At 35.2% G+C, this 72,089-nt stretch overlaps 1 pseudogene; it reads right to left on the reverse strand.

Annotated features, from left to right (window-relative positions):
• Positions 1-44,268: 44,268 nt before the first annotated feature.
• Positions 44,269-48,437, reverse strand: LOC148754867 (small ribosomal subunit protein eS26 pseudogene; annotated as a pseudogene).
• Between the last annotated feature and the right edge of the window lie 23,652 nt (positions 48,438-72,089).

Here is a 72,089-nt window from a genome sequence, read left to right on the forward strand (position 1 = left end):
TAGGAAGAGATAAATTAGCAGAGAACAGAGAATTTTTAGGACAGTTGAAATACTCTTTATGATACTGTAATGGTGGATATGTCATTATATATTTGTCCAAACCCATACAATGTACACCAAGAGTGAACACTAAGATAAACTATGGACTATGGGTGATTGTGTATCAATGTAGTTTCATCAGTTATAGCACTACTCTGGGGGGCATGTTCATAACAGGGGAGTCTATATAATTGTGGGGGAGGCAGTGTATGGAAAATTTCTGTACTTTCCTTTTAACTTTAAAGTGAACCTAAAACTGCTCCAAAACACAAAATTTTTCAAAAAAATAAACCAACAACAAAAAAACTTTCTAATAGATTGGATATAAAGAGTATAGGAAACAGGAGGTGTTAAGGGTGACTCCCAGATTTCTACCTTAAGCAACAGGATGAATTGTGATGGCATTCCCTGAAATAAAGACTATGAAGGGAGCATATATGGAGGTGTGTAATTGACCGGGATCAAGTGGTCACATTTACACATACAAGTTTTAAGTTATCAAAGAACAAGTAAAATGGAGTAGACAGTTGACATTTCTAACTCTTAAAACAATAGAGTCAACTAATTCCTCTGGCCAGAGAATGTGGAATGAGTAGAAAATCCAAAGTTAGTAGCCAACAAGGCCCAACCAATCAATTATAGGAGCCTCTTAGAAAGAAAGCTATTTTCTATTCCTGATCTATATGATTGCTAAGTTTCCATGGAGATCTAGAACTCTAGATAGCTGATGCCAAATTCCCATCATAGTTTAGGGGCCAGGTAAAATATTTTTATGTCATTTCATTTAGAGAAGCTAGTTAAGAAAAACCAAAATGACTGAAAATCTACTATATTCCAGGCCCTGAGCCCAAGTCTTGGAAATAGAGGAATGAGATGCATTTTGTTGTTTTTAAACCACAGAAGATTTTTAAAAAATAGGAAAGGATGGATGAAAGAGGTCACAAAAGAAAGAAAGAAAGAAAGAAAGAAAGAAAGAAAGGAAGGAAGGAAGGAAGGAAGGAAGGAAGGAAGGAAGGAAGGAAGGAAGGAAGGAAGGAAGAAAAGAACAAACGAACAAGGGTCAAGGTGACCAGAAATCCATAGATCTTATTAAGACCATTTTAGTCTTTGTTTAAATCAAACAATTCTATTTTTTCCCAGTGTAAAATAAAACATTCATGTCTGATTTCAATTATTGTCACTCCTAATTATCAACTGTGTAACAAGATGTACAAGACAAATTTCTGACATTTAACAGCTTATAATATATATGAAGTGACCTTTCCTTTTAAGTAATGCTCCCTGATGGAGGTGCTGAATTAGGTGCAAACTTGAGTTTACACATGCAAAAGTAAGTACACAACGAAGAAAATTTTGTAGCCAATTTGTAATTTAAAAAATGAGAAGTAAAGTAAAATAAGAAGGTATTAACAAATAGACACAAAAATTACAACTATGATCCTTCTCAATAGATGCTTTTTAAAAGCTGTCTGGGCCTTTTATACAAAACATGCATTTGTTGTATAATTTGAAAAAATATGGTGATCTTCATAATGTGAGGAGGAGGAAACATGAATTCCGTTGAAATTCTTTGGTCATTTCATGAGACAAGAGGTGTTGTTCCCCTGAATTATTTAGAAATGACTTCATTTTTTATTTTGTGAATATAATGGTCATAGAAGCATTTGACAGCCAAGCAGAGTACAGAAGCTTGACACAGAATCAGAGGAGATGCTCCAACAAATAGTATATTGATATATGAGTACATCTCATTGGTACCTATACACTTTTTGTGAACAAATTAGTTTCAATTGTGAACTTATGTATGTACTGGTTATTACAACATAAATCACAATTTACAGTGAACTATAATTTCATCTCTATCACTCTTTTGCATGACAAGAAATATTTGTCCTAAGAAGTCCTCATGCTACACATTTAAGAGTTTCCTTTAGTGTGTATATCTCAATCTGCCGGTCCCCTGCAGGTGATAGGATTCATTCTGGAGGGTTCTTCTAACAGGATATGGGAGGAACTTAATGTCACCCTGTGGTGACCACATATGGAAAAATCATTTTCTATGACACGGCTGCAAAGCCTACTCACATACACTATAATGACAGAATAGCCCATAGACAGATTATCAGGAGAAAGTGGTGGTCAAATCCATAAACATGGTTTCAAGGGTCCTAATAAACTATAACTGCAATAATGTCGGTGATATAAGTACTTTCCAAAGTTTCCTTTACGTGATCTCTAGAAATATAGTCTCACCTAAAGCATGTCAGGTCCCCTGCTTCCCATGGTATTTTGTGCAGGGATGAAAAGCTTTCCCTACCTATCAATAGCCTATGCCAGGCTCCTCTTTTCGGTGGGCATTCCACGGTTCCTAGGGGGATTTTTGTTTCTCTGACTTTGACATATCCAGGCTCTTCCATGGTAGCTTTTAAAGGAAGGCTTTTAGAGGAAGGCTGGAAAGTAGTACCATGCCTCAGAAGTGAGCCTAAAGTTTTACATTTTAAGCACTAGTGAGACAACCTTATTTATTTATTTATTTATTTATTTATTTATTTATTTAGCCTGTTTTCAAATTTAATTAATCAGTGGCCACCTACTTTTCAGAGAAAGATACAGGAGGAGATGAATTCTCAACATATTGCTTGGGTTGTCTCAGATGTCAAAGCAGAATATTAAGAAATAGATTCCTAGAGTACTTTTACATGCACCACCTGCTATGGACAGAATTGTGTTCCTAAATGTATATGTTGAAGCCGTAACCTCCAAGTACCTAAGAATGTGACTGTATTTGGAGATAGAACCTTTAAAGATGTGATTATGTTACAATGGGGCCTTAGGGTTATTAGCCTTATTCCGATGGGACTAGTGTCCTTATAAGAACAGGAAATCTGGACACACAAAAAGACACTAGGGATGCACTTGTACAGAGAAAAGACAATGTGAGGACACAGCAAGAAGGCTGCCATCTGCAAACCAGGGAGAGAGACCTCCAAAGAAACCAAACCTGCCAACACCTTGATCTCTGACTTCAAGCCTCCAGAACTGTGAGCAAATACATTTCTGTTCTTTAAGTCACCCAGACTGTGGGACTTTGTTATAACATCCGTGGCAAACTAATATACCACCTAAATTTTCTATAAAATACAGATTTCCAGACCTTATTCCAGTGCCTGAATCCTGGACCTAGTCTGTAAGAATCTGCATTTTAACAGTTATTCCAACAGTCTTCTGATGCCAATTAAAGTTTGAGAACCAAAGTTCATCTAATCATCTATATAGATCAAAATCGATAAACATTTAATTTCTCCATTTTAAAATAATGTTTTGAGAGTACATTGTAGTAGCAGCAAGGTTTGAAAATTGAGATCACAGAAAATTCATGTCTTTCTTCAGCTCTGTACTAGTTGACACTTCCTACAGAATCAGACTATTTCAAAATGGTTCCAAGTCCTGCCTCTTACTTTAGCCAGGGATTCCTGACAGGTGGTGGACAGGGAACTCTTCATTAACACAGATGGCTGATTTCGTGCCTAACACTTGCCAACACCTGCAGACTCATTCAACACTTGCTCGTTTGACAAATTTTACCTTTTTTCTTAAAATTTAAAAGACCATTAAGTTAAAACTCAGACACTATATGTAGAATGTGACATTTTAAAAATATAACAATACTTTTTTTAAAAAAATCTTGGGGACAAATCATGCCCTCGTACACATAGATACCTCCCACTAATGTCATATTAGGTCCCTCTCACTGTATTCAACAAATTAAAGACAATAAATCTTATAAAGGTTGAAATGAATGCTCTGATCAATTGTAGGGTAGGTTACTTCTCAACTCCTACAAAAAGAACCCTGTGTATATGCATATAACACAATGTGAAAAGAGGCAATGATAGGCGAAAACTTTTTGCAAAACATTTTAAATAGCTTTGCTCACTTTTTAAGTCACTGTCCTAAGAAGAAGAAATTACACCTAGCTGCTTGTTGTATAGTTCTGAGTTACTAGTTCCTGAAAATTATGTCAGTTTTGTTCATTTTTGTTTTTTGTCAGTTATTTCACCTCAACATTCCATCTTGATAGCAAAATTAACAACTTGAATATTCCTTATCAATTCAACTCAGCTCAGGAGACATTTATTTAATGTGTCCTATGTGTCAGGCATTGTGCCAAGTTCTGTGATTCTCACCTATCTGACTGTATAGATGTGACACATATCTTTAACTGAAAATACAGTATTCCTAAATAGTGTACAATACATGATATACACATGCACACAAATACACATTCATAATACATAGTCTCCCTTCCCTCCCCTCCTTTTCCTCATCCTCCTTCTTTCTCTCCTCTTCTCTTGTTTCTTTTCCTTTCTTCTCTCCTCTTTTCTCTTCACTTTCCTCTCTCTCTCTCTCTCTCTCTCTCTCTCTCTCTCTCTCTCTCTCTTTCTCTCTTTCTTGTATAAATTACAATCATCCTTCCTAGGACTGTCGGGTCAGTTTCTATCTGACCAATAAATATAAAGTTAGGGAAATATTTCTATGTTGTTGTGGAGGAAATAGATATGGTTTTTATTCCTGTAGCCCAACCATATATTTCTATTTTCTATTCTAATAACAATAACAATGATAAGAAGAAGAAATTATAATATTTACTGGATGCTTATTTCTGTACTAAAAACTACGTTATGTGGTTTACATGGATTATATGATATCAGTGTTATCTCCATTTTCTAAATGAGACTTAAAAAGGTTGCAGAGCTAGTACCTGGTGGATCAAGATATCTAGCCTGCTGTTTTATCTCTAGAACATATTTGTGTAAAGAAACATGCCACTTTTAGTTCTGCTGAAAAAAAAAAATCCCCAACGTAGAATTAAAATGCTCCTAGATTTCACTAGGGCAGTTACTGGAAACAGGCATTTGAAGGTGGATTTGCTATTGAGAATATTAGTCATTAAGGCAATATCTCTCTTTGGGCATTCAACATACAGGGGTAACAGTGTATTAGCAGCATATTATTTTCCATAATGTACAAGCAACCTTGATTCCATTTTATTATAAATTATCGAATTTAATCGTTAATATCTATAGTTCTTTGTACTGAAAATTTTCTTTTGTCTGTACTTTTATTTTTTGTCATATTAGGATAAATTATTCTCTCAACTTACATAGTCAATGATAATAACATTTTAGGAAATCAATACATATTGAGCTTCTTTTATTCTACTCACATTTAAATTCATTTCATAATGAAAAGATATATTTTCTTTTCATTTTTCCCTAGACTGGTAAATAATGATCATAACAACAATAATAGCAACGATACTTCCCATAGTTCTTAGTGGATTTCTCTGTCAATGGCCTTACAAACTACTACAAATGAAACTGGAATTATCAACAAGTTTTCTTTTTTCCAAATTAAATGATTACCAGTTTCTATCAATTTGACCACTTTATCCTCTCCTCACCTTCCAGGTAGTTACTACCTTAATCTGAGCCCTCATCATTTCCTTTACTAGACAATGTTGCCGCCCTAGCACTCTCTCTCCACAGGGCAGTTACATTTTCAAAATGCACATCTCATAATGTGACTATCTAGTTTTAAAATCTAATTTTAAGTTTGTGATTAGTATATATAGTTAGAATTTAGGCGGTTTTTTTGTTTGTTTGTTTACATACCAATAGACAACTTTAGAACCAGAAGTTTCAGCTTTGAATAATGTTATTTATCCCATATAAGTGTGAGGAATGTGGAGGAAAAAAGATGTTCCTGGTACTCTGAATGGAAATCATTTTTTTTTTTTTTTGTGGGAAGAGGAAATGAAAAAGCAATGATATACATTTTTAAAATTGAATTGCTGATTTAAGCTCCTTAATGGTCAGGATCATTACAATTGGGGTGAGGGGTATTATTTTAGGATACATGGTCACATAAATTTATTTTTATGAGAGTAAAATTTTTGGAAATTTACCATGTAATATTTGCAAGAGCATTTTTCTAAGCTGCAGGACAAATAAAATGGATCGAAGAAATCATAGAAATAGTTAGGTGGGCTTAAGTTACAACAACAAGCAAAATATAAAGTCCTTTTGCAAACAGAAGAGTCACATGTCTTTTTCATTGATTTTGTTATTTCATCATACACAACAAATCTATGTCAATACAAGTGACAAACCTCAGAGGGGAAAAAATGTATCAGGCTATGAAACCAGAAGATATACTTAGGAAATTGTTGTAGTCATAATAAGAGGGCTTATCTTTCAGGATTGGATTCACAGCACTGTATCCAGAGAGATGCTAAAGACTATTTTATTACTTTGTAGTCTCTTAGTCAATATGAATCATTTTTTAAAGAAAGAGATAATATATGACTATGTATGATGACCCTACTAATTGGACATGATTTCCATAAAGTATTATTAGTTTTTTATTGTATTAGTCTGCTAGGGCTGTTGTAATACAGTACCACAGACTGAGTAGCTTAAACACTGGAAGTTTATTATCTCACAGTTCTGGTGACTAGAGGTCCAAGGTATCACAGGACCATCCTGTTATTGGCCTCTCCCTTAGCATCTGTGTGTTTCTGTGTCCAAATTCCCCCCTTTCTATAAAACACCAGTCGTGTTGGTTGAGGAGGCCAAACTAGTACTCCAGTGCGAACTCAATTAATTACATTGGCAATGACTCTATTTCCAAATAAGGTCACATTGTGAGGTACATATGTTCAACATATGAATTTTGAGGGGATGCAATTGAACCCTTAACACATTACCCTTAAGCCTTATGGATAATGTGGGGAATCATTCTTCATCAGTTGTTTTTGAGAGATTTTACTCTGCACAAGACAACAAAGAAAATGAAAACACAGTTATTTTAGTCAAAGAGCTTACAGTTTCAGAAGTGAAATACACTGTAGCTATCTGAATAGATGTCTAATAATATAAGGCCGTGAAACTGTGGTCAAATGATTATTACTATGAACAAGAAGTAACAGATTTCTAGAAGGCTTTTACAAGGATGATAAAGCTGGGCAAAAAAGAAAGTGGTACAGTGAACAGAATTTTATGCACAAAAATGTGGAAGTGGTGAGTTGTACACACACAGAGACATGTACACTTAAACATATAAATCAGGATTCTTAAAAGGGGGAAAGTGGGCACAAGGCTGAAGTCTTTGGAGAGATGTTTAAATGCTACACTAAAGAGTTTGGATTTTGTTACATAAACAGTGAAAGATGTAGACACATTTAAGAGTGACATTCTAAAATGATATTTCAGGGAAACTAATTAAGGCAGCATTGCAAATGATTGAAGGAAGATCATGGAAGTAACATATTAAATCTCTTCAGAGGGTAAACCAAAGGATGGACACTTTTCCTTTCACACATGTGAAATCCCCATCCCTCTTCTGAAAGAATTCATTTCACCAGTCCCCTTCCTTTCCTGACACTCCATCAATTAGGAAGCAATGGAAGCCTGGAAAAGCTGCAGAAGGGGACTTCGTGCTGCCCCTGACTGTGGTGGGCTGGATCATTGTGAAACAGCATGACACGGGAATCTGAAAGCGCTGGCCTCAGACAACTGGATATTACAATTTTCCAAATCTACCAATCACCTGCAATCACAAGACAGGCAGCGAATTCATATTTTCAAAATATTTTAAATATTATCAAAAGGTAATTATGAGCAGGTTCATACTAAAACTCGTTAAGTGAAGAAGGTCATTGTTATTCTGGACTGCATATGCAAAAGAAAAAAGCTGTTAAGGAACACAGGGAGAGAGTCCCTCTTTGTGATTCAGGAGAGAGTGAAGCAGGACTATGCATTCAGTTTGGGGATCTCATTAGGAGAAAAAGAGAGACATACTGCAGGAAGTTCAGAAGAAATCAACAGGAATAATTAAGGAACCAGAGGTATTCACTCTAGAGAAAATATTAAAAGAATAAATAACATACATGCACTTGACTAACTAAGGGGAAAATGAGAGTTGTCTACAAATACCTAATGTGTGTAAACTTTGAAAACTGAAAGTCAATATATGGCCTAGAGCAAGAAGGTAAAATTAAAAATAAGGCAATTAAATAAAAAAAGAAAATTCCAGCAGAATAGAAGAGAAAGCAAGGCAGATTCTGTACAAATTGTTGGTCTAACTTTTCCCAGACTATTTAAAAACAAACTAGTCAAATAATAGTGTGTGTTCTGTGGAGTACAAGCACATGGGAAATAAGTTTTACTCAATAATATGTCACCTTCTTTCCTTTGTAAAAAAACTAATTTTAATACTTGTTCATGAATAGGATAAAGATATGGGAAAATGTGGGTTTTTTTTTACTTAATTAGAAAATAAAAGTGCAATTTAACCATCTTAAATGTCTGAAGACAGAATGTTGTTTCCAGAAGTTAGGAGATTCCAGTTGATGTCCTCTTACTCGAATCAACTCTACTTACCTACAAATGGGAGGAATGAGCTGAATATTTGTATTGTTTATCTTTTTTTCATTACCACTCTCCCATTGGAAGTAAGATGAGGGAAAAGAACATTTTTATAAGGGTATACAGCTGGCTCTGTTCCTCCCCCAGGCTTCTCTTCTCACCTGAGTTGGCTTTGATAATCCTAGCACCACCAAATTACACGTGTACACCTCTCTCTTTCATTTACTTTAGCCGGAGTCTCTTACTTTAATCTATTGATTTGAGGGTTATTAGTAGTACCTCTGGAGCATAAAGGAAGACCACCCAGAGAAAGTTGTCATCACCAGAAGCATGATACCTCTGCTCATTTTTCCCAGTGCCTAGTGCAGTACTGCTTCAAAACGCAGAAAACATATGCAAATTAAACGAGTGTTTTGTGATCACAGTCCTTTCTTCATAATGAGAAGAAAATCAGTCTTACCTCTTTAGTACTCTGCAAATGACAAAAGAGTTTCTAATTATTTCATGATCATTGTTATAGATTTGTCTTTTTGTTTCTTTTTTTTCTTTGTTTTTTTTTTTCTTTTTGTGGAGCATGATTACTATGTCCTCAATAATAGAGGCAGACTATTTCATTTAAAACAGTGCTCGTGAAAAAGAAGTAAAAACAAAGAAAATGAGAGACAAAAAAAGAAAAAGTTTTCATGAAAGTACTGTGCACGTTTCTGTTTTCAAGCAAATGTTCAGCAGATTTGAACATTTACCCCAAATCAGACCTCATTATGCACAAGGTGGGTTGAATGGAGTGTCCTGGCACTGGGAATGTACTTGGAAGTTTAATTTGCTGCTTTGTTACAAGTCAGTCTCAATTTTCATATGTGTAAATAGGAGACACTCCAGCTACACCTATGTCATTAGAGATGCTTCACTTTTCAGAAGGTAATTTGGTTCAGGAAGGCAAATAGAAATATCTTCAGAATGCCAATGTAAATTGAAGTAACCACAAGATTTACTGATCACTACTGTGAGGAAAGACAACCCATGGAAGGCTTGCTCCCAACCCATCCTAATTCAGAGAGGCTCGAAGCCACAGTCTCCTTTTAATTGTAATATAGTTCCCCCTGTTACCCCAGTGATCTGGCCAGTTATAATTTCAAAGTAAGACATTTATTTATAATCAAAAATATCTTTACGACCCTGTCTCAATTTTATAAACTTATAAATAAAAGACATCTTAAATTTCAACTCATTGTACAAAGCCAGCTAACAATTTTCTGCAGTTTTATACTTTAGCTGGTAAAAATTACTGCTTAGTCCCTGACCTACACTAACAAAAATAATAATTCCATTAAAAAGTTAAATATAAAAATACATATTCTCATACCTTAAACATGTATTGCTATGCATGTTACCTTCAATTTAAATTTTAAGAAAGCAACAGTAAGATCAGGTGGGTAGCAAACTGATCACAGCCTATATCCAATGAATATAAAGACATATGGCGTGACTTGGAGCTAGAGAGCGAATGTTCTCTTGGTCTAGCATAGTTCATGAAGTGAAGTGTAAAATAGGACACCAGTGACTTGGGTACAGTCATTTAGCATCTGTTCCAGTCATGTTAATTCAGGTTGGACATCATATGAAGGCAGAAACATAACATGATGCGGAAACACTTAAAAAAACATAATTGCCAGTTTAATAGCTTGGCAACAAATGAATGTTTAACCTTCGCAGGCAGGAAACTAGGTTTGTTTTAGCAGTTAAGAGTCTTGATTCCCCTGAAACCATGACAACATACCAAGAAATAAAAGTGCCCTTCAGTCTAATAAAGTCAATGGTGATCACTATTCAATCATTTATTCATTCACTCATTCTTTAAATCTCAACTCAAATATGACCTCCTCTACGAAGAGTGATTAATAGTTTCAAAGGATATAGAAGTATATATATTAGAAGTAGAGATAATAGTAAATGTGAATGAGTGTCCAGAATCAAAAGTAGGGGGGTTCAATAAATAGGGTATCAGTTTTATACTAGAAAAGTACATAAGACAGTAGATGGAATAAAAACACATCATGTAATATGAGGCATCTTGATTAAAGACTTGAAGAATATCATATATTTTAGCCAACACTTTATTTTCTGTAGTAGGATGAGATCATTTTCTTACCCATGTTTTAGCCTGGGAAGGGGGAAAATAGGCCACACTTCCTCAACTTTATGCTGTTCTGAGACTACACTCAAAATTTCAATTGACTTATTTTAAATCTAACGAAGTGTGACCAAAAGACTATCAGTCAACATGCTGTGTTCATTAGCAACAGAGTCCAACAATAATTCAATATTTTCATAGCACAGTTTTAGAGAACAGTTGCTAACTCTGTAGAATGGGGACTTCGCTTCATTCATATATAAAGCTTCGCAATACAAAGGAGGCATGATAAAAGGGGAAAGGGTACAGGCCTGGGAGTCAGGAACTGTGCCTTCTGCTCATGGACATTAATTAACTGCAAATGAGTCCATCACTATGAGCTTTGGTTTCTTCATCTGTAAAACTAGTGAGTTGGACCAGCTAGTCTCTAAGATCCCTACCATCTCTTCATTCTATTTTAAATTTCTGATCTACTATTGTTAACAAAGAAAAAAAATGAGCGGGCTTTGATTTGTAAATAAAGTTGATTTTACTTAATAAATTTTAGTTTGCCCTAAGCTATACATACTGTTAATAAATCTCCGTTAGCATTAATACCATCTATTTCCAAGATGCCTTATTGAGACGCAGCCTACAGTCAGAAAATGGAATGTCTTTTAATCATGCTTCTGAGTATTTTTGAAACTAAGACTCACAACTTTAGTCTCATTTACTTAGTCAAAAAAAAAAAAAAAAAGATTTTATTGAGTGCCTACCATGTGCTAGAAAATATGCTGGGTTTTGGAACATAAAGTTTTCAAAGTTTATTGGAAAAAAAAATGTTTTGCAATCATGTTTACTGTTACTAGTATTTTCATGTCTTCTAAAACTTTTCTGGATAGTTTGTCTCATAATGATATTTCCAAAGCTCATTTTTTTCCTGAGCTGAAAATGTAAGCCATAGAAAATTTTCAAATTGCAATATGGGGAGAAAAATTCAATAAATAAATAAATAAAAGGCTTCAATAAAGGAAAAATAAGAAAATGTAAAACAGAATATATGTACTCATTGTTCTGAAATCAAAAAATTTATTTCAAAGCTATTTTTATACAATGTCGGAATATCTTAAAGAAAAAAATTGGAATTATTTAGCTAAACATTGTTATATAGGCAACAGGTCATGTGTCAAATTTATCACTTAATTTATTTTCATTCTTATAGGTAACATATAAGCATAAACAAAATTAGCATAGTGGGTTTAAATAATGTCTGGTTGTGAAAAAATGAAAAAGGATAAAATAAAGGTATATTAAAATGAAGCAGCTTTATATAGTACATAATTTTGTTTTAATTCTTTATGTTTATAACACTGTAGAAAATGCTCCAAATAGATTTCCAATCTCATTATTTCCGTACCCATGCCTACAGCCCTCATTCTAGCTAAAAGTACACTAACAATGGGTATGTTTCCTCCACAACTTAGTTCAATAGCATCTCTCCTCCTCACCTGATTCCTCAAGCCATTCTCACCAGCAAAAAATACAATACTGTTCTGAGCACAATAAGACTGCGCATGACAAGAAGACAGTAAGCACTTTGGTAGACTGTATTACTGTTTCTAACTTTATTGTTCCCAATTTTTCAGGCCATCTCCCTGTAAGAAGATCATACATCCCTGCCCATTATCTTGTAGGGCTTTCTCGGGTGTGTGTGGGGGGGGGGGAATTATATCCTCAAAAATATCCCACACATTGCTTCACACATATTAAGTACCCAGTGATGGCTCTTCAAGTAACACATAAGTTATTTGAAAAACTGAGAAAGATGTTAGGCTATCAATACATGTAATGATCTTCCATAAAAAGAAATTAGAGGCTCACAGTTATTTAAAAGACCTCAATGTTTATGGAAAAAAATCAATTTTTTTCTTTTCTTGGAAATCAGTGATTCTTCTCAAAGATATCAACTAGATTGAAATATCCTTTGAGAACCAAACATTCCTCATCTAGCTTTGTGCTCTCTCCACAATGCACAAAATGAGTAGAATGAGTAAATATTTCCTGAATTGAAAGAATTAATTATTTTGTAATAAAATGTTGAGAATATATTAATCCAAGTTATAGAGCCTGGAATCAGTTCATGTTTGGAATTTTCATCATGAGTATAATAAAGAGACTGGGGGATTTTCTAGCAAAAAAAAAAGTAAGTAAATAGCATTCTTTAATACCTACTGTGAGTTAAGTAAGAATAACACTAATAATTATAAATAATAGCAAGCGGATAATAGCTAACCTATAGTAAGTCTGTATGCCAGACACTACTCTAACCCCTTATATATATTAACTAATTTAATTTCCCCTAACAACCCAGTGAGAAAAGTACTATTATCATCTCTATTTTACAAATCAGGAAATTAAGAATTAGTGAGCTTAAGAAACTAGCTCTCAATTGCTTACTACGTGCCAAGAACAATGCTAAGCACTCTATATTCATTACCATGTTCAAGTCTCATAACTACCCATTGAGGTGGAACCACTTGATGCAAATCAAAGTAGAGATTTTGTAAGGTTAAATCATTTGCCAAAGTCACAAGCTAGTGAGTGATAGAGCCAGAGTTTGAATCATATTCATTTGATTTTAGAGAATGATCTCTCAATCACTGCCCCATTCTGAATAACCACACACAATAACACACATATATGCACGTCCATACATATATACATGTATGCAAATAGCATGTTAATTTGTGGGTTACACAAAGCGTAGAGTGATATAAAATATGTTAAATGATAGAGCTTGAATCCAAACAGGTCTCCACAGACAGGAAAGGACACAGACTTTTCTAAGAAGAGGTTGAATAGGAATAAATGTCATGACCTATTCTTGAATCCAATGAACCATCAGCACAAATACAATATAAAAAGATGTAACCTCTTAAAATAACATCTACAAACATAAAAAGAATTTGGGAGATTTACTTATCATTTTAACAGGAGTCAATATCGTAGAGTGACCAGTAATGTCAAATTCATCTGAAATTGCTTACATATAAATTATGGACCTCTCCAGTCAGTACTGATCATACCACATAAAACACAATTAGTGTTAAAGGTCTTGAAAGTTTTTAACTGGTAGATTTGAAGATGTGATAGTTGTACATAAATATTAGTAGTACTGTATCAGGGGAAAAGATCATGATTGGCTTATTACGGATTTAAATGAAAGAACAAGGCATGGTAATTATAAGAAAACAGATTTCTGGTTCAATCTAACTGTCAAAAACATTCTAATACGAAACCAGCTGTCTTGATGAGGACACCATCATTCAAGAAATGGTTGGAGTACACTATGTTGTAGATACTGTCCAGAGGATTTAAGCATCTGTCGATGGGGTATATTTAATGACCCTTCCAAACCTCACTTTCTATGATTCCACGGAGTCTCATGTAAGTAGAATAAAAAAAATAAAAAATAAAAAAAAACCCTAAAAGTTTGAGTAAAGTTCAAGCTAACAATTCAAATAAGGTGGCAAGTTATCTAATGTAATCCCTCAATTTCTCCCACCAGTTCTGGACTAGTTTGACCTATATGTACATTTCAGAAAGTTAAAGGGCAAGGACTCTGGCTTATTATTTCATTTTCCAATAAACAACTCCCCTTTATTTTTCCTACTGTAAATATATTGGACACAAATTTTTCTAAATGATTCTTATTTCAACACACTCCAGCTGTGACTTTTCTCTTACATGCATAGATTTCTCCTGGCCCTAAACATGAAATATTACATTCTTTTATAAATAAAAATTAACATTTCTGTTAAATCACATTTCAAAACAACTTCAAGGGTTCAGCTTAGGAAGAAACTCACATTTTTTTTTTTTCTTATAAAGAGTATAGTGTGTGAAAAACACAAAGAAAATGTATATCGTTGCTTTAGTTACAGAATATTTCTTGTTTAAAGGTCTCTCTCCCTCTCCCCACCTGACTTTTGTTTCCAGCATTCTGTCACTCCATTCTCCTTTACTTGCTAAAGTAGCTTAGTCTATAATAAAGGCAACTGAGTGTCAGCTTGAAACGGCCATGAAAACTCACATCCATATAAAGCATTTTTCCACTTTTGTTAAGCTTCTTATCACACACACAAAAAAAATCTCTCTCCTTCTCTCTTTATGCCTCTCTCTTCCTCTGCCCTTTTAAAATGATTGTTCTAATTTTATTGAGACTCTTGCGAGGGTACCACACTACAGTTCACTCACTATAGGAAAGTGAACCCCAAAGAGCCAGCTTGCCATATGACAAACCATTTTCACTTCTTATGTTAACATTTCATCTCAGAGAACTCTTTTCTCTCTCTGGCAGTTGCAAGGCACCTTTTTGTCTCTATTGCATTTACTGTGTGAAGGTGCGTCATTGACTATACTGAAGTGAATTCGAAATTGCCAACTTGAAGCTGGCACACTTTTTTTTTTTTTAATTTTGTAGAAGTTGACGCCCCCATGGGACATGTGCTGCCCTAAGCAGCACTTAATACTTTCATATTTCTCTTCTGAGACGTTAGGTAACGCCAACATGCCAACTTCTATATGTGGGGTTGGGAGAGTTGGTGATTTGAGGCCACGCATTTGATCACACGCACCTGGCTCCCGCATCCATCACAGTTGTTCTTTCTCATTGTTCTCTCTTCTGAACTCACTTGGTTCTTTAAAGTAGAAAAAGTTCTAAAATGCTAACTGTGGTGGCCCTCTCAACAGGAGGATTTCCCAGCCCGAGAAAATGCAAGGCATCAAGGCAGTCCTCCTACCAAAGCTATAGGCAAAATTCTCTTCTCAAAGTCCATGTCTACGTCCCTTGCTAGGAAATACTTCATAAGGAAAATTATGCAAAGAAGCAGCTGCTGTTTCTTTCCAAGGGGACACTAAGCGTGCTGAATATCATTGAGACTAGTTGTTCTCAAAATGCAATCTGAAGACTAGCAGCATCAGCACCACCTGGGAATGTGTTAGAAATGCAAATTCGTGGACCCCACCTCAGGCCGACAGAATCAGAAACTCTGAGAGTAGAGCCCATTAATCTGTTTTAACAAGCCCTCCTGGTGATTCCGACACATAGTAAAGTTTGTACTGTCTAACGAAACTAAACTAACAGCTCATGTACTACTGCACTTGGTGAAAATCTGTAATTGGAGTAGAATCAAGTAAGTGCACAGTAATAACAAGAAATGAGGAAGAAATATGATAATGGAGCAATAACTCATGATGCAGTAAACTGGGTTTTAACAAATTAAACTCATCACAACAAGACCACTTCAAAAATTGATACTTTTTTTGAAAAATATTCTTAAGAACCTGAATAAAAATAACGCGCAAATCAAGATCAGTTGATCTACCCTAGTATATGCTACAATAAATGTGAGAATCGGTTATTGCGGCAACAAATACATCGAAGAACTTGCTTTATGTGTTACACTGTGCTAGGATTCAGGAAAAGAGACAAAGATCCCAACCTCACATACGAGAGAAGAACAAGGACATTTACATGCAATCTTACAATACAAAGGAGATAATAACTCCATTAACCAAAGATAAAGTACTCTGGAATTTCAGAAGAATATGAAAAACTCTTACCTACTGAATCAAGAAAAGCTTTCTGAAAAATATACCAATTCAATTTACACAAAAAAGAAATATAAAGGCCAATAAGTAAGTGAAAATTATACTCATCTCATTAAAGATAGTAAAGGAAAAGCTACAGGATATAATTTTTATCTATTAAAGTTGCATAGATAAAAATGAGAGTGCATTGAATCAGAAATTTTAACCACTGACTGAAAGGGCAGATTGGTGTATTTCTGGGGGGAAATTTATGCACCAAAAGCCATAAAAGTGTTTAGACTATTTGACCTATTAATTCCATTTTAATACTGTATTTTGCCATGTATAATGTGCTCACATGTATAATGTGCACCCATGTTTTTTGGCCCTAATTTTCAGGGAAAATAAATCTTTCATTTTAATTTTTTAACTCAAATTTTTATTTGTTTACATTTAGGTACTTGATTTTTGTATTATAAGGGACTTTTAGCATTTATTTTTAACATATTATAGTACAAGAAATTTTATGTAACAAGTAATTACAGAACACAGAATAGATACGAGGTATAAGAAATGTTATGTACCAGTAACACATTTATGATATTTACGCATCACAGAAGGCCAAGTACTCTTCATCATTGCAAGTTCATCGTAAGTTCTACAAAACCAATTATCATATTCCAGGGTATTGTTTTACATATGGATAGCATTACTGATTTCTAGAGTTACACTTTTAACTCATAGCATAAATAAAATAATTAAAAACATTTATATACATATGGAATTAGTACTACCCATGTATAATGCACATCCTTATTTTTCCCTACAAATTTGGGCAAAATGTGTGCATTATATGTAGCAAAATACAGTAATCTAACCAGAAGGAACCAAAAATGTGTACAATGTTTTAAATATAAGAAATGTCACTGAAGCAAAAAAGAAAAGATAAAATAAAATTTTAAAATAGTAGTTTGATAAATAAATTTGGCACATCCGTATAAAGGGGTATTTTGCTGCCATTAACATTCATTATAGAATATGTATTAACATGAAAAATGACTCTCCCAGATATTGTCCTATGAGTCTCTGTTTAACTGATATGCATCCTTTATAATAAAAATGTAATCATAAGTATAGCTCTTTCTGAATTTTATGAGTTATTCTAGTGAATTATTGAACCTGAGTGGTAATGGCAACACCTGAATTTGTGGCCAGTTGGTCAGCACAGTTAACCTGGGCAGTCCAGAGTTCGTGGCTCAAATGAGGTGAGTCTTGTAAAAAACAGAGCCTTCAACCTGTACAGTCTGTGCTAACCCCATGTAGTTAGTATGAGAACTGCATTGCATTCAATATAGAAAAACTTGAATCTCCATGAGCTTAAAATGATTTTTCTTACCAGATATGCTTATAAAAATTTTATTTGATAATACTCCCATTTCCCAGATGTTAATCGGGCAAAACTTACAGCATACATCCTTTTATTACTAACAGGATAATATTATATCCATAAACTGAAGTTTAATCACAAGCAGATTTAACTTAGTCTTTCATCATTCATATGTGGTTAAAAATAAGTACAACATACTCCTGGGATCTTCCAAATGAAATTCAGCAACAGAAGTTCGAACTCTACAGGGTCTCTACATGTCCTGGGGTCTTATTTTACAAAAGCAGAATTCTCCCTAAAAAAGTTTCTTCTCAGTAGATGTAGAAATTGAGGAATAATATCATCTACATGACTGCCATTTGTACTGAACTATAGAGAAGATTAGAGAAAATATGAATCTCTATGCAGTATACTATTGTTATGTTTATATTTTTAATGCAACAATTTCAGATTTATTTGTGTATCTTCGGTACTGCAAAAATAATTGTAAGATCAAATAATTTGGAGTAGAAAGAAGAGAAGAATAAAAGCTTTAAAAAGAAATCAGTTGACTGTGAAACTTTTTTATTCTTCATGTTGCTTATTTCAACAACTGCAAATATTTCTTTGTTATGGAAAAATTCAGGAATTGGCCTGAATTCTCTACAGAGAGAAAATTTCATGACCATATCAAAAAGTCCCTGCCTTTTTAGAAAATGTCACAATTGCACCTTTAAAAAAGAAATTTCCATTTATTTTTCCTTCTGCTTTGTACAATACCAAAGTTAAGGAATCTAGCTCAAAACATAATTGTGGAGTTAAACCATAACATGACAGAGGTGGTAGATATGCACACTAAGATCAAGGCTGAATTTTTTGATCCTTAGAACCCCTAAGGGAAATGGATCAATTAATATAATCACCATTTCCATATACTGATGTGGACTATTTATTTTGAATAGTATACATATAGGTGGGGAATGAACAGATCTTCAAAACATCCTAAATCTTCTATAAACTTTCCCAGCATTTAACTATGGGGATATAAAAGAAACCAAACAATTGCAATCGCCCTGGGGTCCTCTGAAATAGATAATGCCATTCTCATTAGGAGCCAAGACACAAGGCTGGCTCTGTATTACAAAAAGGGTAGGGAACCAGGCCTTCTCCTCTAGCAGTTTCAGTGGGCAGAGAAGAATTATTGCTTCTTTCACTTCACGACTTCTGAGTCATTAGAAGTGCAGACCATGCCCACTGACCCCATAATCTCAATTATTATGACAAAGACCTTGTCCTATCTCTATATTTTATAACAACGATGAAAACAATTGATGTTTATTAAGTGCCAAAAACTGTATGATAAGCATATTTATACCTTATTTCATTTCATCTTAGTAATAGCTCCGTTAGGCAAGTAGCATTAGTCCTATTTTATACCAAGGTAATTGAAGAAAGAGATTAGTTACTTGCTTATGATTACTTAGTGTTGATAGCTTAGCAGCTAATAAGTAAAGATTTGAACCTAGGTCTGTGTGTTCTAAAGACCAAAATTGAATCCACTAAAAGACACTGAAAAGAATGACCCTGTGAGGGAAGAACAGTGGAAAGCATTTCTTCAGCAATCTGTGTCTAGAAGGTGTTCTATTAATCTTTTAATTCATTGATTGTCTGATTAAACAATCAGGTGTTGTTTTGTAGTCTTTAATATTAATCCATTTGCTTTTTTAGTTTTTGTTTTTTTTTAATATAAGTTACTCTTGGATAGAATTCATTGAAACTATACCCAGCTTCTTTCTTGTATATAATGAGTACCTGAAAAAATGTGAAATATGCAGTATATAACATCAAATGACATATGCAATATAACAAAATTCAGAAATATATACAAACTATAAATACACACATTTTTAGAGGCAGTCTTTGGTGCTATGTTTCTAATATTTTATACATATGAGGTGTATTGTGATCAAACAATACAGTAAATGTTTAAATAAAAAACAATTCATTACAGCAAAGACACATTGATAATAATTGATTAACTAATTAATTAACCCCCCTCAAAATACTCCCCCTCACTTCAAACACACTTATCCCAACATTGTTGTCACTTTCTGAAGCAGTTCTGGAAGTCCTCTTTCCTAAGTGTCTTTAGTTGCACCGTCATGGCTGCCTCAATATCCTGAATCAATTTGAAACGTTTACCTTTCACAGTCATTTTAACTTTGGGGGGAAAGGCAGAAGTCACATGGTGCCAGATCTGGTGAATAAGGTAGATGAGGACACACCGTAATGTTTTTATTTGACAGAAATTGCCATAACCAGAGACGATGTGTGACACGGAGCCTTTCTGTTGTGATCACAAAATACAGTGAATGCTGCTACTGAGTGCCATCCAATGGAAAGGCAGGGATCTTCAATACAGGAAGCGGTGCATCAAACCTTAGTAACAGTGTGTGACAAGTTTCAGCTTGTTCAGTGCAGTTTATCAGGTGTGAGCTATGGTTCAGAGAAGGTGTGTTTTTAAGTGTGCCATAAATCATCCTCCATCATGGCAATGCTCTGTGTCACACATTGCCTCTGGTATGGCAATTTCTGTCAAATAAAAACATTATGGTGCGTCCTAATCCAACTTATTCACCAGATCTGGTACTGTGCGACTTTTGGCTCTTCCCCAAAGTCAAAATGATTCAGGATATCGAGGCAGCCATGACAGTGCAACTAAAGACACTTGTGAAAGAGGTCTTCCAGAACTGCTTCAGAAAGTGGCAAGAATGATGGGGTAAGTGTGTTCAAAGCAAGCGGGAGTATTTTGAGGGGGATTAATGGCAATGTGTCTTTTAGTGTAATAAATTTTTTGTATTTAAACATTCACCACACTGTTTAATCACACCTCGTATTCCATATTTATATATGTTTTCTTAACAGTTAAACTCATGGTCAACCAGCTTAAGTTCAATGAGTTTCCAAAGGAGACTTAAGATTCATTCTTCTCAGCACTGATTTTCATATTTTTCACAATTTGTTTTTTAAGTTTAATATTCTATACCTTATATATTTAGTACAAGCATATTCAGGTTCTATTTTGTACTCACTTTTATATATTAATGGCAAAATTCAATAAAATGATCATCAGGTATCCAACTTGCCCAAAGTGGCAAAGCTCCAAAAAAGAGTAATTGCCTGGCAAAGAACATCACCAAGAAATTTGTGGTTTTGAGTAGTCAATGTAGGTTATACACAATCATGGACTATGCAAATATACCAAAGTCAAAGGGAGAGATATGGCAGAATGGTTTTTAGAGAGGAATGTGGAGACAAAATACACTAGAATCTGAATCCTAATTCTAGGCATGCTTAGTATTTTGTGGTTTCCTCAACGATAAAATAAGGATGATGTTAATATCTGTGTTAATCAGTTTAGGCTACTATTGTACATTGTACAGAATTATGTTGGTGAACCATAGACTGGACTGGGTGGCTTAAACATTCATTTCTCACTGTTCTGGAGGCTGGAAATCCATGTTCAAGGTGCCAGCATGATCAGGTTCTGGAAAGGGTCTTCTTCCTGGTTACCGACTGCTGACTTTTCCTTGTATCCTCACATGGTGGTTAAAGGGTAAGCTAGTTTTTTGGCCTCTTCATATAATGGGACTAATAGCATTCATGAGAGCTCCACCCTCATGACCTAATTATCTCCCAAAAACCCCACCTCCAAATACCATCACACTGGGGATTTGACTTCAACATAGAAATTGGGGGAACACAAACATTCAGTCCATAACAACACCTACCTCATCTGTTTATCTTAAGAATCAAATGACATGGTGTAAGTAAATTATAATTTTTGACACACAGTAAGGATTCAATAAATATTAGCTATTATCATCGTTGTTATAATTCTGATTAGTGTAAGCACTGCACTTTACCATGCAGGAATTCAACAGGATTCATAGCACTAACATTAACTCCATACTACTCTTTGGCATTCAGATTAAGCATCCACCAATAATTTATTTGAGCCCAGATCACACAGCTAGCTAGAGGTACTAGATATTTTAGCCAGACAGAACCATTTTCCCACCCTAACTGTACAGAGTAATCAGAAGTTGCTCAGTTTAAGAATGAGAAATCTTTTGTGACTCAGTAAAATATTACTCAGGTCTCTCATCAAAACAAAAGGTTCATCCTAAATTACATATACATGGTTCAAATGGATTACCTTGCCTCAGGTCAAAGGCAAATCAATGTTTAGCTTAGAAAAAAGCTTCAATCTCCTAAATCACTTATTATTTTTTATTAATTTTAATTATGAGACATTGGTCAAAATTTAATACATTTATAACACGTAATGAAGCAGACTTTGTCATTGCACAGATTCCTACTAATAACCAAAATAAACATTTTGAAAAAAGTATGCACTATTTCTAGTTTCTAGTTATTTAGACATCATTTGATATGGCCAAGAGCAATTTACTGAGTGGTATCAGGAGAATCTACATAAATAAATGTAAAACTGTATGCTAGAAAAAGTGGGGTAAATCATATCCTGCCATGTAAACTTACATCAGTGATTATTATAATGTCCTGTGAATAATATGATATCCTGTGAATATTAACAAATGCGATTTTTCCCCAGGGAGAAAAGAATTATGTTCATTATTAATCACAACTTTAAATTGGAATGGAATAATTCAATAAGGGATAAGCACGACATGTAGAATGCTGTGTGTGTATTTATTACAGAAAGCAACATGGACAGTTGCCTTGAGATGAGAGGAAACACTATTTTGATTAAAACTTTAAAGTTTGTCAATGTAATCCCAATAATAAATAAGCTTTAAAAACCAATGAGACCAGAACAGGACAGCTCTAGGTGGTAAATTACTGAGAATCACAGTGAGAGACCTGTCTTATATCCAAAGACAGCGAAGAACAAGCATACTTTAAATTTGCATATAAGAACTCTGTTAAAAATAATCAGTCAAAAGTTTAAAATAAATTACCCTGAGCCTTAAATATGTCTTCAGCAAATTGGAAGAGAGATACAAATGGACAATTCAAAGATATTTCTTTGGCAATCTTTCAAAGAAATGAAGAAGCGTAATATGAACATTTTGTCAGGCCTCAGGAGTTCTGGTGAATATTCTATAAACAGTGGTGTTTTGGCATTACCCCTGATCACAATCATACCAGATGTTATAATTCCAACCCTTATTTCCTAACTCACAGTAAAAAGAAAGGGGAAAAAAATTTATCCTTCTATTTTGACAATAGGGAAAAAAAAGGTAACTATTTTATAAAGACTGTCATTTCAAAGATGGTAGGTTGGATAGTTTGATGTGAACAGAACCATATTATAATGGCAAATAATGGTATTGTGTATTTATGATATCCTATTTTCTCAAAATTCAGCTAAACTGGAATTTTGCTCCATTCACAGTATTTCAGAGGAAAACTGAAAGAGACATAACCTCTGCAATAGTTACTGGCAACTTTCTACGAGATTGGAAATGTATTCACTGTGAAAATATTGAGTCACTAAGCCTTCAGACTGCATTCCAAAAGTCTACTAGAGACATTTCAATCAAGGGTGTGCGAATGTGACAGCCAGGCCATTTGGGCTAAAAAGCATTGTACAGAATTATGTTGGTGAATTTAGTGCCCTCCAAATGACCTCATGTGTGGCCATGGTATTAAGTTATGGAGAAATCTACTCATAAGTTGAATTTTTTTTTCCAAAAAAGAAAAAAAAAAAAGAAAGAGAGAAAGAAAGAGTCTTGAGTTCCCAATAAGAATGCTAAATTACCCCATCTCCCAATGGAATGATTCACTTTCATTTCCAATAGCAGTAAAGCCTATTGACCCCCATGGTGTTATCCTTCTCACTGCTCATGCAGTACTTTCTTTAATCTCTCGGATCAAAGACTGGTCAATAAAAATCATCTTTGCTTTTGTGGGGAGCAAACAAACTGCACTCAGTCCTATGATAATTGTAAGTTTTCACAAAATCCTCGAAAAAGAAATTCCCATGTCTTGTTATTAAATTTGCAAAGGAAAAAACTGGTCTTCTATTTGGTAAGCCTATTTAAAATTCACTAGGTTTTTCAAGTAAGGTACAAATTACTTCTCTCGGGGAGTTTTTGTTCAGTTTTTTTCTTTTTTTCCCTTCTTCCTAAAAATTTTAAATGAATTTTGAATCAGTGAAAGATCTCTTACCAATGACCCTGAACATTGAAGTCCAATTTTTCTGCAGAAAAAAATTACATGGAGGTGTCATTTTGAAAAAAGAACATCAATATAAATGACAGCCTCAATATGAACTGCCCTTTGCAATAAAGGAAACATGCCTCAATCCCAAATGAAAAGGACAACTTTGGGGAAAGAGTAGACTGGTTGTTTTCTCCATTAAAGTTTGGTCCACTTTGCTAAGTAGTAGCAAGTTTCAGGAGAAGATGGGAATAAAACCTAGTTTTTGTTAGATCTGTGATTAGTCAGTTGAAAGTAGACTCAGTTCATTGACTTATTTCAAAATAGATCATCTAACAGTCACTCATGAGAGATTCATGATTCTACTGAATTATTTCGAATTTGACAAATTGCTAATTTAGTAGGGCACAGTTTGCCATGTCCAACTCCATTAAGCTTTTAAAATTTTATTTCAATTCCTAATCTCTGGTCATAAGAATACATACAACCTTCTGAACTATGTTTCTTCCATCCTTATTCAAATTTTTAAAAAGTGATGGGAAATTAACACTTTGTAGAAGTGAACTCTGTGGAGGATGTTCTGACACCTTTGACATCAAAAGGAAATAATGATCAATCTCAATGATATTGTGTAATACCAATTATGCAAGGTGGTTATTCTAAACACTACAAGGTATTTTATGTAATGTACCAGGAGAAAAAAGTAAGAGAAAACATGAAAATCTATAAGGACTATTAAATATGAATTAACAGGATTGATTGCCAGACAGAACACATTCTATATTGAAATTTATATCCTCACATATTTTGCTCTGCATGAATATGAATATTACCACTGTCATTTTCTAAAAAAACATGTTTTAATAACTTTTTGTGTTATGGGAAATCACAATATTTGTCTACTCTGTATCTTATGGGGCGATTATAAAAATAAATGAAAGCATGTACTTTCAAATCATCAGAAGACTAAGACTAGATATTCTCCAGACTATACTGTCACTCACTGCTATTTTGCGAAAATAATTAAGTGAAACTTTATGTTTAAAAATAAGTTATTGTGATTTCAAAAAATTAATAGGCAGATTAGTTTTGGAGTTAGAAAGACTTGGGCTAAAATTCCAGATTCGTGGTTTATGCTTACAGAGTTCTTATACAAACTGAGATTTGGTTTCTTCCACTATAAAACTGAGATTTTAAAAGATGCATCATTGCTTTGTGGTACGGATTAAATATAAATAGTACTTTTAAAATGTCTGTGCTGTTCTTGGCTTACCCTAAATACCCTAAAGAGCTTAGTTTTATTTAGCACTTACTATTGCCAGGCCTTGTTCTGAATGCTTTTCTTATATTAACTCATTTAAACTCCAAATTAACGTACAAGGTGTGATTAAAAGATATGGTGAATGTTTAAATAAGAAAAGATATTACAGTAAAAGACACTTTGTCATTAATCCCCCTCACTTTGAACACACTTATCCCATCATCCTTGCCAGTTTCTGAAGCAGTTCTGGAAGTCCTCTTTCATGAGTGTCTTTACTTCATCCTCCATCATGACAATGCTCCCTGTCACATATCACTTCTGGTATACGGCGATTTCTGTCAAATAAAAACACTACTTGTGTCCTCATCCACCTTATTCACCAGATCTGGTACTGTGCAACTTATGGTTCTTCCCCCAAGTCAAAATGATTCAGGATATTGAGGCAGCCAGGACAGCACAACTAAAGACACAAAAGAGGACTTCCAGAACTGCTTCAGAAAGTGACAAGAATGAGGAGGATAAGTGTATTCGAAGCAAGGGGGAGTATTTTGAGGGGGATTAATAGCAATGTGTCTTTTCCTGTAATAATTTTTTTTTATTTAAATTGTCACCGTGTTGCTTGATCACACCTCATATAAGATGGTCATTATAATGATCACACTTTACAGACCAAGGAAATAAGGGCACAAAGAAATTTGGTACTGTGCCTAAGGTCATAAGACTAGAGAGTGGCAGAGGCAGGATTTGAACCCAGGTAGTCTGACTCAAGAGCATGAGCTCTTGGACACCACACTATACCATCCCTCTAGTAAACAATAACTACTAACTTGTCAACTATTTATGTTAATATGGACAGCACTGTCATACATCAGAAGTACTTGAGGTTTGCATTCTTTTCCCTTGGGATCAAAGCCTGGCTTTGGCCCTCAATGATGCCCACATGTCATGATGTCAACATGAGCGGCCCATCTGATGTCTCTAACTTTTTTCTTCACTAGTAATATGAGTAACTGACCATCAGCGGTGCAGAGATCACAAAAGATGGTGAATATAAATATGCTAAATAGTCATGGTATTTCAGTGGGCCCTGTTGTACCCTGGGGGGAAAACCATTCTGCTGGAACCTGAACTTACTCCACCCCAACAACCAGAACTTCTTGTTTGTACTTAATTTTCATGCTCCCACTGAAAAAAGGATTCCAGAGCAAACAAATGTTTTAAAACTCTGAATTCAGCCGTGTACCTTCCAGCCAAAATTTAATTATTCTAATAACATTACCATTTACATCACATGCTAAAGAGATTTAGAAATACTAGTTAGTTTAAATGTAAATTGCTTTTTAAGGAACGATAGGAAAAACAGTATGTGTCTAAGTTTTGTGAAAGTTTAGTTAAACCATTCATTTACAAACTGCCATATTTGGGAGAAAAGATACAGTAAGGGGGCATTGAAGACTCTACTTTTCTATCGCTAATCTGACTTGACTGTGTGTATAGATGAGCCACTATAGTTCAATCCTTATAGATGATACCATGTCAGCATTTGTAATGCAAATACCTCACACTTAACACTAGTTGTGAAGCAGTAAATTCTATACCCGTGCATTCATTCATTCAAAATATACTTATTAGACATTTATTGAAACTCTTGTGGCATCCATTATAGAAGAAATACATATTCTATACAACAAACTAAACATGTAGAAACATATAGAGAATATTTTGATGTACTTCCAGACCTTCTATAATTTTTACATAGTTTCATCGTATTGCATAAATAAAATTGCATGGATTAAGTTGAAGTAATATCATTTTCTAGCTAAAAGAGTAATACATACTTATAGCAATATTGGGATATACGGAAAATTAATATGAAGAAAAAGAACTCATCCAGAATTCTTATGAAAATCGTCATTGGCAACTGGTGTATTTTCTTAATATAATGTCTCTGGTGTACTTTTTAAAACAGTTGAGATCATTTTATACATTCTGATTTTTAAGTGTACCTAACACAGAGTCATTCACAGAGCATAGATGCAAAGGAAGTTAAGATGGAATCAGGAAATGATATTTGCCCCTGGGTAGTCTCTGTCAAATTAAAGAAAAATGTCATGTATCAGGTCGTTTAATATGAGTTTTAAAATGCTGAAATTAATTACTCAAGTACCCTGGAAATATGACAAAGTAAAAAAGGCCATTTCATTGTTTATGCAGCTCTCCTCTGGATAGAGGAGAAAGAGACATCTTTCACTTAGTCCCCTAACGTGAAAGTTCTTAGCATGAGCTGAAACAGAATGCCATCAAGTTTGATTAAAATTCTCATCCTAACGTTTATTTCTTCTCTCCTAACATGTTTAATTTCTATAATCTTCTGTCCTTTCATGTTTATTTCTTAATGCTGCATACTGGGAGATGGTCTCAAAGTTTGAAGCAGTGCTTTCCAAATTTTGCTGAGTACATGAGTCACCCGTGGATCTTGTTCAAATGTATATTCTGGTTGAGTAGTTCAGGCAGGATCTGAGATCCCTCATTTCTCACAAGCTGCCAGGGGATGGAGGTGCTGCTGGTTTATAGGCGCAGCCTCTGGGTCTCTGTGCAGCTTCCATAACCCCCCAATGCTGGGGTGAGATGCCCCTCACCATCTGCTGGGGATCCTAGGCTTCTGAGTTAAGGAGCACATGTTGAAAGAAGAAAGAACCTGCCCACCTTCTTTTAGGTGATGCAGATGGTCTGTTTCTTGTTCAAAAATTATTTACAATCCACAGATTGATTTTGTGGTTGGTTTTCATTACACCCTGTGTCTTCATAATCGTGGGAGATCAGGAAAAAAGTGTGCAGGGACGACTAACGCTTAAGCATTTAAATCAGAAGGTAGATTATCTTTAACTCTTCTAAATGTAACGGCACATGAATTGCAGCAACAGCTAGCAGTGAAGAAGTTAGAAAAGAGGAGCTGCCCAGCAAGTTGTAAAAAAAACTGACTCTCCCACAGGACACACAACTACCTTTTTATTCCTATTTCTTTCAATGCAAAGTGTTCAAATGATATTAGCAGGCTAAACCTGCGGTGCCGACAGGTGAGTGTAGACAAATCCTAGGAGAGTCCATGCCTGGGGCCAGGCACAGATGGCTGTCAGTGATCCTGTTTGGCATTTAAAACCTCCTGCAGCATGAGAACCAGAGCGGAATATAATTTAGACCACATTGGGAACAAAATGAAATGCAAGAGAATTTCATTTTTAAATGTTCATTCTCCCAAAACAAAAAAAAACATAAACTATCTACATACCATGGTTCCCCGAAAATAAGACGTAGCTGCACCATCAGCTCTAATGCGTCTTTTGGAGCAAAAATTAATATCAGAGCAGTTCTTCTATTAATTTTTGCTCCAAAAGACGCATTAGAGCTGATGGTCCAGCTATGTCTTATTTTGGGGGAAACATGGTAGCATGTGTTCCCCTGAGGCAAATGATCACATCTTTGCATCAATTGGTTTCAGAGAGAGCTCTGTGAGCCAAAATAATTAAGTACTGTCCTGCCCAGAAGCAGGGGGATGGGTAAAATGACCTCTTGAAGTCCCAGGCCTGTAATTTAGGAAATAGTAACTGACTCCTTCAGTATAACAACAGAAGTGGTGGTAAAAGAGTTAGTGGGCTCTGGTGCCAAAAGGCATCACACCTTAACCCTCTGTTTGCCATGCCAGACTGTTAGCAGAGAAAGTGTCTTGACTTCTAATACCTGGAAACTTCCAAATTCCTGCGGCCCTCTAATCCTAGTGAAAGTCATCATGTACCTTCCTATTCTCATTAGGACATTCTCCAGAAAGTCTCAAAACCTTGTGGGTAGCTGAACTGTTTGGTAAACAAGCATATATATATATATATATATATATATATATATATATATATATATATATATATATTTAACTTGCTTTACAGGAATGGTACAGAATCAAAGGCTTTAAAGTGTTTTGAGAGGTCATCTTGCCTTAATGATTGCAGATAAATTAATTAAGACTAATTTTGAGTGATCCTCAGTTATCCGGAATGGTGTTGGCTGAGAAAGTTTTATTTTAAAAATATATGTTACAAGATTTGATAAATTATATTCTATTAGGATAATTAGCATCCAAAGCATTAGCATACCTGCTCCTGAACTCTACTGCAAACCCTAACAGGCTGTAATGTGTAGCATTAGCAGGAAGGAAATTTGGACAAGGACTGAATGACTTTGCAAATCTACTACCAACTACTAAAAGCAAAACCAAACAAAAAGCCAAACTCAACTACTAATGGGGGTTCAGAAGAATCTTCACTGTTGGAGGAGAGATATTATTTTGAGGGATTATGGGTCCTACAGTGCATTTCTATGTAGTTTAGACCAGGCTGTCAATTTCCGGTTTAGAATCTGTAATACAGAAATGCAGCAGCCACCAGGCCTCCCTGTGATATCCTTTCACAGTTTTCTCCTCAACATTTCCTTCATGAAATTCTACAGCTTACAGTTTTGTATTCGTGGATCCGTTGATGAATCCTCCTGCCCTTTCCCACTAGAGTGCAATTCCATGTTGGCAGAAGCCTTTTGCTTTTTCCCTCTTGAATCCATAGCACTTCTAAGCTTAGTACCTTATATGTAGTAGGCATTTGCTAAATAGTCATAGGATACATTTTAAATAAATTTTGGATTTTTACATGTAAATTTTTCTTGAACTAACAGAGGTTCACTGACCCTTTGATAAAGACATTTTTTAGGTAGAGTTCATTTTAGTCATAGGAATGGTGTATTTAGATAATAATATTTTTCATGGGACTACTGGCTTTATCTCTCATTGTCCTACTATCTTAAACTAAATAAGTAAATTGGTCTCATGTTATGGATGATGAGAGAAAAGGACAAAGATTCTCGATTAGCAAAATTAATATCCCAGATAAACAGGGAATTAAAAGCCAGATATGCAATCAGGTTCTTAAAATATTCTGTTACCTGTTCAACCACGAAGTACAACTCCCTCCATTACTAATAGAGTTCATCCATTAGCTCAATTATATTAATGGAAGCACTATTCAAATCACATGAATGCCTAATGACTTATTTTTAAATTTGAAAGTATAGTAAATATACAGTATATAAATGCATTTGCATAAAATTAATATAAAGCACATATTTTTTTTTTATTTTCTTCGTTCATATGTTGTAACTTGTAATATTTTTCCCACAAGAAAGAAAAGAAATTCATCTGAAAATATCAAGGCTTATTTTTAAAACAAAGCACTCAGATATTACTAAAAAACTGTATACTTCATAAAGAAAATAGGTTGCTCTCCCCTAAAATTGCCTCTAATGGTAGCTGAATATTAATAAAATCCATAAACCATTAGTACATTATAGCGGCTTTGTTCTGAATTACATAGACCTTTTATGTTTATTCCTCAGTGAAAATGCATAAAAAAATGAAATCCTCTCTAATTGTACTCTCTGAAGATAGCTGGTAAAATCATTTCTAGCAGCTATAAATCAATTGTAGTATTAAAATGACCTGCCAGGTGCATCTTCTGGGTATCAGACTAATTAAGGGAATGTATTAATTGCAACTATTCATCAACACCACCAACGTTGTTAGGTAACCCTTACAATGAATCTTTTTTACCGTATTATCTAACAATAAAACTGCAGTTTTATAAAATGTTGAGAGAGAGAGAGAGAGAGAGAGAGAGAGAGAAAGCTGGGAGAATGGCTTGTGCTTCTGCTCCTACATTTCAGAAAGATCTTAAACAGAGTTCCACGATGGCTAGAATAGAATTTTTGCTTATACAAAATCTAACTCACCTTCATGCTTGGTTTCTATTGAATTTTATTTTATAGACAATCTTTAACATATCCTAATAAGTCAAGCCTGGATTTTAAAACCCAGTTATTATACTGTTTTTATTTTAGCATATTTATACGCACGTGTATATATACATATATATATATGTATGTATATATACACGTGCGTATAAAACAACATTGCATGGTTTTGTTTGTGTGTATCCTTTCCCAGATGGAAGTCAATTAAGCTATAATGATAATTAGTATCAAAAGAATGTCAGAAAAATGTAGACTTTGATTTTAAGTAGTAAACTGAGTAGGCTTTTGAAATTAATTTCAAATGACTGCCATATCAGTATTACACTTTCCATTCCTCAAAGGAGAAAAGAAATGTAAAATTTAGAAAGTTGTTACAAAACTCAGTGTTTTTTCTTAATGAGCCAATTTCTTAGAGAGCATTAAGTGGCTCACTAGTTTTAAGACAAATATTCATTCACTTTTTCATTATGGTAACATCTCTGAGTTAGACTCTCTTTAGTACTCTAAATAATACGAGACACAAAACTACAAATTCCAAGTGGAAGAAACTGCTATTTTATACTCTTCTGGTGTAAATCACTCAGAGACTGAACTGACCCTGACTATACCTGGAAAAACAGTTTGAGAAGCTGGTTCTAAACTTCTGAAAAATGTGGTTCCTTTCAGATTAGGTTGTGGTAACCTGCTACTTTTTCAGAGTTTTTCTACAAGAAATCTGTTCCATGTTTAGAATCTTCTGCTTCCATAGGATCCAGGGTAGATTGGGTTTAGGGTGACCTTGCATTGCACAAGCACATCTGATTCCCCATAGGACAAATGATTAAGTCGCTGGAATTGGTAGCTCCACACAGTCATGCTCTCAGCAGCACTAAGGGGAGCAGTCACAATTATCATTTGCTCCAAGCCAAGTTGCCTATTGGTATTTGGCCATGACCAAACAGCTTCAGGTATGGCTTGTGCAAGGGCTAGAAATACCCCTCTTACTGCATGGTTAGAATTTGAAAGTGGGATAAGAAATTCATTTGTTTAACAATTGTCCTAAGACTAAGAAGAATCTACTGCATCCCCCAAAATGGAGATAAGAATTGACAGGCACTGTTTTTAATTTGGGCTTGGATGAGTAAACCCTTCGGTTCACCCACAGGGAGGTTAAGTCATAAGCCCCATATCAAGGATTGGAACTCTAAATTCACTTTTGCTCCCCATTTTCCAAGGAGCTAAAATAGAAGAGAAATTTTTAAAAGGACTGAAGACTAAAGGGGCAGACAAAACCCCCAGGTAAGGGCAACAGGGGCAGAGTCCCAGGCTCCAGAGCCCGACAACTACAGCAAAACGCTGATGACAGGAAGTCATTCATTTAAGCAGCTTTGTCTTCAGGGTGCAGTGCTGGGCATCTGAGCAGTCAGGACCAGCTTGTAAAGAAGTCATCACCCCGAGTCTGGGAGAGAGTGGGGCAGAACATTGATTTGAGTTTGCCAACAAAATTACTCCGATTTCTGTACTTCTCTACTGTTGTACAAAAAGAAGCGAGCTGAGAAGCAACTAAATCCTCTGCTCATGAATACCTGAAATGTTTCTTTTGGTTTGAACTTTCAAAGCTAGCTCTGGAGAAAGAAATATAAAATTTTAATGTTAGTACCATTTATTGATCATTCAAGGTGTCGGGCACCATGATAAGCACTTTGGAAACATTATCTATCTATCCCGTTATCTGTCTGTCCTCATTTCATCCTCGACACCATCCTAGATGAGGGAAATGAGATGCAGGGAAAATAAATAACAGCACAAAATTCCATAATTAGTTGGGAAACAAGGATTTGAATCCAGTTCTCTTTGATGATCAGCCCACGCTTCTATATTATTCCTAAACATCAACAGGGAATTTGGAATCATCTCAATATACAAGAAACAAACGTGAATTTTCCAGGGTTCTTTCGCCACGCTGATTTTTGTTACTCAACTACCCAGTAATGTCCACTTGGCCTATACCTTCCAAATTTCCTTTAGATTCTTGGGAATACACTTTCGCCCTCAACAATTTTAAATTTTGATGTCTCTCATGAAAGCAAGACTGATTCTCCCGTTAAATGAAAGTTAACATTTTTTGTGTGTGCAAGCCATATTCCTTCACTGAAAATATAAATGCAGATCTTCAGATCTTTGTTTACTCTCCTGGATTTTCACTGCCTGTTATTTCAGGAAGCTTTTTCCATCCACTCAACAGGGATAAAAAATTGATATATTGAAAATTACCATATGTCGAACCTAAGAAAACCAGAAATTTTGCACAATACGGAAAAGCAAATGTGACATGCTTCTCTTTATTCAAGTCAGGATAGAACATAGCAGAGAAGGCCATATCAGTCGACAGCTGTGAAATCTATCCTGCCAGGGTTGGAGCAACAATAACCATGACTGGATGACTGACTGAAGATAAAGCGTTTTCCATATAATTAAAAGAACTGTACCCAGTTTTCCTATTTTCTTACTTAAAGAAACAAAAAAATACGTTATGTTAAAAGTCTTATACATACACAGGGGCGGTTCATTTATTGATACTAAGACAGTAGAACAGAAAATAATCTCAAAGTCACTTTAGGCTCTGAATTAAGGACTTTTGGATATTTCCTTTTGGATATAGGGGTGTCGTATGAGACTGTTTTTATTTCTCTACTCTTGACAAGTTCAAAAAGTGGGGGAAAAATGGTTTTATTAACCTCTCAGATTTATCCATTGCATTTCTGTGGTTTCTGGACACTATGCAGAACAAAATAGACTTAATTCAGAAAATGATTGTAAGCTATTCAATTTCCCCAGTTGGTCCCATTGGTTGACACCTTCTTGAAGTTCTCCCCATGCAGGGAATAATTAACTCCCACTGAACCTGTCATTTTGTATGATTCTTCATCTTTCTGTATATATATATATATATATATCAGAGGCACGATTATCTCTGACAACACTCAAGCTCATAAATATAATATCATATTTTTCTAAGTCTTTTTTTTTACCTTTCACACAGAGTCCATTATCCATTAATTCTTCCAAATCTGTTTATGGTCAGGTTCTATCCTTTACCTATATGATATAAACAGCATTTTTCAGATATCTCTGTCTCCCCGCTCTCCACTCTGACCTATAAGTAAAGGGATTGATTTGTCAAGCATTTTAGTCACGCTAGTTCACTTCTCTGGTCAGCTCTCGGGCCATCCATCCTCTCAAATTCAAACTACAATTCCAAAAGAAAGCGCTGTTTTAAGCAGCATCCTTTAGAAAAGATCTACATAGTCTTCTCAAGAAAGTCAGCTTCTTCTTGCTCATTGTCACCACTGTACCTTCTAAACATCTCCATTTTATAATACTTTCCACTCTGAAAAGTATTGGTTCATTATTTGATACCACATTAAACTGTGAGCTCCATGAAAGCAGGAATCATGATTTATATATCTTATAAATCCAGCACCTAGTATTTTCTTGGCATAAAGTGGTATTCAGTAAATGTTTGTTGAATAAATAAATGAAGACTTTACTAATTGCCATCACCACCATTGTCATGCTACACATATTTCACTCCTCCTCTCAACTCCATCTGATAAGTCCTACTGAAAAGATCCCCAACAAAATCAATCTGGCCTCCAAGTCATGACACAGATATTGTCTCCAAATTTGAATGATCTTTCCCCTTCACTGTCAAGTCTGGCCTTTTCAAAGTGCTGATCAATATTAACATTGTTACTTTAAGAAAAATTTTGAGAAGTATGATGATGATGATGATGATGATGAAAAACCATCAACTAAGAGTCTACTATATTACTTTCTATATATCAATTATTTCTCTTTCTAACAGTTTTGAAATATGTGGAATGAATGTAACATTATTCCCATTTAAAGATGAAATAACTGAGGCTGAAAACAGAATAAACTGTTGGCACCAACTTTTTTGTCACTGACTGAGACACAATTTTGTATTAAAGAATGAGCAAGTTCTTTAGAGTCTGGGTTATCTCGTTCCAAATTCCACCTTGACCATTTATGACCTATAGGACAACTCAAAGAGTCTGACCTTCAGTTTGCTAATTTACAAACAGAGGATAAGTAGTCCAAGAATTGAGTTGCCTTTTCCTTATCCCCAGCCATATTGCATTCTATGCAGTCACCAGTAAATAGCTTTGATGTCAGTGATGTGTGTACAAATTGTCTTCTACTCTCTACATGCACAATGCAAAGGAAGAGGGAGGATTTTGTGTTCTTCATCACCCAAAAGTTCTTAGCAAGTTCTCTTATTTTTGTCACTGTTCTAAACAGGCACTGAATTACTTAATATTTTTAAAAGTTAACAAACTGTTGGAATTCCTAGTTAATCATGCAGCAACTATTTATATAACTAGAGCTACTGCTATTACTACTAAGGGGAAAAAAAATAAGCTAAGAAAAATATAACTGTATTATCTTGCAAAATGAGAGACTATCCTGATAGAAAAGTAAGAAAAAAATAGTTTAGAAATCATAACATTATTTCCAGTTCATTAGGGGAGGCTTTACCAGGCAGGGTAACAGCATTTATAATACTTTTCTAATGGAACCTTTCAGTATATGCCTGGATGATCATTTCTCGTTTTTAAAATCATATGGGGAGATTTGACAACCTCGGTTTCTTAATGCAGCTTTGTGAAACACTCCTTCATGACACTCATATCTCCATGCTTAGTTAAAGCCCTCTGCAGGCTTAAAATGGGGACCAAATGTCTCCTGTCAAGAAAGAGCCTTAGCACATAGTAGTTTAACCTAATGTTATAATTTGTCTTTTGACTGCCCTGGAATTTACATGTCAGGGTGCTATTCCTAACTGGTCTAGTCACATTCCTTGGTTATTTTGCTTCTGACACAGTCAGAAGGGACTCCTGGAAATTATTGATCAGCTGTGGCCCTGCAATGAGAGTCTGAATGCCTTTCAATAATACTGCTTGCCAAGCAAGTGTGATATGCTGCAAGTTGTGGTGAAATTCCCACCATGCTGGTTTCCTTTAGGTTCATTGCTGCTTCAAAAGGAAACCTGAAAAGCAGAGAGGTGACTGATGTGGATGGCGAGAAAAGGAAACGCAGGTGGGATTTAAGGGTAACATCAAGAAAACATTTGTTAAAAAACATAAAACTCTCTCGGGTGCTTGTAGGCACCCTCTCTAGCACTGCCGTTTCGACAACACCCGCTCTCTGCAGTCCTTTATTCTTCGGTCTTCTCAAAGGGCTACTGAGCCATAAGCAATCACACAACAGGGAGTACTTATGTCAGCCCCCACACACATTTCTGTGAACTGAAATATGAGGTGTGGCTAAGTAGACCTCGCTATTGCCAGGGTCTACATATTTTATCTGCACACTCACTCCCTAGAATCGTTCTCCTATTACTGCCCTGATTGTAGCTAAAAACAATAAATGAAAATATGCTGAAAGATGACAGTCTAAAGTCATAATGGAAATTACAGGCACATAAAGTAGCACAGAGGTGCCTAGATGGCCATTTGACTAGGAGTACAGATGTCCTGTCCAGACACAGCAGAGCAGCCCACATCTCCCCTTCTCTGTAGCTACAAAATGTACACTCTCAGCACATTGAAACCTTCAAACCCTGAGAGTTGGTTTTCCTAGTAGCAACTCCATGACACCTCTTTAGCTTGTACACACAAAGTTACTGGGACACATTTAGCCACGAATAGAAGTCACCACAAGCTGAGGTGGCTGCCCAAGTTACCATCACATAAATAGCTAAATATTTCTTATGTCTCACCTATAGCATCAAATCTCATGGGTGGCACCGAAAATGTTGAATTTGATCCTGTCTGTGAATAGACTGTAGGGTAGTTATTTCTGTGCATGTACATGAAAACTCGGTGAAAGACTGACTGAAATAGTCTTTGGAAAAATGAAAGAATGACTGAAATAGTCTTTGGAAGAATAGTTCTGTTCTAAAATGCAAGGGTTGGTATTCTGTGAAGAAAATGATTCCCTGGTCAACACATTTGGGAGTTTCTTTACCACATCCTGGAGATGTATAGTAATACAGACTTAAAATACCTTTTCCATGAAGCACCATTCAATTTACTGTTCCATGAATCATAGTTTGGAAATCATTGCTTTATTCATCCGAGATGGTAAAAATTCTCGTGTTCCTCTTTTTTATAATTTAAATTTCCCTTTCTTCATTTTCATTAACTAACAGAAATGCTAAGTCCAATCAAACTCAGGTTGTGCCAACTAATAAGCATTATGTTCAAGGATGATGTTAGCGATTCTATATAGTGTTGCCCTTGGAGTTCATGACCTACACGCCAAATAATTGAAGATCCCTCAGAACTTGATAAACTAAATCCTTATGCTGGAGAACAAGACAAATCTACTTCACAGTAGATATTATTTTTATTATGAGATTTACATGTCTCTTGGATAGTGAAAAAAAAACACTTATTTGAATTTGACTTCCATCAAAAAGGGGAAACATAGTTAACACTATTGCAGTATAAAATGCTGTACAAATTTATACCTCCAAATTCTGCCCAGCCTGCACCAACAATGGTACCGCTGCTTGAATTATCTGAAGTAAAACCAGCATACATTCAGAACACTGCTCTGGAGCAGAAGGATAGTTTCATCTTACCCATTACTTTTTCAAATCCCTTTTCTTATGGTTACTTTTCACTGCTGTGCTTTCTAGCTACCCGGATTCAAAACTTTCTCAGTGCCCTTTAACATCTATTGGTCAATTTAAAATGCCTTGAGAGTTTCACTTCTTTCCTGAAACTAAACAAGAATTTCTTCACTCTTTTCCTCTCTTGTTGCATTTTTTTTTCTTTTCCACCTTCCTTTTGTCCTCTATCTCTTACTTATGCCTTTCACCTTCTCTCCACTTGCCTCACTCTCTTGATCCATCGGACACAGCCCAGCTATCTGATAGCTATATCTTAAAGTAATTTTAGACAGAAACAAAAGGCCCTGGAATCCTTAGTAATCCATTTCAGATCCAGCTACTAAGCGCTGGTTAGACTTCTGCACAGCCAACAGTCTTTTCAGGCAACTACCTTGGAAATTGAAAACCTGTGAGAGCATCCATGGAATAATGTGAACCCTGAAACAAAAATCATACAAATAGAAAAGAAAATGTCCTTTTGGTGTTAAGTTAAGGCACTGCTAAAACAATTGAAAGGGAGACTGACCTCTGTTGATGGGCCTCAAAGTGGCTGGTGCTTAGAAATCCACCGGTTATTTTGCCTGCATTTCAGGTGCCATTAGGCCTCTGCCCTGAAGGCTGAGCAGCTTACTCTACTACACAAAGATTCCTGTCTGAGAGGGAATAGCAAACCGGAGATAATGCATATTTGAGAGTTACTCAAGGGGTAAGCAGTACGTGCAAAGAGCATTCCAGCCGAGCAATGCCAGCTACTAAGGCAGAGGGAGCTATGCAAATATTACTGCTGCGGCAGCTGCTTCCATTTTTACTTTCCGTTCTCAACCTCCACCAACAACCTCCCCACTCCTCCCTGGGGAAAGACCACTGTGCTCTAGCCGCTGCCTCTTTGACTCACGGTCCCCTGAATTACTTTCCTTCCCTCCTCTACCCCCCACCTTTCCTGACTAAATTGTGTGAAGCCAAAATGTTTGACAAGGATCTACAAATACAGCAGGTAAATATTTCTGCTGAGCCAAATTTAGAAGAACTTCTCTCTCTTTGTTGAGATCATCTGTGTAATTATTCCTGCAGTTCAACATTTTCATTTCTGCCTAACGCAAGGGGTATTTTTAAGCAGGTAATTTTATTTTTCTGTGCCAGACTGCCACACTTAAGAGCTTCTAATATGCTGAATATAATGCATTTTCAAGAAATTCAAGTCACATCACCCACTGCCTCTTCTTAATATACTCCTCTCTTTCATGTCTCCTCCTCTCTCTGTTCCTCAGTTCACACCCTCCCATGACTCCCTTTCACTGTCTTTTATTTTTCCAGCTCCCCTCTCTCCTGCTCTTTTCTAGTCTTCCCCAACGAAAATGGATTCCTCTTCTGGGCATTTCTGGCCAGCCTAACAATGTGTGCCATCTTCCCTTTCCCATTTTCGTTCTATTCTTCACCCCAGCTCATCCCCTGGTCCCAGGACAACCAAGCTCTCTGTGAGGCTGGGACGAGGATCAGAAGCAGGAAATTTAACAATGGCAGAGCTGTGACAAGTTAATTCAACTCCTGCTGTTAAATTAACCAGCGTTCCAGCCGAGTTAACGCGTCACCCAGTTTCAAAAGGTTAAGCTCCAAGCTTAATCTTATTCATCATTATGAACTCTTCAAATTGGCTGAAATATTTAAAATTCAGTGAAATGAAAGGACCGCAGGAAACATTTAAGAGCCAACTGCCCGGTCTTCAAAAAATGGAGAAATAATCTACAAAGATTAGGAAAAGAAGGCTTCAGAATGGGTGAATGGAGACACTCGAGAACCAGGTTAGAGTGAATAATAAAAGGACATGGAGGACAAGGGCATCTTATCTTCCCACTATCATAAAGAGATTCAGGCGTTAGGAAGAAATTTAATGGAGCACCCTGAAAATGCTTGTCCTATCTCATCATAAGCAACAGAGCAAAACTGAATGCTAATGAAAAGGGCATATACAATAATACCTCCAGAGCTCTCCGCTCCTCTTTGGACTTCAGACACAGACGGGAGGTGGGCCACAGTCTGCCCCCCACTTATCACTGACTGGGAGGGAGATCGCAGCCTCCTGAGAGCTCTCTACCCAGGCTTCTGTGACAGCAGAGAGCCCGTATAAATTTGAGTGAAGGAACTGTGCAGCAGAAAATAACACTAGAGGAGCTGAGCCTAGCATTTCTTACTTAGCAGAATGTCTAGTATACAGTAAGGCTTACTAAAGGTTAACACTATTATTATTATTAGTTATTATTAATTATTATTATTACTACTATTATTGTTGTTATTATTATTATTTCAATCATACACTTTCAATTACAAACTTCTATAGACTTTTGAACTGAGATACCCCCGAGGAACTGATACACCACATGCACGTCTTTCCCCTCCTCAATCTCTCACCCCGAGCTAAGTTTGTGGACCTGTTTAATAAGTTATTTCACATACACACGATCTCCTGCTACCAGCCCTGCAACCCAGGCCTCTTCACACAAATAGCCAAACGCTGGTCTTCATGCATCAATTTCCTCCCTGCTCCTGTTGTATATGCTGTCACAAACTCCTTCATGTTCTACCTCCTCTCAGAAACCTTTCAGATTACAGACATCCATCCTTAATTTGCCAACATAACCATGCTTCAACTTCTTGCAAGAGGTAGTTTTAGAATTTGAAATGATACTGCTTTGTTGATTGTATATTTGATCTGTTTGTGTATTTTACTGGATCAGAGGTACCTGCAGGGCAAAGACCAAGCCTGTCCATTTTAAATACACACTGTGAAAGCCTAATACATTGTTCTCTATCTTTTGAGTTGCCAATAAATAAGAATAGTCCTATGAACATCTGCGTACATTCCATCTTAATTTTGTGCTTTAACTCTCTCCCTTCCTTCTTCTTTTCTCTCTCTCTCTCTCTCTCTCTCTCTCTCTCTCTCTCTCTCTCTCTCTCACTCACACACACACACACACACACACACACACACACGACACACAGATCGTCCTTTCTAATTCATATGCTGCCTTGCATTGGTTTCTGTGCTCTAATTACATTGGTACCCACCCCCACCCACTACACTGTTAGATAGTAGTGAAGATGGTGAGCACCTTGCCTGGCCTTTAGCAGGTAGACTTCTAGGCTCTCCCCATTAAATAAGGTGCTGAGTGTAACTGACTGTGTTTTCCAGGAATCTTCACAACACTATCTCCCATCCTAAAGGCCACCCTTACAATATGACCTTGCCATACGCACATCAATAGATGGAGTTGAATTCCCCTCTCCTTGAATTTGGGCCAGCCTTAGTAACTCAACTGAAACCCATAGGATGTGGCAAAAATGAAGTTGGGTGATTTATGAGGCTAGATCCAAAATAGCCCTCTGTCTCTTGGAAAGCTAGCTCTTCACATGCTTTCTCTCAGGACATACTCTGTCAAAACCCAGCCAGTATGCTCTGAGGAGCCCCGACCCAATAAAGAGACTATATAGTTACCCTGAGCAACAGTCCCAGGTGAATTCAGCCTTTGAGTCAACTCAGCCCCAATACCCAGCATGGGGGTGAGAAAGTGCTAAGTCATTCTGGTCCTCAGCCTTGAATCATTCCCAGCCATTCCAGTCCCCAGCTGAGGCCCTTCCATTTCATATATATGGAGAAGGAGAGGGAGAGGGAGAGGAGGAGAGACAGAGAGACAGAGAGAGGGAGGGAGGGGAGGGAGAGGAAGAGGGAGAATGTGTATGTAAGCATACACAATCAAACACATTGTTGCTATTATTATTTTTAATAAACCATTACAATTAAGAATAAGAAAAAATAAAAGTTGTTGTTTTACCTTCATTTATTCCTTCTTTATGCTCTTCCTCACTTTCTACAGATCTAAGTTTCTAACCTATATTATTTTCCTTCTCTAAAGTACTTCTTTTAACATTTCTTGCAAAGCAGGTCTTCTGGCAACACATTTTCTCAGTTTTGTTTATCTGCTAAGGTCTTTATTTCATTTCCACTTTTGAAGGATAATTTCACAGGGCATAGATTTCCAAGGTGATGGGGGGTTTTCTCTCAACATTTTAAATATTTTACTTCACTCTTCTTGTTTGCATGGTTTCTAAGGGAAAGTCACATGTAATCCTTATCTTTGTTCCTCCGTAGGTAAGGTATATTTTTCCTCTAGATTTTTTTTCTTTATTCTTGATTTTCTATAGTTTTAAAATAATATGCAGAGGTGTATTTTTTCTTTTTTTTTTTTTTTTTTCTGACGTTTATCCTGCTTGGTGTTCTCCAAGCTTCCTGTATCTGTGTTTTGGTGTCTGACATTAATTGGGTGAAATTCTTGTCTTTCTGATGTTCCCATTACATTTATCTTACACTTTTTGCAGTTATCCCACAGACCGTGAATATTTTCTTCTGTTCTTGTCAATCTGTGTTTTGAGGAGTCTATTGCTATATCCTCTCGTTCAGATTCTTATCTCAGCCTTGTCCAGGCTACTAACAGGCCCATTCAGGGCATTCTTTATTTCTGTTACAGTGTTTTTTTTATCTCTAACATTTCTTTTCGTCCTTTCTTAGGATTTGTATCTCTCTGTTTACATTGCCCATCTGTTTTTGCATGCTGTCTCCTTTATCTATTAGAGCCCTTAGCATATTAATCATAGTTGTTCTAAATCCCCAGTTTGATAATTTCAAAATCTCAGCCGTGTCTAGTTCTGATGCTTGCTCTGTTTCTTCAAATTGTGTGTTTTTCTTTTTGATACACCTTCCAATTTTTTTTTTCCTCAATATCTAGACACAGTGTATTGGGTATAGGAAATACTGTAGTAGACCTTTAGTAACGTGGTGTTAAGGAGTGAAGGGGTCACATGCTATAGTCTTATATCTAGGTCTCAGTCTTTTTAGTGAGCGTATGCCTCTGGACTGTGAAATTCACAAATGTTTCTCAGTTCTCTCCTCCCTTCTCTCCCCCGCCCCCCACACACACTTTAGATGGTACAGAATGGCTACAGTAAGCTGGAGCTGGGTATATCCCCTCTCAAACATGAAAGGTTAGAGGAGGCTGGAGTTGGTTATTTCCCTTCCCCAGGTCAATTAGGCTCCAATAATACCCAAGAGCTTTGGGCTCTTGTTAACTGCCTGTGGGCAGACTTTTGAGGGGAACGGAGTGCTCTGTTGTATTTCAAAGTGGTTCCTTTTTGCCTTACCTCTGCTGGACGCATGATGGGATTTTTCTCCAAGATTTACTTTAGAACTTAGTCTAGCTTCTTGAAGGTAAATTGCACAATAATGTAGGGACCTCCCTCCCACCTTTGATTGTGTCCCCCTGGAGATTTTAACTCTCAAAATTGTAGATGCTAAGTCTCCTTCAATTTATCAGTTACAGTTCAGATTTCCTAAGCTGGCCCTGGTTTCTGCCAAGGTTTCTGCTCATAAGGCTCTGCTCTGGTTAAACCATGACTCCCTGCATTCACCTGTCAGTCTCCCCAATCATGGGAGCAATGGTTTTCCCTGTGTTCTCCCCTCTCTTACACATGCGTGAACAGTTGTTGAATTTTCAGTCTGTTCAGGCTTGAAGACACAGTGGTGACGTTCAAGCTCTTTATATGCAGAATGGGAAGTTGGAAGTCCTTTACTTTCATCTTTATTGACCTAATTATTTAATTCCTCTGATCATTGTTTTAATGGTATCCCAGAGAATCTGTTATGTGGTTTCCATTTATCATTATTTTGGATGTTTTTGTTTTCCCTTTGACCCAGGCATTATTTTATAAGGCGTTTTATACATTTCTAGATAAGAAGGCCCTTTTAAAATTTTTGTCAAAAAATGCTTCTTTTTACTGTATTTGACCACAAAATGCTCATATTATTTTTATTTTGTGGAATTTAGTGGGTGTTTGTTTTGTTTTGTAATGACTTGGTACATAGTAAGCTTCTTGTACACTTGAAAAGATGGTGTTTCCTAAGTTTTCAGATTCCCAACTTTAACATATATTCATAAAATTAACTACATTAATTTTGTACTTTAGGTCATCTGTAGGTTCATATATTTTTTTACATATAAATGAACTATGATTGTGTCATATAAAGATTGAGATCATTAAAGTGTCCCTCTTTGCATGTTATGTGATGGCTGTGTGATTTGGCACATATATACCCATAATGGTTATATATTTGATATGAATTGTAGTTTGTAGTTTTATAAAAGTATTTTCTTGCCTCATTTAATGCTTTGAGCCTTGAGCTCAAGGTTGTTAGTTACCAAGGATGTAATATCTGTTTTTGCTTTAATTTAACTGACCCAAATAGCCTGAGGCAAACACTCCCAAAGAGTTGAAGGGATGGAGGGATAGAGTGAAATGAGGAAGAAAGTAAAGCCCATACACTCACATTTACTAATTTATTAAATTGGCTACAGTTACAGATAACTTGTCCTCAACTCTGCAGGACTATATGAAGTGCCTTATGAAATGTATCTCATAACCCTTCACCGAATGGATAAAAGGGAGAATCATTTATCCATAGGCACCCACTCTCCCTTATTAAAAGGTGGTCCCACAGGTGTAAATTTCCTACAATTCTGGGTTATTCGTGACTATTGAGCAGGTTGTCTTAGGTAGTTTCTTGCAATGGCATCAGTGAATCCTTTGTTCTGGAAGTGAAGTAGGTTGCAGAGGTTGGAAGTGAGGCACTGTCGAGTTCTTAACAGGTGCAAAGCCTACTCGGAATCAATAGCCACAAAGTGTCTCGAGTTAGAAGAGGACCTACAAGGATTAAAAATGGGACACAAAATTGTCTAATACACATGGTATAGTTTTACTTTGTTTCAGATGTGTAACTTGTACTTAGAAGAGTTAAGTTTTGATTTGTAAACCAACCTAAAAATCTTTTTCAATGAGTGATTAATGTCTTTTACATGTATTAATATGACTGACATATTTGGTTTTAAGTCTGTCAGACAGATGGATGGATAGAGAGACAGACAAATAGATGCATACATACATACACACAGATACAGAGATACAATGTTTATATATGTACAATCAACTGTATTATAATATATTTATTGTTTTTCATTATGTTTATGAAGTTTTTTACACTATTCTGATAGGAATAGTTGTATATTTTTCTAGTGACTACCCTAATACTAATATTTTTGTATATTCTACTTAGTTCTCCTTTTCTTACTTAAGCTTCTCCTATTATTTTCTCAGCTTGAAATAATTTTGACTCCAAAATGCTAATTACATGACATTTCATGAGCTTTTCATATTTGACATTTTCTCCCTTCTCATTTTCTATTTAATTGCATTATTTCTACTTTGTCAAGCACATTTAAAAATTAAATGCTTGTCTTCCGTACTTATACCCATCTAAATGTTTCCAATTCTCATAAGTCTATTTACAAAAATTCCCCTAACATTTAGAGGTTCAATGAAATTTGTTCCATGGTAGATTCCTTGAGAAGGGCTTGAGGATATAATATTCTTTGAGTTCTTGCAGTGTTAAACTGCTTTGCTTTAGCCCAATTCTTAGAATACAGCTTGACTGGATATAAAATTCTTGTCATTCTATTCTTGAGGTTTCTGAAAACATTACTCCACTGTTGTCTTGATTTATATGTTGTCATCTAGAATTCTGATGCCAAGTTAGTTTTCTTTCCTTTTTAAGTGGCTTATTTTTCTTTTTTTAATTTGAAAGATTGAAGGGATTTCTATCTTTACAGTCCAACATTTTTGCTACAATATATTTCAAAGTAAATTTTTGCCAGCAAATGAAAGCCTTTTTCAATGTGTATAATCAAGCCTTCTTTTATTTCAGAAAAGTTTTCTTAGATTGTCATATTAAATATTAGTTCAATTCCATTGTTTTGCTTTTGTTCTTCTTAAACTCCAATTATATCAATTTTTTTCTCTAATTTTTCCCATCTTTATTATTTTTATTCTTTTGGCTTTTTCATTCTTATTTTCTGTATCTTTTACTATTATCAAACATATCTACTTCCCTTTGGCATCTTGAAATTAATCTTTATAACTGATATGACTGTCTTTTTCTTCAATGATTTCCTTAGTTCAGTCAGCTTTTATATGATGTCATTCTGATGTGTGTCTATTTTTAATTTCTTGGTTTTCTTTTATATTTGCAGTTTGTCTAATTCATATTGTAGCATTTCCTCGTTTCTGTTAGCTCTTTATCTTCAAATGTTTCCTCTTCTTTCACAGCCAAACCTCTAATTGATACCTAACACTTCTACATTGCTGCCCTTGTTGTTACATGTAGTATCTTTCCAAAATTGCCACCTCTTCCGGTCTCATACACACTCTAAGCCCCTTCCTTTAATTTAATCCACCACCAGTCAGACCTCTTTACGATATTTCCCCACAGGGAGTAGAACTCTCTTCTCCCAAGATTAAACCCACTTGATGTGATCTGATTTTTGTCCCCAGTCAGATCTCTCCTCACTCCTTTTCATTCTCTCCTATTTTTGTTGGTTTTCTACTTTCTTGAAAGGTCCAGAGCTTGCTTCTATTTATTTTTAATGTTTATTTACTCACTCTGTGTGAATTGTAGTTTGTAGTCATCTTTGCCTTCTAGTCATGACTAGCCAGTCAATGGGTAATGTTATTTACTATCTTCTTTATCTAAATAGTTTTAGAGGCTATTAGAAAGATCTGATTTCAGAATGCAGCCACTAACTTAAAAGAATTATGATATACCAGCTACTATAATATGAATATTAAACTAGAATATAATTCATTTAAAAGTCTTTTGTTAGGAGAAGAAATGTTTGAATATTGATTGATTTACATTTAGACTATAAGAGAGAGTGAAAGATTTAATATTTTGGGGTCCTTTGAAAAAAATTTAGCACCAGATTTGCTTAACATACTTTGTTCCATACATCAATAGATAAATTCAGAAGTAAAAATGCATGAAATGAGGAAATAATGCCAGTAATTTTAATTTTATGAAAGCCAATAGACTAAAATGGTACATAGCATTGCTCTCGTTTTATGATTATACATAGTTTCTATTGATGTAGTTGCTCTGAGAGTGTGATATATAATACTAAAAGTACATTAAAAATACCCTCAATTCAGAGGGTACGGGGGAGACGGGGTCTAGAAGAGGGTAAATGGGGTCTAATATATGGTGATGGAAAGAGCACTGACTCTGGGTGGTGAACACACAATGTCCAATATAGATAATGTATTACAGAATTGTACACCTAAAATCTATTTATCTTTACTAACAATTGTCGCCCCAATAAACTTTAATTTAAAGAAAAAAAATACCCTGAATTTATGTTTAAAAAAAGATTTCTTTGGCTCATATATAAACAAAAACCACAAATTCATTCAGGTCTCAGTTACATAAAAAATAGAGTCACCAATAAATTTCAACGACTACATAGAAAATGTGATTTAGTAAATGTACTATCAATCCATTGACTGTAAATATTTTACATAAGACATATAAACATAAACTATATAATATCTAAACCTAAGATGATATTGTAGACAAGGTATGCAATTTTTTTTTTCTTTTTATGTTTCTTAAAACACTGACAAAACAGTGAGGGATTATTGACATTTCCTAATTAGCGTTGCTGAAGACTTGACACAGAATTTCTGCCCCATGGACTGTCTCTTTCCCCTTCGCCAATTTTATAATACAACATATTTTGACCATACTGAGCTGTCTCATTTCCTAGCCTTGTACAAGTGATTCCTCCTTTCCAGGAATGTCATTTCTTTCTTGTTTTCATGGTAAAGCGTCACTCATCACACCATTTTTGTTTAATTTTCTTCTTATGTGTTCCATTCTGATCCCCAAAACTTCAAGGTTTCATTGCTCTACAAGACTCTTGAGATTAATAGAAATATTGTAAAATTTTGTTGAATATAACTGTCCACTCACTATGCACTTCACTGAGAATTTCTATTTAGGCCATATATTATATATAAATGTGATATGTAAATTGTAATTGATGTATTTATGCAAAACATATCAGATATCAGTGCTAGGACCTATTTAATAATACCTGATATCCTTTTCTTGAGTAACATTGAACACACAAAAAACCTAATAGAGAAAAAATAATGATTTCTGGATATTCACGAGACTCTCTTAAAAATTTCATAAGCCTAAAATACAGTTGGAGGGAGGTCAAAAGGTTGCCATCAGTGGTTCACTATGAACCTATAGTTTAGGGCACCATGTTCCGTTTGGGCAGCACTAATTATTAATTTATCAACTATTTTAAAAGATTATCTGTACAGTGGAATAAAAGATATTCTTTAATGTTCTGAGAAAGAATCACATCTACTCCTCCAACTAATTGTTATTATCTCCCTATCCTGTTCACCAAATAATTCAAGGAACAAGTGTAAAGGTTGAGAGGGTTGATCCTAATTTAAAGTAATTCTTTTTTCTGAGACTGTCATAGAGCTAACATGCTTTCAAACCACCTCATTCAATATGTTTCTCATAGGCCTTTTTTTTTAAAAAGCATAATTTCCATTTTATTTTTCCCCCAGAGAATATTTCTTGGGTCCTCAAGGAGTTGGTTCCTTACATGGACTTTGGTAGAGGTCATGGGGCAACGCTCGCAATCTAAATCGGGGTGGGGTGTTCGGTCCTTCTGGACTTCAAGGGAACTATTCCTCACTACCTTGCTGTGAATGGCACAACACACACAGTAATGTAGTTTCACATACAGCTTGGGAAGCACATAGGCGTGGAAGACACTCGCTTCGGAAATGTCCCTAACCGCTGTGGCCTCTACTATGTTTTGAGTGATGAACTTCTTAATGGCCTTGTACTTGGGCACGCATCTGGCACAGTTGGTACAACAAATGGGCTGCACATGGCCCTGGCCCTTTTAGACACAACCATAGTTCCTTCTTGTCTTGGTCATCTTGGTAGCGAGCACCCAAGAGAGCTAGGCTCTTCTCTTTGTATTGCTTTAACAATCTGCTCACACTTACTCACGCTTGGTTTCTTTAATGGAATGATTCCTTACCACATCCCAAACATTTTATATCAGATGTAATGTAAACATTCAATAAACATAAAGTAGGGCAGAAATCAAGAGAGGCTGATGACCAAACTTTTTAAATATTACCTACCAAAAGGCTTATAGGCAAGACCCTGAATCTATCAAGAAATATCGAAAATCTAAATGCTCCAAACCAAGAAGGAAATCTACAATCAGGAAATCTGAGATCTTAGAACAAAAACATAGCCCAGAAGAGTTCCTTGTTTTCAAACAGATAATTATTAGTTTCCACTGAACCTCAGACATAGTAAATAAAATGCCCAAGTTTCCATAGGTGATATCTGTAGCGTAGAAGGTAAATGGTCCTTTTTTCCCTATGTACTTTTACAGTACTGTGACTACTCTGTCCCAATGGTCATTTTACTTTAGAAATTAATTTTGCAGAGATGATCTTTTAACAAATTGTAAAATTATAGAATTAATTCTACATTGCAAGTGATGTAATGGGCAAAGTTAAAATTGAGCAAGTAAAAACCATTTTGTCAAAACATACTAAATATATATAGGTTACAAGAATATAAAAAAAGTAAAACAGGTTAAATAAAAATACAAATATTATGTAAGGATATGGACAATGAAGTTCATTAAGTGAAAAGCAAAGAGCACATCATATTCAACAATTTGGGCAAGAAAGCCAATGTTTGATCTAAAATATTATTGAGGTGTCTGATAACTAATAATTTTAGTTAAATTTATGTACTTAATAGCTCAATATTTGAAATGTAAAGCATCTCAACCCATAATATAAATATTTAAGAAACAAAAAAATTAGGACTTTCTAGTTTAGGAGCATTTTAAGACAGTTTTTGGAAAAGTAATAGGCCTGAAAGTTAGTGGAAAGACTCGATGATAAAGTTATAGTCTAAAAGTAGTTAGAAAATAATAATTTGCCTTTAAGTTTTTTAATGTGAAAAAAGCACAAAGCCTTCTGTAACTGGCAATAATTCAACTATCATATATAATTTCAATGATGGAAAGATTGTTACTGCAATAACATTTGCTGTATTGTCTCAGAACTAAATGCTAAATGGCATTATATTAAAAGAATAAAATATATTTAATTCACAATTAAATCATATCAACTCAACAAATACTATTCTTTTGGATTGTTTTTAATGTCAAAGATTACCAGCTAGAATTTTCAAAGTATCATTTTTGAAAACTTTTGAAGGCTTTGAATTTTTATTGTATCATTCTTGAATAAATTATATAATAAAAATATATAGTTATGTGCAAATCTATTGCAGATATAAAATAATCTAAAGACAAGAAAATGCCGAAAGAGAAGTATTTCATTCCATATAATGCAACAGCCTCAATAAAATGAAAACAATGAACACTGTCTTGTGATTATTACAGTCACTATTAAATAAGTATAATCAGAATTATTAGCAAACAATTTATCAAAACAAATTACTTAATATAGCCATGAAACCATGTACTGTGTCATGTTTCCTTAATTATTATTTCTTTTGAAAAGAAAATGCAATGTGATACTTTAAAAAACAGAGGCAAAGAAAGTGCTTGCAATTCTCATTCTTAATACAATCGTGGAATAACAATTCATGATATAATTAAGTCTATCATTGACACTGTGCAAAGCTGGCACTTCTCCATTCAGATTGATGTCACTTAATCAAGCATCACTGATATTTTGGTAGTAATTTGCAAGAAAATATTTGATATCTACAGGAAGATAAAAGCCTACTGTAGAACTAGGCGAAATATACACTAAATCAAATAACACTTCTAAGCAAAATCCAAATGATGTTCGACTACTACAGCATTAAATTTAAAATGACATGGGTACATCAAACCCTGAAAGGATAGGGTTTAGGTTATGATTTTTTAATATTTTCTTGAAGCATTTTTCTAGTATCTCTTACATGTATATTTTGAACTTGAAGGTAACAGCATTTCCGGAGCTCCCATTAATACTACCTCAGTGAGACTCCTCCATGCATGTACAAACACTGACTAAGTGCTCTGACAGACATATTCACAGCTCTAGACTTGAAACTAACTCTTTCCAACTTGCGAACTAACTCACCCTTTCTCCTCAATGTTTTTGTTTAATTTTCTAAGTATTAATTTCTCTTTATTGCACATTTGGCAAATTTAACCACACTTCTTATTATATTTCACAGTTTTTGAACACACAGATTGTGACTTCTTTTTTAATGTAATAAAGCTCTCTACAAATCAAACTAAGGCCCAATCGTGCACATACAATATGAGAATATAAAGAGTTATGGATTAGTCTTTACTCCCTGAATAGTTGATTGAGTCAGAAGTATCTCTAACAATGATCTGACCTTCATCCTTAGTTTTCCCATTATTGAGTTGTAGCCAATGACTGTGCTTCTATCTGGAACCTCCACCGCCCACATGGAAGAAATTGCCTGTCTTTAAAGACCAGTTTTACTTTGGAGAAAATTTTATTTCAGGCTTTGTTCAGAGTTGTTCTTGGTTTCTATTACCCCAGGATTACTAAGGATAGTGCTGCACAACTGCTATTTCTTTTGTATCAGAATCAAAAAGCAAGACCAGTAACCTGTAATGAGACCTAAGTCAGACAAGAATCCATGAAACATAAAGCTGAAGAGTTGGTCATAATATCCTGGGCTAGAAAATCAGGGTGAATATTGAAATGGACTAAGACAAATCATTCTGAAATACTGTGTTTTAGAACAGTTTCACTTTGTATGGGCTAAGCTAAAGATTTTCATTATATTAAATATACTAAATAAAGGATAGCTTTATTTGATGGATGACCAGTTTGAAAACTGCCCTAAGTTTATAATTTAAAATCACTGAAGAGTTACTATAATGAATATCGAACTGTTATATACTGAAAGTGATTCGAACAAATTTAGAACCATTTTTAGAACTGTCTAAATAGAGAATGTAAATAATATCCTCCAAGGTAACAGAAGTAATAATACCATTACCTTGTCTCTATTTCACATTTTATAATTTTAAATCTTCATTAATATACAGCTTTATTTGATAAACTACGAAAACCTTGAGAAATAGAAAGGGAAATGGGTCCTCATTTACCCAAGATATCCTCAGTTTTAGCTTTTTACCAAGTAGATACTGTCACTTCATTTTGGCATTTCCCAAAGTGCCGCAGGTTAGACCATATTATAAGGATACCATAGGTATAACACACACACACACACACACACACACACACACGCACGCACACACCATTTTACAACTGAGGGAATCAAGATGTTCACCTGGGATTATGAAATTGATAAATTATAGAACTGACATTTAATTTGAAGCCTCTGATTCTTCAATGATAAAAGGCATGATCTAAACAGGACTAGATCATTTTTAGAGTGTAGTTTAACTGCTAAAAAGAGAGAATTTTTTCTATATTAGTAGTCATTTTTAGGAAGTGACTACTAATTGATATCCAAGTTTCAGGATCAATTTTTCCAAACAATTTTTGCTACAAGAAAAATTCGTCCAAACCTTGAGAGTCTCCGTTTGTTACAGATCATTGAAAGTAGAAACAAGAGGTGGGGCAGATCAGAGAAGACCAAAAACTCTTTGAGACTATTCCCATGGAGAAGTGACACTATGATTACTGACCTAGAATCTGAGTAGCTCTCTGACTGGTTTGACTAATAGAATATAGTGGAAACATACCTGAGTCCATTTTTATTCCAGGGCCTTAAAAAACTGTATCTTAAACTTCGTGTCTCTTGGAACACTCTCTGTGAGCCTTGAGCTGCTGCTGTGTAAACAGTCCGTCTACCCTGAGACCTCCATGCCAAAAAGGCCAGAGATATGTGATGTATTCAAAAATCCCAGATGAGTTGAGCCATCCAGCCACCATTTAGGCACCAGAAATATGTGTGAGGCCATCCTGATCCTCCAGACCATCTTGCCCACAGGCTGAATACTACCAAGTGCCATTACTGAATATTAATCAGAAGTATGAGCTATCTGAGCCCGGCTCAAATTGCTGACTCACAAAATCATGATATATAATAAAGCATTTCTTGCTTTAAACTTCTAAGTTTTAAGGTAATTTGCTATGTAGCAATAGCTAATGGGACAGAATTTGTTACCTGGAAGTGACGTGTGATAATAATAACAACAAAATGCAAAATATGTAGCATTAGCTAGGACTGGGTGATGAGAAGGAGCTGGAAGGAACTATTGGTGAAAACTTGAATGGCCTTAGGGAGACTATTAGGGCTTCAAGGACAATCAGGAAAATGTTATTGGAGGCCAGTGAAAAGGGCAGCTGAGTTATATACAGACAGAACAGTTAGCAAAACTGTTGCCTGCAGCAATATGGAAAATACAAAAACAACCTAATGATTTCAAAAATCTTGCTAAGGAGATTTGCAGGCACAAATTCTTCTTGCTACCTATGACAAAATGAAAGATAAGAGAGACAAACTGAGGAAGAAATCCTTAAGCTTTCTAGAATAATTGGAAGAAATACTAAGAGTTCAAGACAGTCTTTCTAAGCCTAAAAAAACTGCTAAAAGAAAGGAATAGCCTCAGAGAAAAGATCAAATTCAGGTCCCTGTTAAGTAAAGCATGGTCTGAGAGTAAAAATGAAGTCAAGGGTGAAAGTGTAAAACTTTTCTTAAGACCTCAGAGAAACTTAAAATGGCGTTTCATAGACACTTTCAGCCAGACAAAATGACTTCTAAGGACAAAAAGCCTTCTTAGACAAACCCTATAGACTCTCTCTTTTTAAATATTGGGCTTCTGAGGATCTTGAGGGCATTGTCTCAGCATCACAGAGTGCCCGAGGTATAGAAGAGCCTATTTTGAAGATATTTATGGGTGGGGTGTTGTTGTTTGTTGGGATAGACTGTAAATTGATGCACATGAAGTACCCAAACTTTGAAAAGAATTATACCACTTAAACTGAAAAAGACAGTGCTATTATAAATGGAAAAGGCAATTGGACTTCTAATTTCTTACAAGCAAAAAAAAAAAAAAAACAGCAAAACAAACAAACAACAACAACAAAATACATATATATATATATATATATATATATATATATATATATATATATAGCTGAGAAAACTATTCAAAAATAAATAGACTATAAAAAGAAAATGTAAATTCAATGTCAAAACCAAGAGCTCAGAGGGAGAAGTTAATAGGCACAAAAAATCATTTTTATGAAGTTTTACTAAGCTTTTTTTTTTCTTAATGGCAACACACACCTGACTGGATTTCAGATTTCAGAATTGCTATAGATCAGAGATTGCCATATACCTTCTGTTTTCCCACTTTTTGAACAAGATTGTCTATTGCTATTATCTTACACCTATCTCACCATTATATGTAAGATGTTGGGAACACACAACTCATACCTTTTCCATAGGTAAAGATGAAGAGAAACCATACATAAAGAACTGCAAAAAAGGATTCTAATATACACTGTGACTATATTTAGAAAAACGGGATCTTAGATTTTGAAACAATATTGCAATAGGATAATAATTTGTGGGATTTAGAGGAAGTGAGTTTATTTACCATTTGGAAGAAATATAAACAATTTGATGTTCAGGGATGACTATGTTGAATTAAAAATGGCTGCGTATTTTTTGAAACTCTTCTCAGTAAGAGTTAGCCATTCATTTTTCTATTTGAACTGAGTTCTATCATTGCTTTAACTGATATAATTCAACAAAAGTGACACTACACCTATTTCAGCTCAGTAAACTTCTCAAACTCAATAAAGAACAAAAGAGCTAACTTTATACTTAAAGTGTCTAGAAAGACTAGACACTTTCTCTCTAAGACTGGAAACAAAGCAAAAAATGCCCTATCATACCACTCCTATTCAACATTATACTGAAATTTTTAACTAGTCCAATAAGACAAGAAAAAGAAATAAAAGGTGTATAGGTTGGAAAGAAACATAATGATGACATGATTTATGTAGAAAACTCCAAAGAACCTGCAAAAAAAGAAAAACCTTGGCACTAATAAGCAAGTATAGCAAATTTATAGGTTGTAAGATCAATATATAAAGCACTTACACTCTTATATATCAACAATGAACAATTGGAATAAGAAATTATAAAAAATAGTACCATTCACAACAGCATCAAAAAATGCTATACTTAGAAACAAATAAAAAATTATGTATAGGGTTTATATGTGAAAACAGAAAACACTGATGAAAGAAATCAAAGATCTGAAAAAGTAAAATGATATTCTATTTTTATTGATTAGAAGATTCAATATTGTTAAGATACCAATTCTTCCTAACTTGGTCTATAAGATCAATGATATCCCCATCAAAATCCCAGGAAGTTACAATGTTAATATCAATGAACTGATTCTAACTCTGATATGGAAAGCCACAAAACATAGAACAGACAGTAAAATACTAAAGAAGAAAAATAATAACAGAAACCTATGTAAAGACTTACTATAGGGGATTTTCAGTAAAGATGGAGGAGAGCTTACCTCCTCTCATGACCAAAAATTACAATCAAAATTATAACTAAACTACAGAGAAAAACACCATTGAGAATCATCTGAAGTCTAGCTGAACGGAAGCCGTACAACTAAGGACATACAGAAAAAGCCACCTCAAGACTGGTACAAGGGGCAGAGACAGGAACAGGCTGGTCCCACATCCTCATGTGACCATTAAAAATCGGGAGTGCATCTCAGCTGCAGAGGTTCCCCCATCCCTTGGAGGGGGGAGCGGTTTCAAACCACATCAGGCTCCCCAGCCCAGGGTTCCAGTGCTAAGGAGAGAAGTCCCCAGAACTTCTGGTTGTGAAGAGCAGCAGAGATTGTGGCTGAGTGAGATGGCAGGTGGCTGCAGTCACAGGTACACCTCTTAAAGGGCCCATGTATGGACTTACTTGCTGATGAACTAACTCACTCTGAGCTCCAGCATTGGGGCAGCAGCTTGAAAGGCACAGAGACATATGAGGAGAAACTGAATTGTCTGGCTTCAAGGCAAGCGCTACAGAGGCAGCTTTCTCCTGGACAGAGGAGCTGGTGGAAGACATTGTTCTTTGTTGAGCCCTCCCCACTCCTGGCATGTAGATGCAGGTGGCCACCATAACTGCATCCCCATCAACCTGGCTAACACCCTTCATTACCCACCATTCTGGTGATTCTGAGACACCACACCACCCAACATTTGGGTACACCCAAGTGGCTTCCAGTGGCTTTTCTATACAAAGGGCCTGCCTTGGCTCACGCTACAAAATTTTCTAAAATTTCTCAAAGGTTCACAAAACCCAAACAAGCAGCATCTGGCTTTGGTGTGTCCCATACTTCTGGCTGTACAGCCTTAAGCCTAGCAGTAACAACAACTGGCCTTGGTTCACAGCTTGACCTATCAAGGCACCTCCAAGCACAGTGCCAGCGATGGCTATTGGCTGATTGCTTGTAGCTCATGCTAACTGGCCCTGGGCAGGGCACAGGCTGCAGCTGAACTTGAAGGCAGCCCATCTTAGGAGGCCCCAGGGCCAGAACTCCCAATAGCTAGATTTGGACCAAGCCCAAGCATCAGCCAGCTGCCTCTGCCAATAACACACACAACGGACAGAGTGGGCAGGCTTAGAGCCCTGCTAAAGTAAATCCTGCTCTGTAGGGTGAATCCCTGCCCCACAGCTCCTCCACTGTAGTCATGGCCAGTCCTCACAATGAATGAGCCCAAGAGTCAAGTGCTCCCACCGATGTGTAAACAGTATCAAGGTTCAATCACAACAGGAGGGCACACACAACCCACACAAGAGACAAACTTGGGGCACCTGGCTCTGATGATCAGGGAGACTGTGTCACCGGGCCCCACAGTACACCTACTATCAAAGCTACTCTATTAAGTCCAGGAGACATAGCAGCCCTACCTAATATATGGAAACAAACACAAGGAGGCAGCCAAAATGGAGAGACAAAGAAACATGCCCCAAATAAAAGAACAGAACAAAGCTCCAGAAAAAGAATTAAACAAAATGGAGAAAAGCAATCTACCAGACACAGAGCTCCAAACATTGGTTATAAGTATGTTTAGTGATCTGAGGGAAAGCTTTGACAAAGAGCTAGAAAACATAAAAATGAAGATAGAAAACATAAAAAAGAACCAGTCAGAAATGAATACAATAACGGAAAGGAAGAATACATGACATGGATTCAACTGTAGATTAGATGAAGCAGAGGATCAAATCAGTGGTTTAAAAGATAAGATAGCAGAAAATGCCCAATCAGAACAGCAAAAAGAAAAAAGAATCCAAAAAAACTGAGGATAGTTTAAGGAGCCTCTGGGACAATATCAAGCATACCAACATTTGCATTATAGGGGTACCAGAAGGACAAAAGAGAGCACAAAGAATTGAAAACCTATTTAAAGAAATAATGATGGGAAACTTCACTAACCTGGTGAAGGAAATGGATATTCAAGTCAGGAAGCCCAAAGAGTCCAAATAAGATGAACACAAAGAGGCCTACAGCAAAAAAATAAAAAAAGAAACCCACAAGCCTACACTGAGACACATTTTAATTAAAATGCTAAAAGTTAAAGACAGAAAGAGAATCTTAAAAGCAGCAAGAGGAAAGCAATTACCTACCTACAAGCGAATTCCCATAAGACTATCAGCTGATTTCGCAAGAGAAACTTTGCAGGCCAGAAAGAATTGGCGCAAAATATTCAAAGTAATAAAACGCAAGGACCCACAACCAAGATTACATAGCAAAGCTATCATTTAGAATCAAAGGAGAAATAAAGAGCTTCCCAGACACAAAAAAGCTAAAAGAAACCATCACCACCAAACCAGTATTGTAAGGAATCTTAGAGGAACTTGTTTAAGATGAAAAAGAAAGGTCAAAAATATGAATAATAAAATGGCAACAACTATATATCTGGCAACAACTATAAATCTATCAACAATTACTTTGAATGTAAATTGATTAAATATTCTAATCAAAATACATTGGGTGACTGCATGGATAAGAACCACAAAAGCCATACCTATGCTGCCTGCAAGAGACTCACTTCAGATTGAAAGACACACACAGAAGGAAAGTAAAGGGATTGAAAAAGATATTTCATGAAAATGGAAATGGAAAAAAAATGCTGGGGTAGCTAGTTATACCAGACAAAATAAACTTTAAAACAAAGGCTATGACAAGAGACATAGAAGGACCCAGTAATCCCACTTCCTGGTATTTTTCTGAAGAAACACAAAATGCTACTTCAAGGGGACATGTGCATTTATATGTTAATTGCAGCACTACCTCCAATAGCCAAGTTATAAAGGCAACCTCTGTGTCCCTGAATTGATGAATGGATAAAGGAGACGTGGTATGTATGTACAATAAGATATTACTCAGCCAAAAAAAAGAATGACATTTTACCATCTGTAACAACATGGATGGACCTGGAGGGTATTGTGTTGAGTGTAGTAAGTCAGACAGAGAAAGAAAAATGCCCTATGTTTTCACTAATAAGTGGAATCTACAGAAGAAAATAAACAAACAAACAAAACAGAAACAAATTCATAGATACAGAGAACACTTTGATGGTTGCCACATGGGAGGGGGTTTGGGAGTGGGTGAAAAAAGGGAAGGTATTAAAAAGAACAAATTGTTGTTACACAGTAATCATGGGGATGTAGGATATAGCATAAGGAACATAGTCAATAGTAAGGTAATTACTATGTATGGTATCAGATGGGTACTAGATTTACCGGGTGATGGATGGAAGAGGGTTTGGGAGCAGGGTGTCAAATGTGAAGGATTGAGAAATACAAATTGGTAGTTACAAAATAGTTGTGGGGATGTAAAGTAAAGCACAGGGAATATAGTCCATAATATGGTAATGATTATGTATAGTGCTAAGTGGGTACAAGACTAGTCAGGGGATCACTTCTTAAATTATATAAATGTCTAATCACTATGCTATACACCTGAAATTATTATAAAATAATACTGAATGTCAACTATAATTGAAAAGTTTAAAAAGGGGGGTGGGAGATGAAGGGAAATAAGAGGTTTAAATTTCCAGGTATAAAAAAAATTAAATCTTGGGGATGTAATATACAACATAGGAAATATAGTCAATAATATAGTGATAGCATGGTATTGTGTCAGATGGTTGCTGGTGTATCATGGTGATCATTTATTTAAGTATATAAATGTTGAAAGATTATGGTGTGTACCTGAAACTAATATAATATTGTATGTTAGTTATATTTCAATAAAAATCTTAAAAAACAGATAATGACTTACTATAAAGTTATTAACAATATGGTAAAATAATAGATTTATAGAGGAATATATCTGGATATAGGACCCAGAAATAGATGCTCATAAATATAGTAAATTTGTTTTTTACGATAGCTAAAAAGCAATTCAGTGAAGAAATGATAGACTTTTTAAGTGATGAAAGAATTAGACATCTTATGCAAATAGAATGACTGTGAACACAGAGCTTATACATTACACTAAAACTAATTCAAAATAGGTTACAAACTTAAGTGTAAAATAAAAACTAAAAACAACAACAAAATCTACTAAAAGAAAACATATGTGGCCTTGGCTTTGGTGATGAAAATCTATGTGGCCTTGGCTTTGGTGATGATACAACACCAAAATTATAAGTCATAAAAGAAAAACAATGATAAATTAGACTTCATTAAAGTTAAAACTTTTGCTCTTAGAAAGACACTGTCAGGACTAAAACAAAAAAAGACAAGCCACAGACTGAGAGAAAAATATTTGTAAAACACATATCTCATAAAGGATTGTATCAAAAATATTCAAACACTTGAAATTCAACAATAAGAAAACAAACAATGAAATTAAATAATGAACAAGTGACACAAATAGATACTCCACCAAAGAAGATATGCAGATGGTAAGTAAGCATACATTCAACGTAATTGTGTTTAGGAAAATGTAAATACCACATGTCCATTACAATGGCTAAAATCCAAAAATCTGAAAATACCAATTGCTGGTTAGGATGTGTACCAACAGGAACTCTTATCCATGGCTGATGGGAATACAAAATGGTATAGCTCCTTTGGAAGAGAGTATGACAGTTTCTTACAAAGCTAAACACAGTATTACTATATGATCTAGCAATTACACTCCTAGATATTTACCTTAGGTCTACACAAAAAACATGCATGTGAACATTTATACCAGGTTTATTTATAATCACCCCAAACTGGAAATAACCAAGGAAACCTTCAATAAGTAATGGTTAAACAAGTATCATACGAGGTCGACAATTAAGTTCGCGAACTCATCCTAGAAAAACTGTTACATATCTCATTGCTGAGTATCACTATGGTGACATTCGAAGTACTCCCTTTGGGAATCTATGCACTGATGCCAGTGCCTAGTCTACACTTCAAAGCAATTTTGGAACTCTTTTCCTGAAATGGCCATCAGAGATGTCATCGTATTACCCTTGATGTCATCAAAATGTCTTCCTTTCAATATTTCCTTTATCTTTGGGTAAAGAAAGAAGTCATTGGGAGCCAGATTAGGTGATTAGGGAGGGTGTTCCAATACAGTTATTTGTTTACTGGCTGAAAACTCCCTCACAGACAGTGCTGTGTGAGCTGGTGCATTGTCGTGATGCCAGGAATTGTTGCTGAAAAGTTCAGGTCGTCTAACTTTTTCACAAAGCCTTTTCAGCACTTCCAATCAATAAACTTGGTTAACTGTTTGTCCAGTTGGTATAAATTCATAATGAATAATCCCTCTGATATCAAAAAAAGATTAGCAACATTGTTGCAACAAGTTTGCAAACTTAATTGTCATACATTCATGGAATGGAATACTATCCAATGATAAAGAAGAAATGAGCTTCCAAGCCACACAAAGACATGAATGAATCTTAAGTTTACCTTGCTAAGTTAAAAAAACCAGACTGAAAAGGCTATATACTATATGAATCCAACTATATGACATCTAGTAAAGACAAAACTATAGAGATAGAAGATTCACTGATTAGTTTACTAGGGGTTGGGTAGGCAGGGTTGAACACGTGAACCAGGGGGTTTTTGTAAGGTAGTGAAACTGGTCTGTATGATACTATAATGATGGATGCATGACACAATGCATTTGTCAAACCCAAGAGTTTTATAGCACAAAGAGTGAAGTTTAATGTATACATTTTTTTTTACAAAAATAGGAAGTTTCAGGGCCCCAGGATGGAATGCAGAATATGACAGAACAATCTAACTGTATTACACATGTATGAAACAACCACATTGAACAGGATGAGGGAGAAAGGTGCTGACATCAGTAATTTTAGAAATGAGTGGAGTCTGTAAGACTAAAGGCCAAGGAAATTGTATGTAAGCACTGTACTTAGTTGAAAACAATTGTTTGTGTAGGGTACAGGTCAACAATTCTAAAATACATTTATAACAAAATTGAACAAATAAGTAAATGGGTGGCAGACAATGGTCTTCTCACTGTTGGAGTGAGATTATAGATAGGAAAGGGAGTAAGCTAGAATGAACTTTATGGTAATGGATTAGAGTTGGAGAGATCAGTGTATGAACTCATGTTTACCTTAATAAAGACACAGAATATTAGTAGAGAAATAGTTATAGATACGTGTATACACACATTATCTCCTTGTCCTGTCAGCTGAGATAGCCTCGAAGCAATAACACCATTATGATAATAAGCACACTTAACACCCAGATCTTGATTGCTAATACTGTTCTCCAATACTGTTCTCTAGTACTGTTCTCCAATAAAAGGAACCTGGGCTCCTTAGAGAAATAGCTGACTTTAGGAAAGGGTAAGAAATATATACTATGATCCTGGAGCATCTTGTAGTGAAAAAGAGTAGGAGTATTATAATAAATTTGCATAACGACAGATGGTTACTAGACTTAGTGTGGTGAATGCTGTATACCTGAAACTAATATAATATTGTATGCCAGCTCTACTTTAATAATAAATTAATAAAAAATAAGTAATTTTAAAGGAAAGTAACATTAAAAACCAAAAAAATCCAACAATATAGGCATGTCAAAGGGTATAGAACCACCTGAAAGAGTTGACAATAGCCGGAGCTAGAATAATTTGTGCAACAATAAAGATAGGTTAGTATTTGGTTATTATCCAAAGTATAAAATAAATATTCATGAGTTCATACTGATATAAATAAATGATTTCATAAATAAATAAATGAGGGAGTACCTCCTGTGTAGAAAAATTTCAAATATTTATGTAAATACTCCACTCTTAAGAATGGGGAACATAATTTAAGCCAGGTGATCAATAATGAAAAGCCATATTGATAGTACATAACTTTGATATACATCAAGATGTATATAGTATGTGCCAAACACATACGTTTCACGTGATGAAAATGGTATATTACCACTATATTTTGCTCTAAAAACAATTTAGCCCAACATAATCATGATAAAAACATTAGAAAATTCCCAACCAAAGTATGTACTACAAAATATCTGACTAGTAATCCTCAAAACTATCAAGGTCATCGTAAGAAGGAAACTCTGAGAAACTGTCATAGCTAAGAAAAGCCTAAGGAAACATGACTAGTAAATCTAATGTGGTATCCTGGATGAGATCATATAACAACAAAAAAAGACATTAAGGAAAAGGAATACATCTGATTAAAGTATAAACCTGATATGTCAATATTATTTCATTAATTTTGACAAAATACCAGACTGATATCAGATGTTAATAATAGAACAAACTGAGCTTTTGAATAATTCTGTAAATTTAAAACTGCTTTAAAATAAAATGTTTATTTAAAAAAAAAAAGCAAGGTTGAGAAACTTACAATATGCAAATTGAAGTCAATGTAGACTATAAAACTATATTAATCAAGACAGTACAGTGTTGGCATTAAGATAGACACATAGAAAACTGGAACAAAATAGAGAGTCCAGAATTATACTCACACTAATACGGTCAAGTGATTTTCAACAAAGGTGATAAGGTAATTCGATGAGAAAAAACAATCTTTCAACAAATGGTGATGGAAAACTTAGGTATCCATGTGCACAAAAGTGAATGTCAAACACAAGTCAAAGAAGAAATTAAGGTACATTTTTAAAGTATTTTGAACAAAATGAAAATAAAAACACAACTTACCAAAATTTGTGAGATATAATGAAAGCAGTGCTTACAGGAAAATTTATCACAGTGTATGCATACATTAGAAATGAAAAATCAATAATCTAAGCTTTCACCTTAGGAAACTGAAAATAGAAGAACAAAGTAAAGCCAAAGTAAGCAGAAGAAAAAATAAAAAAAAATGAGAGCAGCAATCAATGAAATTGAAAATAAGAAATCAATAGAAAAAATCAATGAAAAAAGAAGCTGGTTCTTTGAAAAGATTGAAATAAATAAACCTCTATCTGGGCTAAGAAGAAAAGAGAGAGGACACAAATTGTTGAAATTACAAATGAAAGCATATACATCACTACACTAAATGGACACTAAAAAGATAATGAAAGAATAATATGAATAACTCTATGCCCACAAATTGGATAACCTGGATGAAATGGACCAATTCTTTAAAAGACGTAATCTGCCAAATTCACACAAGAAGAAATATAAGATGAAAACCATAATCTAAATAGGCCTATATCTATTAAAGCAATTAAATCAATAATTAATGAGCTTTCAAAAAAGAAAGTACCAGGTCCAAATGGGTTCACTGGTAAATTCTACTAAACATTTAAGGAAGATGCTTTTTACAGTCTCTTTACAGTCTCTTTCAGAGGATACAAGCAAGGGGAATACTTCTTAATGCATTCTATGAGGTCAGCATTACCCTGTTAACTAAACCAGACAAATAAATTATAAGAAAAGAAACTACAGGTCAATATCTCCCATGAACATACATGCAAAAAAAATCTCACAAAAACCTTAGCAATTGAATCTAACAATATGCTAAAAGTACTATACACCACAACCAAGTGGGATTTATCTCAGATATAAGACTGGTTCACCTTTCAAAAATCAATAAATGCAATCCATCATATCAACAGGCTAAAGAAGAAAAATCACATTATCATTGAATAGATTCAGAACACACATTCATTCATGATAAGAACTCTTAAATAACTTGGAATAGAGGGAAACTCCCTCAACTTGATAAAGACTATCTATGAAAAACCTCCAACTAATAATCATACTTAATATTGAGAAACTCAAAGCTTTCCCACTAGGATCAGGATCAGGCAAGAATGTGTCCTCTCATCCTTTTCAATGATGTAATAAAGTGCCAGCTAATGCAATAACAAGAAAAGGCAATAAAAAGTACACAGACTGGGAAGGAAAAATAAAACTGTCTTTGTTCACAGATGACATGATCACATATGTAGAAAATGCAAAAGAATTGACAAAGAAACCCCTGAAACAAATAAGGTACTATAGCAAGGGTGTGGAATACAAGACAATATACAAAAGTTAGTCACTCTCCTATATAACAGTAATGAACAAGCAGAATTTGATATTAAAATCACAATACTAATTTTGCATTACAATGCAATGCAAAACTACTTTTATTAGCAATAAAAGAACAATAAATCTAACAAAGTATGTACAAGATCTATATGAGAAAAACTGCAAAACTGATGAACTAATCACAGAATAACTAAATAAAAAGAGAGATTTTTTTAATTAAAGTTTATTGGGCTGACAATTGTTAGTAAAGTTACATAGATTTCAGGTGTACAATTCTGTAATACATTATCTATATTGACGGACAGGGAGACTCAACATTGTCAAGATGTGAGTTCTTTCAAAATCGAGCTATAGATTCAGTTCAAGCTTGATCAAAATCATAGCAAGTCAATTTTTGGATATCAATAAATTGATTTTAAAGTTTATATAAAGAGTCAAAAAAAAAAGAAAGAAAGAAAGAAAGAAAGAAAGAAAGAAAGAAAGAAAGAAAGAAAGAAAGAAAGAAAGAAAGAAAGAAAGAAACAGAATAGGCAACACAATATTGAAGGAGAAAAACAAAATTGGAGGACTGACACTACCCAGTTTCAAGACCTACTATAAAGCTACGGTAATCAAGATGGTGTCATATTGGCAAAAGAATAAACAAATAGATCAGTGGTACCAAATAGAGAGTCCAGAAATATGTAGTCAACTGATCTTCGACAAAGGGGCAAAGGCAAGACAATTAAGAAAAGGTAGTCTTTTGAACAAGTGATGCAAGAGCAAGAACAATGGGATACCCGCATGCAAAAAAATAAGAAATAATGCAAACACAGACTTTGCACATTTCACAAAAATTAATTCAAAATAGATCACAGACCTAAATGTAAAACATAAAGCTATAAAACTCCTAGAAGAAAACATAGCAGAAAATCTAAATGACCTTAGGTTTGATTATTACATTTTAGACAGGACACCAAAGGCATAATCCATGAAAGAAAAACTTGATAAGCTGGATTTCATTAAAATTTTAAAATTTTGCTGTACAAAAGACAATGTCATGAGAATAAAAATATAAGCCACAGACTGGGAGAAAATGTTTGCAAAAGACACATCTGACAAGAGACCATTATCAAAAATATTAAAAGAACTCTTTAAATTCAACAATAAGAAAATAAATAACCCAATTTTAAAATGGACCTTAACAAACACCTCACCAAAAAAGATACAAATGGCAAATAAAAATATGAGAAGCTGCTCCACATTATATATCATCATGGAAATGCAAATTAAAACAATGACATACCACTACTCACCTATTAGAATGGCCAAAATCTAGAACAAAGATAGCACCAATGCTGATGAGAATGTGGAACAACAGGAACTCTCTCTCATACACTGCTGGTGAGGATGCAAAATGGTGCAGTCACTTTGGAAGATAGTTTGGTAGTTTCTTACAAAACTGAACATGTTTTCATGATACAATCCTGCAATCACACTCCTTAGTATTTACCCAAAGGAGTAAAAAACTACGTACACACACACACACACACACACACACACACTTTTTTCATAATTGCCAAATCTTGGGAGGAACCAAGATGTATTTCAGTAGGAGAATGGATAAATAAAATCTGGTAAATCCAGACAATGGAGTATTACCCAGCACTAAAAAGAAATGAGCTGTCAATCCACAAAAAGACATAGAGGAAACTTAAATGTGTATTACTAAGGGCAAAAAGCCAATCTGAAAAGGCCACATACTCTGATTCCAAATATATGACATTTTGGAAAAGGCAAAACGGTGGAGAGAATAAAAAGATCGGTGATCACCAAGGGTTAGAGGGGATGGGAGGATGAATAGGCAGAACACAGAGGATATTTAGGGCAATGAAAATACTCTGTATGATACTCTATTGGTAGATATAAGTCATTATATGTTTGTCCAAATGTATAAAATGTACAATACCAAAAGCAAACTTCAATATAAACTATAGTCTTTGGATGATAATGTGTCAACATAGGTTCATCAGTTGTGACAAAAGTACCACTCTGGTGAGTGATGTTGATAATAGGGGAGGCTGTGTGTGTGTAAGGGCAGAGGGTACATGGGAAATTTCTCTACTTTCCTCTCAATTTTGGAGTAAGCCTAAAATTGCTCTTAAAACAAAAAAAGTCCATTAAAAAAGAAGAAACAAAGTAAGAAAAAAAAGAAACTTAATCCTTACTTACCACGTCACACAAAAATTAACTTGAAATGGTCATAGACCTAAACATACAAGCTTAAATTATTAAAATTGTAAGATATAATAGAGAAAAGATATTATGTTTAAGTGTACTGTATATACAAATATAGATTGATATTAATCTCTCTATAAACAGAGACAGATTGAGAGAGAAATAAATCAAATTTAGCAAAATATTAACCGTTGAAGAATCAAAGTGAAGGGTGTATGAGTGTTCTTTTCATTATTCTTGAAAGTTTTCCATAGGCTTAATAGTTTTAAAAATTAAAAGTTTGGGGGAGACTAGAGTGAAATTGAAATAGAAAACACTACATTATACTCTAGGACTTTTCCAAATGTCTCAAAATAATACAATTTAAACCTATTAAATATTCCAGCTATTTGTAGCAAAAAGCTTTAAAACAGAACAGAAGGAAATGGTAATTGGTGATGAATATACAAGAGATCAGAGTCAGATGAAAACAAAATAAAAATTCATTGAATTTAGCAACATGAAGGACATTGGTGCTTTTGCTGTAAGTAGTTTCAATTGGATAGTGGGGGTGGAAATCAAATTTAAGTAGAGGACAGTGTAAATAAATATTCAAGAAATAAAAACAACCTTATAAAAAATATTTTGCAAAGATAGACAAAGGGAACTGCTTGTTTTTAGCAGGAGGGAAAGTGGAGGAAATGGGCACAGATGTAAAAAAGGGGTTTTTATATTGTGGGGAACACATGATAGATTTTGCATCATTAGATTTCAATTTTTTCAGTGAAAAATGATGTAAGGTCTTCATATGAAATTTAGTCTTGGGAAGTTAGGAGGCTTGAAGAATTGGAAAGTAAGCTTCTAGAACATCATAATGTTCTGTGCTACAGTGAAAGTCCATTTAAGAATGAATTTGTATTCATACAATATTCATGGTTGTACATAAATCATTGTTAATTAGGTAGCAACACTATTTTCTCTGCATTTATCCAAGCGAAATAAAAAGTATGTTCACTCAAAAAACTACACAAATCATTACTAATTACTAAAGCTTGAAAACAACACAAATGTCCTTCAGCTGGTCATTGAATGACACACACCCATGCAATTGACTACTACTCAATCATAAAGAGAAAGGAACAAAGTACTGATACATGCAACAACATGGATGAATCTCAACTGTATTATGCTAAGGGAGAGAAACCAGATTCAAAAGAATGCATAATGTCTGATTCTATTTATGATACTTTTGAAAGGCAAAACTATAGGGTACAGAAAATAAACCAGTAGTTTAGGGTTTGGGGGTGAGAGAGGAGTAAACTAAAAAGGGCACAAAGGAATTTCTTGGAGTGACAAAATTATTCTATATCTTGATTGTGGTGGTAGCTGCACAACTGCAAGCTTTGATCAAATTTCCTAAAACTGTACACAAAAATGAAGAGTTTTATTGTATATAAATTAAACCTCAATAATTATTTTAATTAGTTGATAACAGTTCAGTGTGGAGACTTGGACCTCTGACATTAACTGCGGTAAACAATTACATAAAGCATGAAGAGTAGTTTTGATGGTTTCTCAAAGTAGAAATTCTCAACTGGTGTGCCAAGAATAGGTTACAGTTATACCCAGGAGGCTGGTCTCTTAGCTCTGAGTACAGCTGGTTCTGGGCCCCAAAGCTCCTGAAGTAAGCATTTAGCTGGAAGTAGGCTCAACTATTTACCCTATTGAGATATATACATATTATCAGTGTCTGTGTTTGCCATGATGTGAGGAATCATGGGATGCATGATTTTAGAAGAAGATGGCCCTTCTTAGAAGGAGCTAGTCCTATAGTTCTGACTACTTCATTCAGCAGTATGATAGATTCTGAGAGAATATAGCACCTCAGTGATTAGGAGGTGCTGTCCATCCCAGGCTCCTTATGGAATTCTGGTCCAGATAACGGAAGAAGATAAAGTTGCTATTACATACTATATACAACATAACAACATGAGAAAAGCTACATAACAAAACTTAAAGGATGCAGTAAAATTTGTGGTTAGGGGGAACTAATAACCCTAAAATGTTTCAACATTCAATAAGGAAAAATAAAACTCAATGAACTTAGCATTTAATTCAATAGCTTGTGGGAGGTTAATGCATAAAATTAATTTAATTTAACAATAAATGAATGAAAGTAATAAAATAAAACAGAAATTAATACATTTGAAAAAAATACATTGAAGATCTTGTGCACACAAATGAATATGCAAATATAAACAATATTCTTAATAAAAATCATAAAACAAATTAACTACAATTATAGTAATAAATAAAAATGTGAAATTTTCAATTAAAAGATGGGTTCGTAAAAAGACTTTTAAAAAAACTACTAGAATTGATCCAAGAGCTACAAAACTTGTGTAAACTACTAACCCCTAAAGAAATGGGAAAACAGGTCAATTAAACTCAACTTTCTCATGTTATATAAAATTTTCAAGACCATAGAAAAATTTTGTCAAGGCTATCTAATAACAAGTGATGATGTTCCCCTTCTTTTCCATGTTTTCAAAATATAGTCAACATGTGTTATTTTTGTAATCAGAAACACAACACTAAATTTTATTTTTAAATGAAATACTCAAGAGCCACTTTCTGTTCCTATTACTAGTTCCTTTGGATTTGTCCTTGGTAATCCTGACACCTCGATAAATTAAAATGAAAACACAAGCTTTAAAAAAATCATCCTCAGTCTCAAAACTTTTTTTTTTTTTTTTTTTTTTTACAATTTCTAAGTGTATATATGTCACAGCCTATTGAACAAGTATACTTGCTTGGTAGTAAAAAACTAGTTGAGTACATTTTAAACTAACTAAATTTCCAAAGGCTTGAATGACCATATGGGAACATGAACTATAGGAATTCTCAAATGAATCTGTTCAAAAAGCTTGCCTCCAAGTTCTCCCTCATCACTTAACTGTTCCATGAAAAGAAGAAATGTCAGATGACTTGAAGTGTTGAAATATAAACCCCCTCTGAAATCTAAGTCGTATTTCTGTCAGATTAAAACAGTTCCCAAGTTTCTGACAAAGTAATGGGAAATTTATTGTTTCTCTAAACATAATGAAAGTGTAAGGGAAACATACTGCTACATATGCTCTGTGTATGCTGACAGACAAGCTTCTAGTTGTCATCAATGGGGAACATGGGGGCATTATATGACAGAGAAAATACTTTTGAAAGTGTCTGTACAGTGATTGTGAAGGATAAATAAGGGAGGTAAGGACTCATTTTCTTAACAGAAGAAAAAGTTGGGAAGAAAAACACAATAGCATGATAAAAAGACAAAGGTGGTATCACCTAACAACATTATCAGTTTTATTTCCTTTCTTCTCTATTAAAGGTTTAATAATTGAGGGACAGGTATCAAAGTTATCTAAGACAACAAACACATTTAATTAAAAAAGAACTCCAAAGATGTCTGCAGGTATTGAGAAGTGGAGGTGAGAACCACTGTAAAGTGATTTAGAAAGGTATACCAAGAGAATCCTTACCTCTTTAGTAAATATGAGTGAAGTGAGAGACACATACTAAAGAATAAAATTTCAGGGGCATGAGAAATTTCAGCATCCATATACCATTCACCATATGTTCTTTGTGTGAACTAAATTCTTTCCTATGATGGAAAAATAGTGCCAGTGAGAAGGAAGTCAGCTCATGGCTGTCCAATTTCAGGTTGCTGTAGGGTTTCTCAGAGTTGGGATTGGTATTGAGGGAATCAGTAAATGAAAGGTACCGAACCTTGTTCCTAGAAGTCATTATGGGCAAACAGACATAGACTTATAGCTATGGGACTTGATCTTTGTCACATATTATATTGAATTATTTAATATACATGCTGTATATACATTGCTTTAAAAACATTGAAAGAAACATTTCTAGAATAATATGGGGGGAAAGAAAGAAACAACAGAAGAGTAAACAGCCATCAACATCAAATTTACAACTAAATTATAGAACGACTGTCATTGAGAAGCACCTGAAGTCCAACTAAACAGAAGCCCTACAACTAAGGACATACAGAAGCAGCCACCTGGAGAGTGGTAGGAGGGGCAGAGACATTGAAAAAGCTGGTCCCACACCCATGTGTGGTGGTTAAAAATTTGGAAGGATATCTCAGCTGTGGAGGTATACCCCGCCCCCACACACACACCAGGAGCACAGGGTTCCAGCCACACACCACGCTCCCTTGCCTGGTGTTCCAGTGTCCAAAAGAAAAGCCCCCATTATCTCTGGTTGTGAAAACCAGCAGATATAGTGGCTGAGTGAGAGGCCAGCTGGAGTCCTAGGAGTTCCTCTTAAAGCATCCACACACAAACTTACTTGCTAATAGACACACTTGCTCTGAGCTCCAGCACTGGAGCATCAGCTTGAAAAGTGCTAAGGTCATATGAGGAGAAAATAAATTGACTGGCTTCAGGGTAAAGGCCTGCACAGAAGGAGCTGCACCGAAGTTCTGGCAAAAGCCACTATTTCTTTGTTGAGCCCTCCCACCACCCAGCTGGCAGACACAGGCTTCCACCATATCGGTGTCTACATCAACCTGGATAACACCCTTCATTTTCCCCACCCCCTGCCATGATTCTCTGAGACACTGCCCCACCCAACATGTGCGCCCACCCAATCCACTTCCAGTGGCTTTTCCATACAAATGGCCTGTCTTGGCTCATGCTGCAAATTTCCTAAAATCTCTCAAAGGTTCACAAAACCCAAACAAGCAGCATCTGACACCAGCATGCCCCATACCATTTGCTAAGCAGCCCCATGCCTGGCACTATTGGCAGTCAACCTCACTTCACAGTTTAACCTTTCTCAGGAACAAGCCCAGGATAAATGACAACCACAGGCAGGTCACTTTGTAGCTTATACCAAGTAGCCCCAGGCAAGCACAGGCAGTGTCTGAACTTGGTCTGCAACAGAGCCCCTCCCAAGGGGCCGCAGAACCAACAGACCCAGTGGACAGCTCCAGACCACACCAGAGCACCACCCAACCACCTCCACAAATGAAACACTGAAAGGACAAACTCAATAGGCCCAGAGCTCCCCTAAAGCAAATCCTGCTTCATAGGGTCAGCCCCTTCACAACAGATGGTCAACTATAGTAAGAGCCAGTCCTCACAACAAATCAGTCACCAATTGATGTGCAAACAGCTATCAAGGCTCAGCCAGAACAGGAGGACATACACAAACCACACAAGGGACACACCGGGAGTACCTGGCTCAAGTGACCAAGGGGACTATGCATCTGAGCCCCTCAAAACGCCTAGTACATAAGGCCACTCTACCAAGACTGGAGACATAGCAGCTCTACCTAATACATAGAAACAAACACAGGTAGGTGGCCAAAATAAGGAGATAAAGTAACATGTCCCAAATGAAAAAACAAAACAAGACTCTAGAAAAAGAACTAAACAAAATGGAGAAGCAATCTACCAGACATAGAGTTCAAAACACTGGTTATAAGGATGATCATTGATCTCAAGAAGAACTTCAACAAAGAGATAGGGAACATAAAAAAGGAGATAGAAAACAAAAAGAACCAGTCAGAAATGAAGAATACAATAATTGAAATGAAGAATAAATTAGAGGGAATCAATAGCAGATTAGATGAACACAATTAAATCAGTGACTTGGGAGGAAAGAAAACATCCAATGAGAATAGCAAAAGGAAAAAAATTCAAAAAAATGAGGATAGTTTAAGGGGCCTCTGGGACAACATCAAGTGTATCAACATTCACATCATAGGGGTACCAGAAGGAGAAGAGGGAGAGCAAGGAATTGAAAACCTATTTGAAAAAATAATGATGGAAAACTTTCCTAACTTGGCAAAGAAAA

The sequence above is a fragment of the Rhinolophus sinicus genome, chromosome 17 (genome assembly GCF_057876585.1).
Source record: "Rhinolophus sinicus isolate RSI-liver-muscle chromosome 17, RSI-T2T, whole genome shotgun sequence".
Classification (NCBI taxonomy): Eukaryota; Metazoa; Chordata; class Mammalia; order Chiroptera; family Rhinolophidae; genus Rhinolophus; species Rhinolophus sinicus.